This window comes from Catharus ustulatus, chromosome 2 (genome assembly GCF_009819885.2).
Source record: "Catharus ustulatus isolate bCatUst1 chromosome 2, bCatUst1.pri.v2, whole genome shotgun sequence".
NCBI lineage: Eukaryota > Metazoa > Chordata > Aves > Passeriformes > Turdidae > Catharus > Catharus ustulatus.
In genome coordinates this window covers 34,971,945-35,044,033 of record NC_046222.1, presented here as the reverse complement: position 1 = coordinate 35,044,033, position 72,089 = coordinate 34,971,945, and the positions used below count along the sequence as shown (strand labels likewise).

The following is a 72,089-nucleotide window of genomic DNA, read 5'->3' as shown; positions in this document are numbered from 1 at the left end:
ATCTGGCATACCAAGGATTAAGAATTAGAGAGAGAAAAAACTAGAGAGATGACTAAAATGGCTTATAAAATATTAAAGTATTGCATAAGGGGATTAAAAAAAGTAGGGATTTAAATGCAACTGCATTAGCAGAGCATAAGGATGCCAATTGTGCATGGCTATTGGTGGCCGTATGGGAAAGAGGAAAAAATATGTAAGAAACAAAGAAGGTGTGTTCACTGTGATGTTGATTATCTATAATTTTCATGTAACACTTTTAAAAATTCTCAAATGCAAAAATACCCCAAAACATCAAACATAAAATGCTGAAGACAGCATACAAACCAGACAGATGTGCTTGAGCCTGCAGGTGGCTATATCAGGAAGAAGTCCAAAAAATAGAGAAAATTGAGGAAACGTACTCTTTTAGAGTTTAGTATGCTTCAAAATTTATGGAGAAGACAAACAAAAAAAAAAGAAAAAAACCTGTTTTAAGTTTACCATGACAACAACAATTTTTACCTTCAAAAAGTACTTTTTATGTTAAAACAACCAAGAGAAAATGAAGGTGGAGGGCTGTATTGAAACAATATGTATTTGTCTCTAGGACTCCAAGAGATGGTCATTCTGAGAAACAAGATACTCTATAAGGCTTTTAATTTACATTAGCAACAAGAAGAAAAAAATGCCATATCCTACATGATGAGGTATAATAGTAATATAATAATAGGCAAATTTATTTTCCAGAAGATTTCCAGCTCTTTGAAAAGAGGTAGTATTTAGGTTTGTGGATTTTTTTTTTTGTTTGTTTTGCTACAGCAGAAAGTAATTTTCATTTGTACAAGAAAGGCAAAGGTAGAACAGCAAATAGTTTCATGACCACCTTCTGCAACGTATTTCACTGCTGTGACTCTAGAGGTACTGTCCTCATGGACTGATGGATCGTCAATCTCACATCAGATTCTTGATTGACATCACCTTTAGATTACAAGTATCCAACCACACAGCCCTCCACAGTTAATACATAGTTAATACACAGGGTTTGTTTGAGACTAAAAAGAAATTCAGCATAGAAGGCAGTCTTCCCTGATGATATAATTTAGAAGTTTGTAAGTAAAAGTGTGCTGCAGCTGGGCCAGAATCAATATGCAGCTGATAACTAGAAAGATCCCACAGAGTTTATAATAAAACATACAAAAGTTATATTAGTGTACGGCCAAAGAGCTCAGGCAGCCTTGGGAGCCTTGTTGCACTGCATCCAGGTGACTGTGGGGAGGACAAGCATTACAGGGAAGAAAAGGGTAGTTTCTCTTCCTTCCCTCTTTTGCTCTTGGAGAAAAAATGAATGTAAAGTGTATTAAATAATTGAATTGCTGCTGAAATCCTTTCCCAATTAAATGAAGAAATTCAAGCAACTTTCATCTCCCAAATGACCAAACATCCCTTTTAAAAATCTTTGTGAATATATTGTGCATATGCCTATGCTTCCATTTTTGGTTTGTTTCTCTCTGTCTGCATGCATCTATTTTTATAAGAAAGAATGTAAGTGGTTGAATAAGAACAAATTTCTGTTTGTTCCTTTTTAGTGTTTTCCACCTACAGCCTATCCTTCACGTCCTTCAGAAAAGAAGGTTGCATATTTATGTGTAGTGCTTAATGAGAAAATACATCCTTGCATATGATATGCTCTGCTTCCTGTCGTGTACTCATTATTCTCTTTGAGTTTACCAGTGTTTTTTGGTTTATAGATTCATGATTAATTTATTCTCAATCTACAAGAAAGCCCTTTTAATTCCAAGAAGTGGGTTAGATGAATTACCAGACACTACTTTATTTGGCCCGCTTATCTACTGGAATGATTTGCAATTATCATCCCTTGCATTTCCTGAGTGAAAAAGAAATCAACTGTTGACGAATTTAGTGAGAGACAATGTTTTGCAAATTTTAGGATTTCTAGCGGGATGGAGTCCCAATAAGCAAAGAATGATGTCAGGAGGAAAACTGTCCTGGACTGGCACTGCTTTTACTCATCTGCATCTTAAGCTGAAAGAAGCCTTTACATTGAATGAATTCTGTCTGCCTTGGTGCTTATTGTCAATGTACTCATCAACCTTTATGTCTGTTGGATGGAACTTCAGGTGCTGTGAGAATGCTGATCAGGTGAGGAGGCAAAGTCAAAACCTCAGCAAAATAGATCTGTGTGTGTTGTACCTTTCATAACCTGAATCTGCTGGGCAAACATTTCCAAACATGTTTTGGTAGCTTCAGATATAAATGTTACAACAACTGTGAATCAATCACTTATGAGCAAAAAGGGCACTGAGTGAGAATTTGGGACATCTGTGATCTGTTTACAACTGTGTCCTTTTCTCCAAGGTTTTATCTGTGTAGTTTGTAATTCTTTCCTGCATCCTTGTACAACACCTGGAAAAGGCACTTCAGTTTTGGTGCTTCAGGAAATAATCTTGCTGAATTATATAAGCATGCAGTGCAGAGGAATGTGGGCCTAGGAAGGGTAGGACAGGAAGCAAATGTGGAGACTATACATATCCAGTATACAGTTGCCTATGGGTGAGAAGAAAACACAGCCTTGTGTGACTTTGTGCTTCCAGAACACAATGCTGTCAGTTGAAAGGAAAAATGTCATTGCAGTTAGTGTAATTTGCCTCAAAACATTTGTGTGAGTCTTACATACAAGGAAAGAATCATATGACATGTGCTTAGTTTCCTTTGGGAAATTTCAGTCCTATTAAAAATTTTGAGGTCATATAATGTTACAGCTGCATTAAGAATTCATAGTGGGATGAAAGTAAATAGGTGTCTTGCCTGGATTTGTAGTATCTTAAAAATCAAGAGATAGTTTATCCATTTATCTCTATAAAAAATAAGCTTGTCTCTTTTTTACTGCAAAGATAAATTAATAGCATCTTTAAACTATTACCAGCACGACCAAGGGAGTACTAGGACCAGGTCTAAAACTTTAAATACTGAGAAAAGCATTTAACAATCACACCCATCTCCTTGACACAGGTGTAGCTAATAAGGAGGAAAGGAAGAAGCAGCTGTATCTTGGATAAAGCTCCTTGGCCACAGGAAGATAAATAGCTAACAGCTGGTTTCTCACAAGGGGTAACTTTGTTGTAATGCCCCTGTTTCTGATCCCTTGCTTAGCTGAAGTCTCTCTTAGGCCAAAGGGGAAGACGTGTTTATACATCATGGAGACAGATGTTTTCATCCTTGAAGATGATAATTTATCCTGGCTGTGGAAAATTAGTTCTCATTGGTCACACTGGGAGTGGACACAGATGTTGTGTATTATGGTGTTCAAAGTCACACTTATTATTAGGGTAGCAATACAACACAGCTTTTCTAGACATGAAAAATGTTGAGTAGGGAATATGCTTCTTCATGCAGCTAAATTCTGGGTTTTAGTATAATTTATGAAGGTTGCAAGATTTTTTTGTAAGAGAGTATGAGAAGGAGAGAGAGTTCCACTGGATGCTTTACCATTCTTTCCAATTTTGCAGTGGATATCCTGCCATGAAGGCAATATTAATCACAATAGGTCTGAAATTACAAGTGTGAGGTATTTAGGTAAATGGAAAAGACAGTCCCATTCCAAAGGCATTGATGAGGACCTCATAGGGATTATAAGCTCTGTACAGGACTCATCTTCCTGTCTTTTTATGTACCTCTAGGAGACTGAGACTATGTGATAGTTCATGCCCAAGAGCAACTGAGTCCACTTTGTTGACTTGTGTTGTAAGAGCTGAGTTCTGTCATCAAACCTGCAAGTAACATATACTTTCATTTCAAGAAAACAATCTAAATATGAACATTTAGTAGAGTTTGCAAGGCATAATATTGGAGTTTCTATGCCTCCTCCCCTCTATGGAAAATGTCAAATCCAAATTTTATCTTGTGGTGTTCTTTCTTTTCTGCCTGATATTTATTGGTTTTGGTACATGAATGAGGTTTTTTTTCCTGTCCCTGGATATGACCTGGAAAAATTTGTTCTTCTGGGTGCATTATTAACACACTTTGCAGATCTCAGAACTGCTTTAAGGATTGGTGCTTTTCTTAAAGGCTATTTGAAATTATACACTAGTTTTTCTTCCCCAGCATGCGCTGTGAAACAGCTCACATCCTTGTGAGACTTCTTCACATATACTAAGTCTCAAGACCTTTTCAGAGTCACAATTTTTAATTTATTTTGATAATTATTACAACAAACTTATTAAAATAAATATATAAATGATAAAATATACAGTCACTTGATATATTTGGATTGTAGCACCTATCCAAACACCCTGTGACCACAATATTTATTTCCAATTTTTAGCTGAAAATCTAATTAAGTAATTATGAAATGATAGACACAGGCAAATCTGACAACATGTAAGTTTCACCAACAGAACTTTCCATCACGAAGGAACATGAAAGAACTTAAAAGATTTTCAAGTAAATCTTTCCAATGTAATTATTTTTCAGGAGCTCTGTTGCAGAGAAAATATATGCCTTCTCCTAGAGTATCATCTGATGTTTGCCAAGAAGAATTGGTAATTTTTATATCAAAATTGTGAGATAGAATTTTCATTGCATCTATCAATCTGAAATCTTTCATGCACTTGCATTTTTATGGCAAATTGATACACTTTTTGGCTGCATTTCAGATTTCATAAAAGTTTATTTGAGCAAAAATTTACACTGAATTATAAATGTAAATGTCAAGCCCTTATTTTGTAAGGTAATTTGTCTTAGTTTTTTCTTGTATCTGCTAGGTTATATCTACACGTTACAAACTGAATTTACCAGAAATGTAGCCTTAAGTCCCAAATAGTTGGATCCTGTTATCTACTCTGCTTTATCTTCCATCCTGGTCTTTTGTATTCTTGAATATACAGAAGTCAATGGGAACAGAGACTGTGAGTGATGCCAACTTGACCTGACAGATTCAGGGCAATCTGACAGTTGCTGAGTCAAAGCATAATGTACATAACAAAGCTAATATAAAGAAAAATCAATTTGAAAAAGAACATTTTATATGAAAAATGAATTTCCATCTTTTTCTTGGTGCAAACGCTTGGTTTTTTTTGGTAAATATTGTGATGTTTTTCTCATTACTTCTCTTGTTTGCATGGTTCAACCTCAGCCGAAAACTCAGCCCCACACAATGACTTGCTCATTCTCTCCCTGTAGGACGGGGGGAAAGAATTGGAAGGGCAAAAGTGGGAAAAACTCATAGGTTGATATAAAGACAACTCATAGGCTGATAGGGAAAACTAAAGCTACTGAAGCAATCAGAACAAGGCAAGGAACTCACCACTTCCCATGGACGAGCAGATGTCCAGCCATCTCCAGGACATTAAGGCTCCACAGTGCATAGCAGTGACCTAGGAAGGCAAATCCCACTGCTTTGAACAATCCCCTCTTCCTTCAACCCTGCAGTTTTTATTCTGAGCATGTCACATCATGGTCTGGAACAGCCCTTGGGTCAGCTGGGGTCAATTGTTTTGGCTGTGTCCCCCTCCTAGCTCTTTGTGCACCCACAGCCCCCTCACTTGGTGGGGTGCAGTGAGGAGCAGAAAAGACCTTGGCTCTGTGTGAGCACTGCTCAGCAATAGTGAAACCACCCATGTGTTATCAGTGCTGGTTTTGGACACAATTCCAAAACATAAACCCATAGTAGCTACTATGAAGAATCTTAACTCTATCAGGTCCAAAACAGGCACTGTTATTGAAAGGGCATTTTCTGACTGAAAACTCTTTCAATTAAGGTTTTCCAGAAAAGTTTAAAGTACAGACTTCATAGATCTTTAAGCACAGTGAGATTCTTTTTACCTTTTTTTTGGTCTGATTTGAAGGAATTTATTAAAAAGAGTCAAATTGTGCAAAGCAGCAGGGACATTAAATAGGACTTTCGCAAACTTAGAACTTTTTTTCCCATGGAGAAAAATCAAAATAAAAAAGAGAGCAACTACATCTTTTTATTAAAGGTTTGAATTGTATTTGTTTGAGTTAATTAAATCTTATCACATTCATATGCACTTTCTAATTAACAATTAGCCATGTTTTCTTTGTAATAAATGAGAAATCTTTCAGGAACATGAGAATGGATAAAAGCATGCAGCAGCTTAATGAATCTCTATTTTATCTCTGGAGAGCTAACTTATATTTAGCAACAGTGACAAACAAAACTCTACACTGGTTTATGGTTTTAAGTGTGACAATTTCTTTATGAAATCAACTATCTGCAATAAAAAAAAGATTCCAAAAATAATATTCTTCAGTACATAGTCTGAATACTCCAAACAAAAGTGGAGAAAGTAAACTTGTTTTAAATAATTCACTAAAACTATTAAGAAGAAATACTTCATTTAACATGACAGTTTAATGTTCAAGAAATGTAGGTAGTTTTCAAGTACCACATTTGCCCTAAGTTTTTAAAAGACTTGATCCTTTGTGTGGAATAAAAAATGTTACTTCCTCTGTTCTCCTAGACCTAATGGAAAATGTTGTGGTTTGACAAGTTAAGAAGCAAACACAAACTGCAGATTACCACAAAGTTGTCATCCTGACCAGGTAGTTCATATAAAACCAGAGCCTGCTCTGTCTACAGAAGATTTAGCTATATGTGAGTTGGTGTGTTTGTTTTATCTAGCCTCCTTTAGAAACATCCTTTTTCTTCTCATAAAGTCAAAGGACCGTGATGATTTAAGCCGTACTTCCATGAAATGGATTTAAAGTAGCATTGACTGTATCTACAGCTAGGTCTACTGGCAAGTAAGAGACACAAACCCTGCACATCATCCTAGCCACTCTTCCAGGTTTGCCTACTGGGGGTGTTTCACTTTGTGCAAATCACACAATCATTGGGCCAAAGACAGACTAATTCTATAGCTCTGCAGTTATTACCTCTAAAAAATTAACCCTGTCCTGGACAAAACTAGGACACCAATGTACTGAATTCCTAAGTTATTTTGGGATTGAAGAATCCATCTCAGCTTTTAAATGACATTTTAAAAGGACTGTATTTGGAGAATGAAGATGGATTCTCCTCATCATACAAATATTTTGCAGATGAGAGAAAAACTCTTCCTTCATTACTGATCTTAAACAGCCATCATATAATTTTTGTTTGTGCCTTCTCCCTCGGTGTCTCCTTAGTGAGAAATTTTTGAACCAATGCCAGTTTCTCTGAGAAGAGTCTAGCTTATGACAGAAGTTTTGAACAGTAGATGGTGTGTGATGAATGTGCATTTCTAACCACTTTATGAAAAGACCATCAGCTCTGTGGCTTAATTGTAAACGTGGCCAATTTTGTGTATGATGCCCCTTGAATAATTAGTTGGGCAATCTGACTTCCAAAACCATTTTCTGCAAAAGGACTTCATCATGTAGCAAGATGGTGATTGATCCAGCCAAAATGAACATTTGGAGGTGCACAGGCCAATTGCTGGCTCTGTGTGTCAGCAGTAATGATCTCTCTGGAGGCAGTGCCTTTCAATATGTAGTGTCAGAGGTGCTCTTGACAGTTTGTCATGGACTGCTTGGTTGCAAAAATTGAGTTTCTCTGAGTACCATTGATATCAATGGAAATTAGGAATACTTAACCTCTGGGAGGATTTAAAACAGAATAAAGCTGGTTTGTAGCTGGTTGTGGAATGTATCTTCTTGGGTTTTTTTTGTTTTGTTCTGGTTTTTTTTTGTTTTTGTTTATTTTGTTTGTTGTTGTTTTTGTTTATTTTGTTTGTTGCTTTGGTTTTTTTGTTTGGTTTTTGTTTTCTTTGTTTGTTTGAATTAGTTACATATCGAAGGAGAACACTGTGTTTTCATTTCAAGCATTTGGAACCAGGAAGTAGGAAACTATGGGGCAAAAGCCTATATTTTTATGGGCCTATAGTGATATATCACTGGTGTGAACACCAAACGAGAAGTCATTTTTCACTAAAAAAGTTTTACATCTGTTGTGTGTTATGCCAGTTTTTCCTAACCAATACTGCATGTTTTATACTGCAGATACCTGCTTACTTGTAAATGGAAACTGTATTGCCTTGATTTTGTGCATTCAACGAGATGGAAAAAAATCTTCTAATTCCAAAACCAGAGGCTTCTTCATAAGACTTGAACACAGTACAATGTCAATCTTATGATAAAAAAGCATCTTGTTGATTGATATTTATGTCATGCCCCAAGGCCTCAGCTCTACTACATTAGGTAAGTTGCAGACTTTTAATGGTGATTAATTATGTGCTTTGATGGCAAAAGTCAGAAGACGCAGAAAAATGTGGCTGTACCAGAGGTGAGGAGTAAAGGCACTTAGTGCGAAACATTTTAAAGTATTTTTAGAATTTACTTGCATAGAAAAGCCATTTTACCCAGAAAATCTTTCCTCAGTGCTCACATCTTCTCATATTTAATGGAAATGTCACTAAGTGACAGGGAATACAGGTGAATGATTGTGATCAGAGGTTTTAACTGACTAAAGCATGTGAAAGCACCAACATTCTGGTCATCTGACTTTTGTCTGTCTTTATCTTCTTTTTTATACATCTATTATGATCTAAAAAAAACAAGGTTAAATTTTTTTTACAAACTAACTGATTTGGATAATCACTAAAATATTAATAGTGATAGCAACAACAATAATAATACCACCATCTGCTTCTAGACAGTTTCTCTTAACAGTTTCTCTTATCCTATCCTGGAATTGCTTTAAAATATGAAATACGAGCTTCTCAAGACTTCTAAGTGTGCTACATAACATTATGCCCATTCATGTTCTACATCACAATGAAGGGGCCAGTCAAAGATTTTGTTGAGAAAACTGTAGAAACCTAGAAGAGAATTTTATGTCAGCTTTTATTTTCAAACATCAAAGTTGTCTAAGGTTTTATAGTCACTTAAGGTATTTATCTTCTTGAATAAGGCTCTCCTTTCCCCAATTTTCTCTGAAAGTATGAAAGAGCAGCTGAGCTGGGGTTCTGTTATTTCCCTTCTGGCAAACAAAATGGTGAAATGTTGCATTATTTTCTCTGATGTCCCCAGAACCAAGATCCCACTCAACTTCTTCAGGGTCTTAAGAAAAGGTCTGTATCTACTTTCTTGTTATAAAGCATGTGAAGAAAGTCACACAATAGGCATGAGAAAAATGAGAACAAAGTTGTAGGTAAGATTACAGGTTTGCAACCTTTCCAGTGTTTGTTTTTACCATTATACTCTTTATATTTTGACAGATAAAAAACCCAAACAGTCATAACCTATCTTTGCTGACACTTTGCCAGTCGGTACTTTTGCCTTTCTCTTAGGAAAATAAGCAAGCCTGTTACCACATGTACTACTCTGCTGAGAATCTTCATTTGTAACACTCTATAGAGCCACCATCAACAGGGGAGAAGCTGTCAAGTGCGACCAGTGCTTACTTCTGTTGAACAAGCTGATCATGGTGATCTTGGAACATATAACCAATCCTTATGCAAAAATGATCATGTTTTCAACATCAGCTGACAAAATCTCTCCCTTAAAGGTGTTTTTAGTTTTATCTGTGGGAAACATTTTCTTTTGCTTACAATGGATAATCTTTTACAATGTCAAAAGTTGAAGACTTTAAAGACTAATGGCTTTAAAAATTTTGCTAAGAAAAAGGGAAAAATTGCTTTAGTTGTTTGAAAGTCATGTTATAGTGCAACAGTTTTCCATGAGCAAAAATTTTATGTCAAGGTCAGATTGTAGAAGATGTTTCTCAAAATACTGAACTTAATTTTGGTCTAAAATCTGCTTCTGCATTATTGATAATTCCACTGACTGGACATGGAAATAGGCCCTGCAATTAGATTTTGAATTTTTTTATATCTCCTTGCCTAAAACCTTGGACAAACTACTCAAACTGAAATGAGAAGAAAAAAAATAATGGGAAGAGTACTTTTCTCCTAGATGATTTTTAGGAATTTCTTAGTAACTTAGCATTGTTATAGGGTTATCAAGTCCAGAAGGCATGCCAGAAGAACTATGGTTCATTTCAATAAAACTATCCTGTAATACTTTTTTGTTGGAAATAGAAATTTGTCCTCATACCAGAATCCAGCCAGGATTATATCTACATGTATGCTACATTGCAGATTCTCTATGTCAAATTCACACAGAACATGAATCTTTTCAGACTCAGCTTGGAGTTATTGTCTCCCTCTGCAAGAAGCTTATTTGCTGTGCTTTTATCACAGAAGGTTTCTATGTTTACAGACAAGGAAGGACTGGTTGGGATGTGAATAAGCAGAGAGAATTTTTCAAAGTGTGCAGGGATGGACTTAGGAAAGTCAGTGTAGTCTGGCAAAGGACATGAAGGGCAACCAAAGAGGATTTCTGCAGGCATAGCAGCAGCACAAGGAAGATCCAAAAAAACATGTGGCACAGCTGCTGAATTGGTCAGAGGCCCTTGTGATATCAGACATGCAATACCTTCTTTTCCTCAGTCTTTGCTAGTGTGATTTACTTTCCCCCACAGTCTGGGGGATCTGTGTCTGGCCTCAGTCAGAAGCCTGTAGCAATTGCATTGAATTTGATTTCCCATTCCTCCCTTGGGAAAGTCTGATGCAAGCACTAGTCAGGAATCTGTCCAGTGAGAGGACAAGAGATGATGTACACAAACTGAAATATAGGAAATATAATTTAAACTTAGGGGAAAAAGTATTTAGAATGAATGTGGTCAGACACTGGAACAGACTGTCCAGGGAGATTGTGGGGTCTCCATCAGTGGAAGTATTAAAAACTTGACTGGACACAGCCCTCATCAACCTGCTTTAGCTGATCCTGATGATCTCCAGAGGTCCTTTCAATCTCATTGCATCTTACAAGCTGTGACTTTCTGCAACATATGCTCCTCTATGTTCATGGATAATGATCACATGAGCTTACTTTTCGTGTGGAACAGTTCTTCAAGGCGACTTGTCACATGTAATTGCCCTGAGAATCTGGTGTCACTTTGTGAAAGGTTCTGTACAAAGTTTGTAACTTCACCTTTTCCTTCTATGAAGAAGGTACAACCTAAATATGGAGTTAAAACAGGTACGCACAAAACATTGTAATGCTGAGAACATTAATAACAACATAAGAGTCACAAACACCTTCTTATTTAGTAGCACAGGTATCAGAGCAGAGAAGGTTAGGGCTTATTGAATAGGAAGACTTTGCAAATATTTAATTGCCCCCTCCTTCCATGTATGAAAAAGTGATACTGTCAGAAGCTGCCTAAATTGCTCTTTGTTTTATATCAAAGGTTCTATCTAAAAACTAGTATGCTTACAGTTGCTTTCTTTAAACAGGATGCATACTGCTTTAGTTTTAAGAGGTGTAACAAAATACAGTTTTTGAACATCTGTTTATAGCAGTTGGGGAAGCTGTGTAAATCTTTAATACTCTATGCTTGTTCTCTTGGCTTCTGTCATCATCCATAATTTAAAATAACTAAACCCTGGATTTAGAAAGGTTCACCATTTATCTAGATCCAAAAGTAACACACAGCATGCCTGTTTTCTTCCTTAGAGTGTTAAGAAAGGAGCTTGGTGCTTTGATGAGGTGATAAGATACAAGGATAATTACAGAAATGTGGAAGGGCCACTAGATATATCAGGGGTAGCACCACAGCCTTAGGCTCTCCTCTGTGGCCAGCAGCTATGAACTTCAGCAGAATGTTCAATGGAGAGTAAAATTTAATTAGAAGTGAATTGTGCCAGGATCTTCAGCCTTCATTCTAAAGATGACAAGACTTGACAGCATCTCTGTTCATTCAGGGTAAAATTTATTGACTTCACTATCATATATCAACTTTGTGGAATTAAAAGCAGCCAAGTAAAATGCTAGTAAAGAAAATATATAATGATTCAAGTTTAAAGATATTAGCCTTAAACTCTTGAACCTTTGCTAGAAGTACAATTTTGTAGAGTGGTCAAGAGTTATGTCAGCAATTGCAGGTTTGTACTGTGATAAAAAGGGGTTCGTACCTTAAATCACCTGCCCTTACTTAATAAAAACTTTTTTTCCCTTATTTTTAATTACAGTAGCAAATGACCATGTTAAGAGATAAATTTCTTTACTTAGGTTTCTATAACTTGTATATTCTTTCCACTGAAGGTTTAAATCAAAGGTAGAAGAACAGTACACAGGACAACAATGTGTTTCTTAAATCTGCTTGAAAGTAAAATTTACTGTCTCAGTAAGAATTAGGAGATTCTTCCAGGATTAAAGTGCTCTATTACATTTCTTGAGATAAAAGATCTGATTAATATTTAGCATTTTAAGTATACTGAGGAAATGGTTTATTTAGGAGATCCTCAAATGTATCATAAAATGAGAAATTTAAGTGACCCAGGTCTCTCCAGCAGCAAGACTACAAAAAAAAAAAAAAAAAAATTGAAAGCCAAAAAAAACCAAATAAAAAACTGGTTTAGATTGCAGGTTCAATTAGGTTAAAATTAAAACTAAGCATAACATTCTGACCAGAAGGGAGCATAATCAGTTTATATTAATTACACAAGAACTGTATCTCAGAAAGACTTCCTTAGAAATCCTGGTTATCAGTAGGTCATTTCTTCCTAGTGTGATACTAATATATATATTTTTTTAAAATACAGGGAATTGATGATGGTTCTACATACATTATGAACATAGCCTGTACCAGTGTAGTTCTGGGGTATGTATGCAGATCTTCTGACTCTCCTTCATTCTTTACCAGATTACTCAATTTCTCTGCTCCAAGCTGATCAACTCTCTCTTTTTGTACTGTTGATACTCACTGCATCCTTTCTCCACAACTGTGGTTCAGAGGTCAAGATGTATCTCAGGGGCTTATAGGTTTCACAGAACTTCAGTCTGCTGTTCAGCTGCTCCTGATGTGTGGTCTTGAAATGGGAGAGAAACTACTCAGCCATGCCGAGTACTTAGCAGGGCCATGTACGCAGAGGGGTGCCAATGCCCACACATACAGAGGGTGTCCAATGCACCTTTGGGAAAGGGAGTTGCCTTGTACATGCTGTGTCATGCTCCAAAGCAGATGTGATGCAAGTCTTCTGCATAATTTTGGCCCCAATTTTATTGCAGCAAACTGAAAAATGTCCACCCTGCTTCATTATAAAACTTGGTGTTTTCTTTGACAATCACTGTATAGTTATTAATTCTAATAAAACGTAGATAAATATTTTGGGTATGATATATTTCTGGTATGATGTAAGTTATGTGTGAATAAATTATCTTGCCCACATTATAAATGGTCGTGTACTGGCTTGGTTTCAAACTACACCATTATAAATATCTCAATGTTTTCTTGTTTGCAGTGCTTACAGAAAGCTATGGATGTAACAATCTTCACTAACCAGTGTATTTAAGTTGTTTTCAAAATCTAGAGGTAACAAGATGAAATATATAAATTCTGAGAATTCTTCCTTGATTATTCATGGAACTTGAATATTGACAATCAGCTGGTGGTATGCAGTGTCAGTACAGTGAGAATCAACCACTGGCATGAAGAAAGGGATGTCATTAAGAAGTGGTGTGCCCTTCTGCCAGGTATAGTTATCACTTACGGGAACCTTGTAATGAGGTAAACATGATCTGACTCTCTTTAAGTATTTAATTACCTGAGGGGGGGAGATTAAACTACACACACTAAAGTGTGTGTGTGCATATATATGTATGTGTGTGTGTATTTTTGTCTGAAGGGATGGATAGCCAGTGATTAGAGCTCCCCAAATGTCAATTAATGCAGTAGCATTGAGAGTTGGCACAAGGTTTGCATGACATCCATGTGTTCTGGCATGGCTTTGCTGAGAGTCATCTCTCTCAAACAGCTCTCAGGCACAGTTTGAGGGTCAGAACAGGCTGTGGTCTCTTTCCACAGTCAGTCTGGATTTTGGATTTCTGTGTGGGAAAGAGAGAGAGGAGTTTTACTTGGGGGTTTTTGGTGTTTTTTTTTTTTTGTGTAAGGTGTCCTGAAACAGTTGGCCTATGCATCAGAGCACAGAATCTGATCATTTGAGCATATACAGCCAGCAATAGCAACATGGATTTGTTCATGTGGGAAGCAGCACTGTGGGATGTGAACTGGAAGACTTCCTGTTTTGCAGTAATTAATCATCCCATACCATAAATCCTGGTGAGTGCAAACTGTACTGCAGAATGAACTTACTCCTGTCCAAAAAGTGCAAATATTGTAATGTCAAGGCTGTGAATGACAGTTTCATGGATTGAGCTGATGTGCACATTTCAAATATGCTAAGCACACCAGGCCCTGCAGGAAAATATGCTGATTATTTTAGTTCCAGGTGGCCAACTTACAGCTGTTCAGCCTTAGAGGTGCTTCTTAGGCAGGCCTGCTGCTTCTTGAAAGTCCCAAGTGTGTTATTCCCCTCCAGCTGCGTGCAGGGAAGACGGCTCCCAAATCTTAACTGTACAACGGTCTCAGCTGAGCTGAAACACTAATCTTAGAAAAATTAGGATTTTAGTTAAAAGTTAAAAGTTAGAAGGAAAACCAGGCTTGAGATAGTTATCTGAAACTTAAATAATTGATTGTCTGTCATCTTATGTTTGCTCAGCTGTGCTCACAATGGGAAAATACAAAACTGGTAAGCAGGCCCGAAGAAACATGAACAATTACAACCAGAAACCCATTCTTTGAAAAATTGGACTATCCCCAGAAATAATTTGAATTGTCATTAATAGAAAAGGTCAAAAGTTCAGGGTGAGGAAGTCTCACCTTACTTCCTCCTTTTAAGACCCTTCCCTACAAAAACGACCCCAGATTTAATTCAAATTCAAGAAGCCAACCACACATGCTTAATAGCTATTCAAGCTAATCACCATAGGAAGTAGGGATGGGAGGGGCTGGTATTATGAATATGTATTCATTTGAACCTTTTGTCAATAAATAGACTCTGTGACTACCTGTAATTTTGCAGTGCGGGGCTACCCCACACTGCTGCCCAGCGCTGAATAAACATACCCTTTCTGACTTTAAATTGTTAGAGAGTCTTTGTCCGTCATAGTTGAGTATCGGCACTAGAGCAATATTCATATTTTGGTAAATCTTCTAGTTACACTGATGCTGGTAGTGCTAGATGTGATAGCACAGGACACAGCTCTTTGTAGAAGGAGGAAACCATGGTGGATGAACTACGGTCATTTTAGTTGAAGAAATGCATCTGAATGGTCTGTCAGTTCATTCATCATCCTCTTTCATGCACTCTTACTAACTATGCTTTATATGAATAAATTATATTTGCCCAGGACTTGTCTCTGAAACTGAGCCCAACTGACAAACTAGTGTGGTTTATTTATACTATTAAACATATAAGAAAGATATTAAAATATTGCAGACTATACAAAGGATGTACAGAAACATGGCAAAGGACCTTGGGGGGAAGCCACAGGAGAAGTTACTGAGGTCAGTTTTTCTGTTCAGTCTGGGGAAGAGGACACTGAGAATAGATCTCACTTCTGTGAACAGCTTCTACTCTTTCAGTTTGAACAACACATTACTCCTTGTTCTATCACTACAGATTCTGACAAAGAGTCTCTCTCTGACTCCCCTATAGGCCCTCTTAAGGAAAGGAAGGTTGCCAGGAGGTTGCTCAATGCTCTGGTTTGAGATCTAAAGGCATAATCCAGCTCTCCTTTGGAAAACTCTGTTTCATAGATAAGAGTTACTTCAGAAAACTTGGTCATGTAGGATTTGTCTGCAGAGAAAATATTTACTTAAATTTAATCTTCTTCATCTCCCCTCCTAAAACTGAGAGCACTAGCAGAATTCAAATTCATTTCATGAAAAAAAAAATCATAAAAGGAAATACTTAAAAATCAGAGAACAAAATGAAAAAAAACAATGGAAAGAAAATGGAATGAAATCAAATGCAAGAGAAAAAAAAGGAAAATTTGAAAATGAATAAAATGAAATGCACTGTGAAGAAATGAGGTGGAATTAAAAGGACCAAAACCTACAAAAATGATATTCATTGAAATGCCAAGTAAGAGAAAAAAAGGGAAAAGAAGAGACAGGAATATAAACGAAGGAAATAGATGCTTTTTAAAAAAATTACGACTAAGAAATGTAGAGAAAACTATATAATGGGGCGCCATGAAGTAAAGAAAAAAAGACCAAACCTTGATGAATTGATCCTCATTGAATTTGCAAGATTTCATTTCCTTCCGTGAAATAAAGACTTTCCTTTCATGAAAGGAAATGAAATCTTGAAATCAGAAAAGAAAAAAAATGTGTAAAAAACATTCTTGAATGGAGATAAGACCAAAAAAAAAAAAGCAACTGGAAAAAATTTGCAAATTGAGTGACTCCAAGCAAAAGGATAGGGATGAAATGAAGTGCAGTGCAAAGTACCAAAACTTCACAAAATTATATTCACTAAAATATTGAAATCAGGAAAGAAAGTGAAATTAAAAGAGAGGAGAAGTAATTGGTGAATTCAAATGTTAAAAACCAAAAACGCCTCACCAAAGTGAAAACAATCAAAAGGTAATGGGATGATGTGAAGTGCAGGGAAATGGACCAGACCATGCCCAGTTGATCCTCATTGAACTCACAAGATTTCACTTCCTTTCATGAAATGAGGGCTTTCCTTTCATGAAAGGAATTGAAATCAGAGAACAAAGTGAAAAAAACACAATGGAATAGACATATAATTCAATCACATGCAAGTTAAAAACAAAAAGAAAATTTGGAAATGGAGTGAATAGAATGACATGGATTGGGATGAAATGAGGTGCAGTGGAAAGGACCAAACAACACTATGATCCTAAAATGTATCTATGACTGTCACAATAATAATTCATACTCATAGTAATGCTGATACTCATCATAATACTCATTTGTTTATTATTATCACAGCTGAAAAAAGGAGATTAATAAAATATCCCTCCACACTGATGGGGCTTCTCAGTGTGTGCCAAACTTCACATTAATGAAACTTCTGTACGGATTTTAGATTTAAACAACTATATCAAGACAGAGATAAATGAAGAAAATGAGGAGTAAAATGATGTCAAAGACAAATACATAGGGCAAATATTAAATACACATCTCAATTTTACATCTCATGACAGAATTATGAAGTGTTTTCAAAATTTCCCGATTAATTTACTTTCATGAACTTTGAAAATCCATTAGGTGAAACAAAGTAAGTCAAAATTCAGACAATCACTTTCCTGAAAGGGCTAATTTGACCAGGTTTGAGCCACAGGTAATGTCCATAGCACTCTCCAGAGTGTCAAGGACATTTTTAGGCCACCAGAAGTTGTGCATTGATGGGGTAAGAAAGAGGGACTCAGAGCTTTGTTATGTAGCCCTGAGACATAGACTCTTTTGGAGAATTGGTCAGTACTAGATTTGGATTCCAGACTCTATCTTCAGTAATGTGTAGGAGTTTTGTTCAGTGTAACTTGAATGCAAAGATTACCAAACCCCAGAAACAGGAAGGGCAGTAGTGTCTAAGTGTATCTTTGAGGTCAGGATTGCAAAGGTGATGAATATATAGATTCTCTTACATAATCAAGATGTGTTTAATGTTCAGGTTCTCTCTGTTCAGCCAAAGGATGGATAGAGACTTTGTAGAAGGATGCTTATACAAGAGGCTAAAGTGCTTGTTTCCAGAAGTATGCAAGATGACAAAGAGAAATAAATGCTTAAACTTCTCTAGATTGCAATCTGAGGAGTTAGCAAATTCTTTTCCTATGGTGAAAAGTTGAGTGACCCCACATCTAACATAGAAACCTTTAATACTTAATTACTCTGATTTATATTCTAATATAGAAGACAAAGGCATCTACAATTTAATTAAAAAAGGTAGAAGCTCAAGGACAGGAATTTCAGAAAGTGTACCTGGTGACTTCAGAAGACGCAGACAGCTCTTAGCTGTATAATCATACTGTCTTCTTTATTTTAATACAGACCTCAGTAACATTGTGCTTTGGTATGTAATTCTGTATCTCCATATACAAGAAAAAGCTCCTGAAAACACAGTAACTTAATCTTCATTCACAGAAGAGTATTGTATTCCAGATGACACAGCAAGCAAAAGGTTGTCCTAACTATTCTTAAATCTTTCACAGAATCACAGAGTACCCTCAGCTGCAGGGGACCCACTGGGATCACTGAAGTCCAACTCCTGGCCCTGCACTGGACACCCAAAGAGTCACACCATGTGCCCAAGAGTATTGTGCAAATGCTTCTAGAACTCTGTCAGGCTTTGTGTTGTGGCCACTGCCCTGGACTCCAGAGTCCAACCACCCTCTGGGTGAAGAATCTTTTTATAACATCCAACTTAAACCTCCCTTCTCTCATCTTCTTGAGGCTGAACAGGCAAACGACCTCAACTACTTCTCATGTGGTTTCCACTCGAGACCCATCACATCTTTGTAGCCCTCCTTTGGACATCTCTAATAACTTTATGTCTTTCTTATATTTTGATGCCCAAAACTGCACACAGGCTCAAGAGTAATTGTTATACCTGCATGCAAGCTATCTGAAAGTCCCTTTTCTCTGTTTTGTTAGGAGTCTCTTTTTTGTTTACAGATGTAAAAGCAAGCAGCACATTTTTAATGACCTACTGCTTGAACGTGATCCTTCAATATGCAGTGCAACTCTTTTGGAAGAGGTTGTTAAAGTGTTGCTAGTTCTTCCCTAGTGGAAATTTATTCAAAGAAAATAAACATTTATCATTAGTGGGCCTCTGCTCCCATTTCATCCTGCTAATGAATCCCTTCTACAAGGATTAGATGTTGATTAGATATAATGGCTGTTAATGATCTTATCTACTAAATTACGGCAGATGTTAAGGGATTTATACTTAAAAATACCTCATGTGGTAAATCTCAGGAGTGTGCCAGTAGAAAGGCAATGCTGTCTGCATTCATAGCGATAACAAATTAAGCGTGACCTGAAGAGGTCAGGAAGTATTCATATTATTTGATTAGAAAAGGTACAGTCAAAATTCCTACTTCTATAGGAGCATTTTCCAAGACAATGGAATGAAAAAGAATTTTCTAAATAGACTCTGAACCGAAAGTAATTTTTAAAATGTCATTTATCTGTAAGCTGTGAAAATGACTGCTGCGAGAGGAACTCAGTCTTGCCTGGTGAGACGACCAATCTGATTTTTACTTTTGCCTCAACATATGTTACACATGAGGTGAAAAACTACTCTAGGGGCTGAACACATGCTGGGAGCCCTGTCCTCAGGGAGGCTTCATCCAGCATCTGATCAGGGGCAGAGAAAGCTCTCTTCCCTCTCTGCTCCCTTTTCTATCCCCCTTCAGTAGGAACACTTATCTTTCTTTATCAACAAACAGTTCCTCAATATTATATTGCCATGCTCATACTTTAATTTCATCCGAAAAATCTATCAAAAAGGATCCTCCCCAACTCCCCTTTTACGGTGGGATGGGACACCTGGGTTACGCTGTGTTGAAATCTCAGCTTTTTTTCCCTTACTATTAGAAGTTGGTAAGAAGTACAGTAATTTCACGAATACAAGCCGCACCAATTTGACTAAGATTTTGCTCCCAAACCAGAAATGCGGCTAATACTCAGGAGCGGCTAATATGTGAATAATTTTCTGACATTTACAACCTCAGAAGTGCCAACCAGAGTGCCGAGCCGAGCAGCTGCAAAGTGGCATTTTGCGATTGTTACAAATTGTTACTCTGTTGCACCACGGGTGGAACCTGGCTCCCTGCAGGCAGCATGGGGGGCGGGGAGAGAGGCGGGAGAGCTCTTTCCTTCCCTCCTCTACGGTAGCCCAGGGGAGAGACGGGGGGGGCCCTGCGCCGCCATTGCCGCGGCTCGGGGGGAAGGCGGGGTGCTCCGTCCCCGCCTGCCACTGCGGGAGCGGGGAGGGCTCCGTCCCTGCCTGCCACCATGGGGCAGCGCCGGGCCGTGGTGACCGAGCCCAGTGGCAGCGGCGGCTGGCCCCCAGTGGCCCCGCCGAGCGGCAGCGCCAGCCTGGGCCACCTGGCCCTGTCGGCAGCCCCGAGCGGGCTGAGCCTGCACAGCCCGAGCTGAGCCAGTAAACCCCGCCCTGCCGTGGTTCTGTTACTATTTGGCAACTTTGTTGCACGCGGGTCCTCGCTGCGAACAACAGAGCGGCTTATACTCAGGTGCGGCTTATTTATGGACAAAGAACGAAATATTTGCCAACACCCAGAGATGCGGCTTATACTCAGTGCGGCTTGTATTTGTGAAATTACTGTAATTTTTACTGTGGCAGATCTTACTGGACTGGGTAGTAGTAAATTCCAGGAAAATAAGCAAATAGCTCCTTTGTGAATGAGAGCAGGGCTGTAAAATGAAAATACAAGAATGAAGCTCAATGGCTGAGCAGGTGAGCGAAAAAGATGTGTGTAAAGGCATACTTGAGGAATAATCAGTGAAACAGTTCCCTAGGAAGAGGATGGAGGTATGCACCACTGCCAGATTTACTAAAGATATTTTATGTTTGTGTGGATCTCTGTTTTTCATTTTTCTTTTAGTAATGCCTATGTTTATAGTATTAGAGTATCCACAGGGAGGAATAAAGCATTCTAAGGTCTTTGACTTGATGGAATGCTCAAGGTTGGCTATTTAGTGAGAGATTTCCTGGATTATGGCCCTCTTAGCTGAATTTAATATTATTTCAGTAGTTTTACAATAATTTGAGTATCAAAATATGCTCTTTGGGAGACCCTTCCATTATTGCCTTTTAATGACCAAGACCCTCTGAGTCCTCCAGTTAGACAGCAAAATATTCTATCATGCTCAGTATTACAGGCAAGCTGGCATTCACGTTCTTATTTTTTGGCTGGTATGTTTAATTTTGTAAAGTCCTGATGTGATTATTAAGAATAAGAGACATTGATAAAATTACATTGATGGGTGAAATTTATCTTGTACAGAATGGCAACATGAGGCCAAAATAAGATGTATGTGGGATATTAGCCTCTGATGGTTCTCTGCTAAGGAAGAATTTAATTAACAATAGATTTAATTATTTTATTTTCATATGTGTAGTCTTGCAGGCTTTCCTGAGTTTGTCAGAATAGCTAACAATCTAGGGGATGAAATGGGGGTCAGATTTCTAATAATTTTGGCTAGCTGTTTTTTGTTTTTTTTTTCCTTAGGATTTTTGAAAGGAAAGACAGATTCTTATATAACATTTGAGACTCCTTCAAAGAAATGCTTTTTCAGAAAGTCTTGAGAATTTAATTCTTGAAACCCAGATTGTTAGAGCTCAGAGCTTCCCTAAACTGGGCTTTAGACATTGCTGTGAGGAAACAATTTAATTTTGATTTCTGCCTCAACACTGTTTGTCAGAGGGAATTGGGGAGGGGCTACACCTGTTCCACCTGCAGGAGGCAACTGGGAGAAGACAGGAGGACCCTGTTTTTGGGGCTTTGTCTGGCAACATTTTCATGTCTCACATGGGATAGGCAGTCAGCAGGAGACTGCCAAGGTTCTCCAGTCAGGTGCCAAAACAACTCCACAATGGACTGCAGTGGGACTGATTTACCAAAATATGAGTATTGGTCTAACACCAATACTCAACTGTGACGGACAAAGACTCTCTAACAATTTACAGTTAGAAAGGGTATATTTATTCAGCACTGGCAGCAACGTGGAGTAACCTGCTAATACGCACTGCAAAATTACAGGTGGTCACAGAGTCTATTTATTGACAAAAGGTTTAGACAAATACATATTCATAATACCAGCTCATCCCATCCCCTGCTTCCCATGGTAATTAGCTTGAATAGCTATTAAGCATGTGTGGTTGGCTTCTTGAATTAAGTCTGGGGCCGTTTTTGTAGGGACGGGTCTTAAAAGGAGGAAGTAAGGCGAGTCTTCCTTGCCCTGAACTTTCGACCTTTTCTATTAATGAGAATACAAATTATTTCTGGGGATAGTCCAATTTTTCAAAGAATAAGTTTCTGGTTTCAATTGTTTGTGTTCTTTGAACCTACCTACTAGTTTCATCCTTTCCATTGTGAGCACAGTTGAGCAAACATAAATTAACAGACAATCAGTTATTTAAGTTAACTATCTCAAGCCCAGTTTCTTCTAACTTTTAACTAAAATCCTAATTTCTTTAGTGTTTCAGGACATTGGGTTGGGCTAGAGGTCTCCATCAGCAAACAGACCTTGGAAGGAGCCAGTTACTTATAAAAGTAACTGTGTCACAATCTCTGGGATTTTGTCTGTTTTCGTTTTGCTTCTTGCCCTGGCTCTAGGCTGGTTTTGTCCTTTTTGCCCTGACTCTAGCCTACTTTATGTCTCTTCTGCCCTGGTTTACTTCTTACTTTCTCACCCACGCTCTCTCTGGGTGCTTGGCAGGACAGCTGACCTCCAAGCCTTATGTGTAGCCTGTGTCCTGCCCCATCGTCTGTCCTGCCTCCTGTGTTCTGTCTGACACTGCCTGCTCTGTCCCTGCATTCCTGTCTGAGATGCCTTCTTCCAGCCCTACTTCACCGCTCCAGCCCATCACTGTGATGCTCCCACAATCCCATCCAGAATTCTGCACCTCCTGCCCGAGCACTCACTCAACTTCTGTGCAGCCACTCATCCAGTGCAGCTAGAAAACCACTCCTACAGACACTTAAATGTCTCCTCGTGTACCCAGCACTGATTTCAGAGCTACCTCTGCTGCTGTTAAGAGAAACAGGTTGGACCAGAGATGTAGCTGCACATAGGCTCATGTCTGCTTCAGCACTGAGCCAGAAACTGCTGTCTATAAAATGGCTTGGGGACTGGAACATCTGCCACACAAATGGGGTCTGAGTGAACTGGCATTATTTAGTATGGAGACGTCTCAGGGGAGTTCTAATCAGTGTACACACCTGACAAGAGACAGTACAGAAAGTGAACCTAGACTTTTCTCACTCATAGTCAGTGTAATGAAAGACACATTAAATACAAATGGAAATACAGAAAATTCCATTTCCTTGGTCTCTCCAAAATTCAGCTGAAATTCACATTTTCATTTTCTCTGAAACAATTTTCTGACTAACATTTGACTCCTGCTCTACAGGAAGCTTCTTTCCATGGGCCACAGATGCATCTGGCAGGCTGCCTTGTTGTGGGCTCTCCACAGTCTGCAGCTTCCTTCAGGGCACGTCACCTTTGTTGGCATGGGGTCCCTCCCTCATGGGCTGCAGTGTGGGTATCTGCTCCTGCCTGTACTTTTGTGGGGTGCAGGGAAACAAGTCTTCTTCCTGTGGTTTTTGCTACAGGGAAATCTCTCTGGTGCGTGGAGAGCTTCCTTCTCCCCTGACTGGTGTCCATAGAGCTGCTTTCTGTCTGCTGGTTTTTCAGCCCATATCTCTTCCAGATGTTGCCAGCATTTTTCACCCTTTTTTCAATACATTATAACAGAGAAAGAATCAGCTTGACTGATGAGTCTTGGTTTTTTTGGGCCAGAAGCAGGTCCATTTTGGAGCCAGCTAGAACAGGCTCGATTCAACATGGGGGCAGTCCCTGAGGTCTTCTTAGGCTCCACTCCTGCAGGTGGGGACTACCAAAACCTTGCCATACTAACAAAACAAGTATCAGGAAAAAAAAAAAATCAAGAGTAGAGCAAAAAAGACAATTTATACTTGTGTAACACAACCTGTAAGGGTTACTGGTATCTGGCAAAATTATGGAGATTTTTCTGGGAATTACTAAAAAACTTGCTAATTTTTCCCTTTTCTAATGAATTAATTGTAAACTGCTTTCAAATAATTTAGCTCTACTGCAACCTTTTAGTATAAATATTGTAAAAATTATGAAAGTTGTTGAAACTTTAAGTCATATAAAGAACCACTTCCAAAGAAGACTAGAAAAATTATGCTGAAATGGTGATCTTGGTACAGGGAGGTTATAAGAAAAGCTCTCTCTCACTTTTTATTTCCTAGTGATATAACTTGGCTATGCCAGAATTACATTAATTCTGTCATCAGAATTTGTTGATGAGAAACTGAGATTATTGCTTTCTACAGCTTTCTCTTGAGAGGGAATAGATGGGAAGGTGCTGATCTTCTCTCTCCGGTGAACACAGATAGGACACATGGATATGGTATCAAACTGCATTGGGGGTGTTCAGATTGGGTACTAGGAAAAAATTCTTCACTGAGAGGGTAATCATGTACTGTAAGGAGTTCCTCAAGGAACTGGGCATGGCACCAGGCCTGTCAGTGTTCAAGAAACATTTGGATAATGCTGTCAGATAAACAGTTTAACTCCTAGATTGCACTGGGTAGAGTCAGAGTTTGGACTCAGTGATTCTCTTGGATCACTTCCAACTCTATGATTCCATTGCTATTGATGCACTTAGAAATAACTTGAGTAGCTTCTCAATTCCAATGACCTGAAACTAGAGCTGAAAACAATCACACTGGAAAAAACCAATAGTGACAGTAAATAAAAATGGGAAGGTGTAATTGCAAGAGATTGTCCATTCATCATCATTTAAACATTTAAATAGAGATTAGCCTTCTTTTTACATAAATGAAAGAAAAAAATCATTGAATAGTCATATAATATCAGGCAGAAATTTGGCTATTGTTGGACTTAATACGAGGATTGGTAAGGGCAGGAAACTCCATCAGTGATGTCATATGTTCAATTTTTAATAAAAGTTCTTTCAGAAGAGTAGTATCAGTGTTTTATCACTCATCATTTCATGACTGAAAATACAGAGTTTTAATAGCAAACTTTCAAACAATAAATTAGTGTTTGATGTGTAGTCAAAGGAAGAAGTATTCAAACTTCAAAGAAACACCATTTCAACTACAGCAATACATTGTCAGGTGCTTCTAATCTACAGTTGTTTGGACCAGTTTTCTATCTTTGTCCAAGAGAGGTGTTAAAGACCTATCAGATGATTAAATTCACTAATCTGGCAGACATTTAAGAGATATATTGATTGCTAAAGCAGTTACAAGGTGATACTTAAAAGTACCAGAAATAGTGAGCTACAGAGCATTCTTCACTTCAGTGGAAGTGTGGGATCATAAAATTTATTCCCAGTTTGATGCAAACTACATTTTTATATAAAAATGTCATACTATTTAAAGAGTAATTGTGAAGAGCAAATAGCATTTAGGTCCAAATGAAGTCACAATCATTTTCCTGGCATCTGCCTGTTTACAGTCCTGATTTCCATCAAGCAGAAATTCGTAGAAAAAGAATGACCAGATGTTTTTCATGCAAATTCTCTGCTGGTTAACAAGATGAGAATTTTACTTGTAGGTCCCCATAGAACTGTTTGATACTAAATGTCACAGTTTCAATTCCTATTCTACTAGATTATGAAACTTTGAAAAGCAGAAAGTAACTGTCAAGTAAGGCAAAAGATGGACACTGAAAATGTGGCTGTCAGTTGACTGCTGACTTGCCTGATTAGATCTGTATATTTTTCCTTTTCTATTTATTGCTCAATCCCCAACTCCTCAGAAAAACCCAAACCAAACCGAAGTTTGTTTTGTATGATGAAAAGCTGTACAAAAGCTGGATTTTCCTGTATATTTAGATCAGGTTTCAGCAAACAGACACTGATTCCGGCACAGGTTATTTTTCTGTAGCGTGGGACCATGTAAGAAAAATGCACCATTGAAATAAAGCCGAATGAACTGATAACTGGTTCCAAACACATTAAAGACAAGAAGGTGGTTTGAAGAAATCAGTATGAGTTTATGAAGGGAAACAATTTGATCAAGCTGATAGCCTGCTATGGTGAGATTACAAACTCAGCAGATATAATAAAACAATCTGCCTACCTTTCTGCCTCATGATCTTGCTTATGCCTTATAGCCCATGTACAACACACACAAAAATAGTGAAACCTCTCCAAGGCATTAACCACTAAGGTACTGCTTCCTTGCATCGAGGAGAGCATTTTTTGTTATTAGAGGAGCATTAGTCAAGAAAAGTGAGTTCTTGACTTCTCTTTCATAACTGTACTATGAGCATGGCTGCTCCCTAGTTTTGAAGGCTTAGTAATTTTTCCATGCATGTCACAGAGAATTGCAGTCTTTTGAAAAATAATTCTGAACAACTATGAGGTGGAGTCTTTTACTTTTTTTTTTCCCTAGTGATCCCTAAAGCCTGCTAGGTCCTTAAATGGAAGCTCTTTTCTGTAAGTCTAAATAATTTTCTAGATGTTGTTCAGGTCAATATCAAACTATACAGAATTTTAATCAGCAGGGAAACTCAAATAAGAAACACCAACATTCCATCATACACCAATAAAAACATCTCAGTATGTAACAGACTGCCTTTAGCAGTGATTACAGTATTTCAAAGTAAACACTGTGTAATAATGTGTAAAGATGTTTCCTTAGACCTCAGAAATGTGATCTAATATTAGTTATCAAAATCATTAGCAACTGTGCTGGTGTTGGTCAATAAAAATCATGTCAAATATCCCAAGGTATTACTGACAGCATTATCCAATATAATCTTCTGCTCTTAGTGTGGAAGAGATTTCTAAGCATTTGTTTTCCCAGCTGACAAGATACATAAATATGAAACTGAAACTGGAAGGTAGGAAGCAGCTGTTGATAGGAGGTAATATATGGCATGTGAATTGTGGTGCACACTTGAGTACAATTGTTTAAAATAAAACTGGCAGAATGAGAAGAAAATAAGATTTATGATATGTGAGAGATGAGAAATATTGTCTACACTGAAAGGAGCAATTTATTGTCTGTGGAACAATGCAGTGAAGATGTTATGAAGAGAGCTTAACCATAAGTGATTAGTTTACATAAAAGAGCCTGATTTTGTTTATTAAGCTTCATTGAATTCCAAAGCATGTACAACAACTTACTGTATTTAAATATATTCTGCTATTAATTAGCTACTGAACCTGAATATGAACACTTTTTTGCTGTGAGCCTAACTGGAAAGAAGATTTTATTCTTTCTCTGGTACACATTAACAGCTCCATTAAATTTCAGTCATGTATTGCCCAAGTAAATAGTGGGCATATGCAGATTCATTGGCTAAGGGATATCTGTAAACTTGACATAGGGACAGGCTGCTCACACAAAGGAGGGGACTTCATCCTCTCCCATGTGCTGCAGTTTGTTTTAGTTAGAGAAAAAAAGGATGGATCCAGACCTGAAGAATGACACATTTACTAGACCAAAATTTTATCAAAAATGGAAGCACGAATGTCAGTGCCCCACTACAGATAAACAGAGGACATTTTTGGGAGGTCCTGAGTGTGTGTGGAGTTAGCGGTCGAAGGTGTGCTAAAGTCTCTGCAAGGGACTGGAATGGTCTAGTGAAAGGGAGGGGAACAGGAACTTGATGATATTTAAGATCCCTTCTGAGTCATTCTATGATTCTATGACTCTCTGAATTTGACCAGGAGTAGTTTATATTCTTTGGGGAAGTCATGAGTATGCAATATGTTGGTGTGCAGTTTACCCCCCCTACTGGGCTCATAATTTCACAGACACATCTGAATTTAAAGTACTGATTTCTACCTTTCCTGTGGATCTTCATGTAACTAATGAAGTTAGATTTCCTCCTATTACAAGAAGAAATAAAAAGCAGCTCATATCAACCTTCATACTGATAGAGCACATGTACTCTGCATAGCAGCTGGGGACAAGCAGAGTGCCAATTCTAGTTCCAGTACAGAATAAAAAGTAAAACTACAAATATGAATTTGCACAAAATACTTAGGCTTGTTTCCCGCTTTTTCTTTGGGATATGAAAAATACAAATCAGCTCCCAGCTTTTCTGCTGATGTATAGATTAGCTTCTGGTGAATTGGTCTGGGGTGAGTTTCCTGTTTATATTATTAAATTGAGAAAGAAATTTAGGGATGGGTGATGTTACCTCACCTGTTGGCAAGCAGGTGTAACTTAACCCTGTCTGAAACCAAACCTCTGAAGTGGAAGCTTAAAAACAATAGTAAATAGGATAGCAATTCTAAGCAGGGCTTTAGATCCAACTTAGCACTCCGCTGGTGTGGCTCTCTGGCTTCTGGCACCTCAAAACACTGGTTAAGGAAGTCTAACTTAAAACAAATATCAAAGATGTGCTTAGATATCACTGATCATAGGGATTTATTGATTAGTTTCTGGAGTCTCACTGGTAGAAAAGAAGGTATGAATGGAGGCATAAACTGTCCATACATGGATTTTGGCACCTTGCAAAACTGTGTTGTGCTGACCTTGTAGATATAATCACTCCTGGACTAGATACAGTGACGCCCCCTTTGGAAACAAGCAGCTGTATCAATTGACTGTAAAGAGCTTAGACCTCTCACTTACCCAGACACGTTCTGTTTGATACAAGGTCAGACAAGGAAATTTCACAGTAATTGAAAATGAGCACACACAGCTTCCAGTTTTATATAGTGCAAGGCTCTGTTCCAAGTGTTTTAGCTGACTTTTCCAAATGATAATCAGGAAATGGAGCTATAGGCTAACAGTGAGACTCCAAAGGGAAAGGAGGTGGTAGTGAGGAAAGAAAACACTTTCTCCAAAGTTTTTCACAGTATTTTTCTAGGGTTGCTTTATCCAATTTTAGAATACAGTAATTTCACAAATACAAGCCGCACGGACTATAAGCCACATCTCTGGGTGTTGGCAAACATTTCGTTCTTTGTCCATAAATAAGCCACACCTGAGTATAAGCCGCTCTGTCGTTCGCAGCGAGGACCCGCGTGCAACAAAGTTGCCAATTAGTAACAGAACCATGGCATGGCGGGGTTTACTGGCTCGGCTCGGGCTGTGCAGGCTCGGCCCGCTCGGGGCTGCTGACAGGGCCAGGTGGCCCAGCTCGGCACTGCCGCTCGGCGGGGCCGCTCGGGGTCAGCCGCCACCTCTGGGCTCGTTCGCCCTGGCCCGGCGCTGCCCCGTGGTGGCAGGCAGGGACGGAGAACCCCCGCTCCCGCCGCAGCGGAGGCAGGCAGGGACGGAGCACCCCGCCTTCCCCCTGGGCCACGGCAATGGAGGCATGGGGCCCCCCTGTCTCTCCCCCGGGCTGCAGCAGAGGAGGGAAGAAGAGAGCTCTCCTGCCTCTCTCCCCGCCCCCCGTGCTGCCTGCAGGGAGCCAGGCTCCACCTGCGGCGCAACAGAGTAACAATTTGTAACAATCGCGAAATGCCGGCTTTTACTGGCAGGTGCTCGGCTCGGCACTCTGGCTGGCACTTCTGAGGTTGTAAATGTCAGAAAATTATTCACTTATTAGCCGCTCCTGAGTATAAGCCGCATTTCCGGTGTGGGAGCAAAATTTTAGTCAAAATGGTGCGGCTTGTATTCGTGAAATTACTGTACATTGAAAGTTGATTTATTGCTAGTATACTAAAATTGGATCATGTAACACAATTTCTACCTTCATGACTAAAAATGACATTCTGAAAGGGTACCATTTCTCTCTGAACAATTCAGAGAGGCCCCCTACTCACTGCCTCCAACAAAGGTGTGTCTTTTGAGGTAGACATGGGTAACCACACTCAAATATATTTCCCATGACAATAGCCAGTATCTAGCCAGTTCTGTGGAATCTACCTGGACTTAGAAGAATGTATAAGATTTTGAGTGAGGATGTTGGGAGGTATGGAATGACTTATGTATAAGTAACAGTGAAATTATCCAAGACTCATCTGGGAACAGGAATAACTGAAGAGGAGGATGTGATAGAGAAGCACATGAATGATGAAAAGCTCCTAGCAAAAATTGTAGAGGTATAAACTGATTGTTCATTCTTTCTTCTAACAAAAGGGGTAATTCAATGAATTTAGTGAACCAGGTTCAACACATGTAGAAAGAGGTGGGTCTTTGTGCAAACAGTACAAACGCTCTTATCTTTCTCTATGGATGAGGACTTCTAGACCACAAATCTTCCCATGCTCTCTTTTCCAGAGTCTTTCATCAATCCTTGCCGGGAATATAATGACTGATGTAAATTTAAGTTGATGCAAGGAAAAATTGCACAAGTCCATGAAAGAGAAATGCTTTGAGTGTTACTTAATATGTTGAAATTAAATTTGGTTGAAGAAGCTCACAGGCAGGTGAGGGGAATTTTAAAAAGTACAATGTACATTCACTGTATTCTTACTCATCTGTAAGTGTCTGCTATTGGCCAGATTCAAGGACCTGACCCTGGAAGCTGATATATGTAATAGCTGATATATATAATATTATTATATTATATTAATTATATTAATTATATTATATTTATTATATTAATTATATTATATAATAGTATATTAATTTATATTAATTTATTATATTATTACTAGTGGGATAATTTTGGGCAGTTGACATTTTAAGGGCTCCTCGTGTGCCAGAAGTATTCCCATTTCAAATTTATTCTGTGATATAACAGTGAGACCCTTTGGGAGTTTTTCACATCTGTAAATGTTCTTCAGAACTAACTTTCTCACGTTCTCCAAAACATGCACCATGTATCTTATTAGTTATACAAAAACTAATACGAAAAGTTATACAAAAAGTTTGGTACTCGGGTGGGAGATCAGTAATACTGGTATACTGATACTGAATACCCTTGAAGTACTCAGATAAGTACATGTATTGCCAGTACTACTTTTTTTTTGCATGTTTCCATGCTCCCCTTGATAGCCATAAAGAGCCAAAGAAGGCTGTAGTCTGAGAGGTTAGTTATCTCTGAAACTTAGCAATATTCTATTTCTCATGAAAATATTTTCACCAGAGAGGAAGAAGGGTTAAAGAGCCCAAGAAAATCAATAGGATGCTTGACAGGAAAGTTATGTTCTTTAGGAGATGTATAATTTACAGACCTTAATCCTCTGTAAATATTTATTTCATTGATTTTTCTCCCACACCCTTTATAGTTTATCTTTGCCTATCAGAAACCACACTTATAGACAGTATTACTGCAAAAATAGAGCAATAACTGAAAAGTTTGATGACAGAATACCACTAATTAGAGTAATACGACTATATTCCATTTCATGATTAACACCAAGCATAAATAAATTGAACTTTTTCACAGCCACATGAAATGTAAAAATATTTCTCAAATTATATTATTTTGCTTTTGGTGTTACAAAGAAAAATACGACATGAAAACATAAATGTATCTAGTATTCATCCTCTATTATTGGAAAATAGTGTGGCTTAATTGATCTAAAATATATGAAGTTGATTGACCTCCATCTTCTTTTAGTTTGTGGCTCAGGCACCATTGAATCAGACTTATATAAAATAGGGTGCATATAATGCCTGCAAAAATAGTACTGAGATCGACATATCAAGCTCTCAGAAGTTAGGATATTGAATAAGGTTGCTTGGTCAATTAATTTTGTCTTCTTTTCTCTATTCATTCTTGTACAACAATGATATTTTTCTCCCAAAGATTCCTCCTTTATTCAGTGTATAGGAATGGATAGGGCTCCCTTGAAATATTACAGTTCATTAAGAGAGTGTCATGTACCAAGACTGCGCACGTAAAGGAAGAGGAGAGGAATAATGGGAAGACATTACAAGAGAAGTGCTCCTGAGCTTAGCCATTGTGTGGGGAAACAAGTGATACAGAATCCAGTCATTGGTTGGTAGTGCCAGATGCCTGAGCAAGTCCCAAAGGATTCTGCACCTCCACAAAATACACCTGCATGCAGAAGAAATAAAGCCATAATAAATACAAAAAGTTTGACAAATCTAAGATAGTTATAACCTATGAGAAACGGATTCTTCTAAAGAGTAGTGCTAGGCTGTCTTAATAACACAGTACTGTCAGTCTTGTTCCACATGCCATTATATTTTTCTCTTTTATTTCTTCAGGTGCAGATAAAAGCTATAGCATCGGTTAGTGGGGTTCCACCATTGTGCCAACTGCAAAAATATACTTGTGAGGAAAAGCGAGTGACCTTTTGTTCACTATTAGGGAAAAGTGTGTAGACGGGGGATCGCCCTAGCCATGTCCTTGCAGTTTTGCCGTGCTTGTGAAACTGCAAAGAACAGAAACTGCTATGCCCGCGTATCTTGCGTTCCCCCCCCAACTATGCCCTTGCAGTTTTGCCGTGCTTGTGAAACTGCAAAGAACAGAAACTGCTATGCCCGCGTATCTTGCGTTCCCCCCCAACTATGCCCTTGCAGTTTTGCCGTGCTTGTGAAACTGCAAAGAACAGAAACTGCTATGCCCGCGTGATAATAAATGCTTGTAGATATTGCAGCGCCAAGGTTACGGAGAGAACACTGAAGAAGAATATCGTGAACCCTCGTCAACGACCACCAAGAAGCAAAAAAAAGGGGGAGCGGCCCCCGAGCAACAGGCTGAGCAAGCGCAAAAAGCACCGGAAGGAGAGTTCGCGGAAGGGGGGGCTCGACAGGGAGACGAGAACTTAAAAAGGAAATTCGAGCCGCGAACGGTGTGACAGTTAAGGAGCACTGACTCCCCTGTCACCCAGCGCTGCATCTTTGCTTTCTCTTTTCTGTACTAATAAATTGGATATATAATTGACCCAATAGCCCATTGTGCTCATTTATAACAACTTGGTGCCGTGACTCGGATCGGGAATTTGAGGGGAATTCCTCGCCTAAGGGGGGGGGCGCCCCACCGACTCGGTGGCCCCCGGGCTTGGACTTCACCCCAATCCCGACTGACGATCCTAAAATTAAAGAAAGGAGAAAGCAAAGGGGGATTCGAGGGCCGGCGTACCCCTTTAAAAGCTTGTGCACAAGGTCCGGACGAAGACGCAGGACGCGTAAGTATTACGGGAGCCGTCCGGGCGGGGGTGGGATCCCGGAGTGCGACTGTGTGGTGTGTGGACGAGAGGGGGGCTGGCAGCCAGATACCCCCAAGCGAGAGCGGACCCTTCAGTAGTGCGGTTCCCACAGACCCGCGAGGGCTTGGGCCACGAACTAGGGGAAGCGGGAGTTGTCTGTGTGATTGGAGGCACTCCGGAAGAATGGGACAGGGGAAGAGTAAGTCCCCTATGAGCATCAGGCTTCCGCCCATACCCAGAGAAAGTCCCTTAGGATTTCTACTGGATAACTGGGAGCATTTTTTAGGCACACAGGGAAAAGATAAGGTTAAAATGATACACTACTGCGTGGAAGTATGGGGTGGGAAGGAAATTTCAAAAAATGTGTTTTGGCCCGTATATGGGTCCTCAGAGGATTGGGTGAAGCAAAAACTGAATATTTGGGTGAACACCAAGACCCCTTCTTGTGCAGAAGAAAGTGATTATGCAAAGGTCTGGGTAGAACGACCAGAGGTGTTCATTTTTAAATTAACAGAGAAATCAAAGGAGAATAGGGGTAAGAAAAAGGGAAATCGACAGGAGGAAGCTTTAATAGCCCCCCCTCCATATGTACTCCCACCCCAAGTACCTGAGCCTGCTGACCCAAGTGCACCCCCGGAGGAGGATTCGAATTCCGACCAATCAGAACATGCGGGACCAGTTACCCGCAGCAGGGCTCGGAAGGGACTATACCCACTGAGGGAAATGCCGATGGGAGGCCCCCAGCCGGGTATAGGGTTCATATCAGTACCTCTCAGCTCAGCGGATGTCAGGGATTTTAAGAAGGAAATGGGACGTCTAATAGAAGACCCGCTGGGGGTGGCAGAGAGGGTAGATCAGTTTTTAGGGCCAAATATGTATACTTGGGAAGAATTGCAGTCCATATTAAACATCTTGTTTACGGCTGAGGAAAGGAATATGATAAGGAGAGAAGGCATGCGTATTTGGGACGAACAACATAGACAAGGGCCAGCAGCAGATATCAAGTGGCCTTTACAAAACCCCAATTGGGACCATCAAGATCCAGCACATAGAGCCCATATGCAAGACCTTAGGACAATAATTGTGCAAGGGATTAGGGAATCAGTCCCGCGGGCCCAGAACTTTAATAGGGCCTTTAATGAAAGACAAAAGAAAGATGAAGCCCCTGCAGAGTGGTTAGAAAGATTGCGAAAAAACTTTCAACTTTATTCGGGACTGAATCCGAACGATCAGGTGGGGCAAGCAGTACTGAAAGTACATTTTGTTTCAAAATCCTGGGATGACATCAGAAGGAAGCTGCAAAAATTAGAGGATTGGCAAGATAGGGGGCTGGATGAACTATTAAGGGAAGCACATCAGGTTTATGTGCGAAGGGAAAACGAAAAGGATAAACGCCAAGTTAGAATGATGGTAGCTGCTGTGCGAGAGAGCAGGAAGCAAGAGGAGAGACCGAAGCAATTTGAGCGAAAATCGGTTGAAGTTCAGGGTCCGGAGAAGAGAGAGAGACAGGATTCAAAGGTGTGCTTTTACTGTAAAAAAAAAGGGCATTTTAGGAGGGAATGTCGCGTTCGGATTAGAGATGAGAAGGAGTTTAAAGAGGACTAGGGGGGTCAGGGGCTCTATCTATTGGGGACCCGAAAACATCAGAAAGAGCCCTTGATAAAGTTAAAAGTGGGTCCCCAAGGTCAGGAGATTACCTTCCTGGTCGACACTGGTGCAGAAAGATCAACGCTCCAGTCTTTACCTAAAGGTTGTACCCTGTCTAGGGACACCGCAACAGTGATTGGGGCGAAAGGAGAACCCTTTGATGTGAAAATAATAAAAGGGGTAATGGTAGAATCAGAATCTAAATTAGGGTTAGGAGACTTTTTGCTAGTTCCAGAATCAGATTATAATTTACTGGGTAGGGACATGATTATAGAATTGGGTATACAAATAGAAGTAGTGGAAAAAGAAATACAGATTAGACTCTGTCCCCTGAGACAAGAGGATGAAAAAGAAATAAATCCAGAAGTATGGTATAACCCCGGAAGCGTGGGGCAGTTAAAGATTTCTCCCTTTAAGGTCAAAATCAAAAACCCTGAAATTCCTGTAAGAATAAAGCAATATCCTATGTCCCTGGAGGGAAGGAAAGGGTTGAAACCTGAAGTAGACAGACTGTTAAGCCGGGGATTGTTAGAACCTTGCATGTCACCATATAATACACCAATCCTCCCAGTCAAAAAAGCGGATGGGTCATATCGCTTAGTACATGACTTAAGAGAAATAAACAAGAGAACTATAGCCAGATTCCCTGTGGTAGCAAATCCATACACGTTGTTGAGTAAATTAAGCCCAAACGATTTGTGGTACAGCGTGATAGACTTGAAAGACGCCTTTTGGGCTTGTCCTCTTGATGAGTCTAGCAGGGACTACTTTGCCTTTGAGTGGGAAGATCCGGACACTGGAAGGAAACAACAGCTTAGATGGACAGTGCTACCCCAAGGATTTACCGAATCCCCAAACTTGTTTGGGCAAGCGTTAGAGCAAATTTTAACAGATTATCAGATAAGCCCTGGGGTAACCCTGGTGCAATATGTTGATGACTTGCTGTTAGCAGGGAAAGAAGAGGAAGAAGTAAGAAGGGAGAGTATAAAGCTCCTAAATTTTCTAGGACTTAAGGGCCTAAAGGTTTCAAGAGCTAAATTGCAGTTTGTGGAGGAAGAAGTAAAATACCTAGGGCATTATTTAAAAAAGGGTGAAAAGAAGATAGACCCAGAAAGAATTCAAGCTATTCTATCGCTACCAATACCAAAGAATAAAAAACAGATTCGGCAGATCTTGGGCCTCACAGGGTATTGTAGACAATGGATTGAGAACTATAGTAGTAAAGCTAGATTTTTGTATCAAAAGCTAACACAAGAAGGGTTAATGAAGTGGACCCAGGAAGACACAAATAAATTGGAGGAACTAAAAAAGAGTCTAGTTCATGCTCCGGTTCTGAGCCTTCCAGATTTAAAGAGGCCATTCTTTTTGTTTGTAAATATAGAAGAAGGAATTGCATTTGGGGTACTTACCCAGGACTGGGCAGGGAAAAAGAAACCCGTGGCATTTTTATCAAAAATTTTAGACCCTGTAAGTAGAGGCTGGCCCACATGTCTGCAGATGTTAGCCGGATGTGCATTGTTGGTAGAGGAAGCTAGGAAAATCACTTTTAATAGTAGTCTGAAGGTATTGTCCCCTCATAATATTCGGGGGGTAATGCAACAAAAGGCAGATAAATGGATATCAGATGCCAGGCTCCTAAAATATGAAGGAATTCTGTTAGAAGCACCAGACTTTACCCTAGAAACCACCACTCTGCAAAACCCAGCTGCCTTCCTGTATGGAGAAATGGAACAGGGACCTTTAACCCATGACTGTCTAGCTACTATAGAAGAACAAACTAAGATTAGGCCTGACTTGGAAGAAGAAGAGTTAGATGAAGGAGAAAGACTGTTTGTGGATGGATCCTCTAGAATAGTAGAAGGGGAAAGAAAATCTGGGTATGCTATTATAGGAGGAACTGATTTACGAGTAATAGAATCAGGAGCTTTAGACAAGTCATGGTCAGCCCAAGCGTGTGAATTGTATGCTATACTTCGGGCCTTGACACTCCTAAAGGGAAAGGAAGGGACGATATATACTGATTCCAAGTATGGGTTCGGGGTGGTACATACCTTTGGAAAATTATGGGAAGAAAGAGGACTGATAAATTCACAGGGAAAAGGATTGATTCATCAAAAGCTTATAGTGAAAGTATTACAAGCCTTAAGGGGACCAAAGAAAATAGCAGTGGTTCACTTAAAAGGACATCAGCCAGGAATAGACTTTAAAACCAGGGGAAATAATGCTGCTGATCAAGAAGCCAAACGGGCAGCAGTAAGGGAGATGGTCTTAAAAGAAAAGCCACAGGTTAGAGAAGCACCAGAAAAGGAAGATGTAGAACTTATATTTACTAGTGAAGAGAAAGAAAAATTAAAGAGAATGGGGGTAAAAGAAGATAGGGGGAAGTGGATGACAGAGGATGGGCGAGAAGTATTGCCCAAGGCAGTAGCCCAACGAATGTTGTATAAGTTACATCAAGGAACACATACTCGACCAGGAACACACTGGGGGGCCCAGGGGTTAGTCGACCATTTCGCAACTAAATTCATGAGCATTGGGCTACTGGATATAGCTAAATATGTTACAAAAAACTGTCCTACCTGCCTACGAGTCAATCGTAGCAACCTAAGAAAACTACCTCCAGGGGGACGGCCGTTGGCAAAAAGACCATTTGCAAGTCTGCAGATAGATTTTACAGAGCTACCCAAAGTAGGACGAATTAAATATCTTTTAGTAATAGTAGATCATCTCACCCATTATGTAGAAGCATTTCCGACGGTTAGGGAAACAGCTCAAACGGTAGTAAAGACTTTGCTTGAGGAAATAGTACCTAGATATGGGGTGCCTGAGACTATTGACTCGGACAAGGGTCCGCACTTTACATCAAAAGTGACACAAGAATTGGCAGAGGCATTAGGAATTAAATGGGAAAAACATACCCCCTATCATCCACAAAGCTCAGGAAGAGTAGAAAGAATGAACGGGGAAATAAAAAAACAGTTGACCAAATTAGTACTAGAGACTAAATTATCATGGGTAAAATGCATTCCGTTGGCCTTACTAAATATTAGGACTCAGCCGCGAGCAGATGTGGGATTGTCCCCATTTGAAATGCTGTATGGAATGCCGTACAACCTGGAGAAAGTCCAGACCCACCCTAACATTAATGATCAGCATCTTAATAAATACTTAGTAACGTTAATGAAATTTAAAAAACAACTATGGGAAAAAGGAATGTGGGCTCAGAGACCACCTCTAGATCTTGTGTTACACCAGGTACAACCGGGAGATTGGGTTCTAGTCCGGAGCTGGAAAGAAAACCCGTTGACACCAAAGTGGGAAGGACCATACCTAGTGCTACTTACAACAGACACCGCGATACGAACAGCAGAGAAAGGGTGGACGCATGCCAGCCGAATAAAAGGACCAGTAGACCCGTCCAGGTTCTCCAACTAAAATAACCCCCGCTGGGAAGTCAAAGGAACAACTGGTGATCCTGGTGATCTAAAGCTCCCTAAAAAGGAACTTCACCCTGACCCCAGGGAAGTAAATGGACAAAGAGGACATTTGGGTGGGGGATAATTGGGTATTACAAAAAGAATTGATTGGGACTTCTGAAGCGCCGGGATATTGTAAAAGTTTAGAGAAACTTGCCCAGCAACCATACTATAGACCTGTGAGGTTAGAGCACTGTGGTCAGTTGTATAATGGAGAAGGGCATGCAGAGCATGACGATATCAGAGTAGTGTGTAGCTGGCTAGACTGTAATTGCTACCCGTTTGCATGTTTCTGTTGTAAAATTTGTAAAGAATTGTGGTGGGTCCACTGCAAGAAAGGGAGGGCTCCTAAAAGTGTGTGTCAGCCCTGTTGGGAGGGACAGCGCGAGCTGACTGCTTCGGTTTTAAACCAAAAAGTGGCAGCTCGAGAGCTGAAAGTGGGATCTCCACTCTGGTGGCAGATATTTTCAAAGGGGGTAAACCCTAACTTATATTGCTATCACCCCAACGAGCCTCCTGGACCATTCAAAACAGACATTGTGTCAGTCGAGTGTCGCAAACAAGTAAGAGAACTCAGGTGTGACATTCCACCATTGAAAGATAAAAATTGGCATTCCAAAAGAAGAAAGTGGAAAAGAGGAGTGAGTTCCGCCCCTGAAGAATATCCTTGCTGCCGTGAAGATGGTAAACCTCGCAGTTAGCAGCAACCTAACTGGCGAGCGAGGCAGAAGGGTAAAAGGTGGGGATAAGGAATCTCACATAGAAACAACCAAAAAGATGTCTACAACCTATGATGACCGGAGGCTTGGAAATAATAGGGTAAAAGGGACTAGAAAAAGAGTTTGCTTTGTCCACATCACTTGCACTAGACATCACCTGATTCTAATAATGCATTTAATAATTGTGATGAAATTGATAAAGGGAGTAGAAAGTAGTCATGAACCTTTTAAATGGTCTTTGATAAAATGGGAAGATTCAAGGGTGGTTAGAACAGTCATAACAGCAGGGTCTCCATCGTTCCAAGTCAGCCTTACAGAATTAGTAACCTTCAGGTACAGGATGACAGCAAACAAGTACAAGGCCGTCTATATGTGCCCAGCCTTTAACCCAGGGAAACCTTATTGCAATTACCCTGGTTACAACTTCTGTGCATATTGGGGTTGTGAAACATTAGCCCTTGGTTTTCATCCAGGCGGCCCGCCCGATCAGTACTTAAAGATAGGGAGAGGTCCTCACGGATGCAAACCTCCTCGGTACAATTATTCATGGGGCATAAAGGGAGGTGACCATACATGGTGTCAATTTATATACCTGAATGTCACAAGGCCAGACGATCCAGTATGGATAATAGGAAAGACCTGGGGATTAATGGCATTGCAGCCAGGCACAGATCAAGGAGTAATGATTCTAATAAAGAAAGAACCAATACCACATGACCCGGAACCGGTAGGACCTAATCCGGTAATAGGAGAGGGAGGTCAAAGAAACATTGTAAACACCTCGACTCCAAACACCTCAGCCTTGAGAGAAAATGCTACAGAAACCAAGAATGAAACCAAAAACTGGCCAGAGAAAAATCAGCCTGTCCAAGAATATAATACACTTTGGAAAGTAATGCAAGCCACCTTTAAGGTGCTAAATGATACATACCCCAATATAACGAAAGAATGTTGGCTATGTTACATGGTAAAACCACCCTTTTATGAAGCCATAGGATCTACTGCCGAACACAGGTGGGTAAATGGAACAAACCCCAGAGAGTGTCTATGGAGAAAGGAACAAGACAATACCCCTGGGATATCTCTAGCTCAAGTGAGGGGTAAAGGGAGGTGTGTAGGGAACATCCCTAAAGACAAGAATCATCTATGCAAAAGCCAGATGGTAATACCTATACCAGATCCAAAGAAGCCAGCTCAATGGCTCCTCCCTGCCGTAAATACTAAGTGGGTGTGTAACACCTTGGGAGTCACACCGTGTCTAGCAGTTAATAGTTTCGATATTACCTCAGAATATTGTATTCAAGTTCTAATCCTCCCTCGAATAGCATATCATTCTAAAGATTACGTCCATGAACAACATATCACCTCTAAGAATCATTTAACAAAAAGGGAACCATTTACAGCCCTCACCGTGGCAGTTTTACTTAGTGTAGGAGGTGCCGGAGTAGGAACAGGTGTTGCGTCCTTAGTTAATCAACAGCAAGGGATGAAAGATTTGAGAATTTCTGTAGATGAAGATTTGCAGAAAATAAATACAGCTATAAACGGATTAGTAAAATCAGTAAGATCCTTATCAGAAGTAGTACTACAAAACCGTAGGGGGTTAGATCTTTTGTTCCTACAACAAGGGGGGCTATGCGTAGCCTTAAGAGAAGAGTGCTGTACTTACGTAGATCATACTGGCGTAGCAGTAGATGCCATGGCAGAGCTAAAGAAACAAATTGAACAAAGAAAGAGAGAACGAGAGGCACAACAAAGTTGGTATGAATCCTGGTTCAATCACTCTCCTTGGTTTACAACCCTTCTGTCTAGCTTAGCAGGACCACTAATACTGTTTGTTTTAACATTGACCTTTGGACCTTGTATCTTTAACAAACTTATCAATATAGTCAAGAGAAGATTAGAGGCTGCTCATTTAATGCTTATTAGGGCAAAGTATGAGCCGTTAAATAAGGTAGAAATGGAAGATTATTTAGAACTCAGCAGAAAAGAACTAGTAAGATACAGTGAACAAAAAGAGTAAAAACAAAAAGGGGGGATTGTGAGGAAAAGCGAGTGACCTTTTGTTCACTGTTAGGGAAAAGTGTGTAGACGGGGGATCGCCCTAGCCATGTCCTTGCAGTTTTGCCGTGCTTGTGAAACTGCAAAGAACAGAAATTGCTATGCCCGCGTATCTTGCGTTCCCCCCCAACTATGCCCTTGCAGTTTTGCCGTGCTTGTGAAACTGCAAAGAACAGAAACTGCTATGCCCGCGTATCTTGCGTTCCCCCCCCAACTATGCCCTTGCAGTTTTGCCGTGCTTGTGAAACTGCAAAGAACAGAAACTGCTATGCCCGCGTGATAACAAATGCTTGTAGATATTGCAGCGCCAAGGTTACGGAGAGAACACTGAAGAAGAATATCGTGAACCCTCGTCAACGACCACCAAGAAGCAAAAAAAAGGAGGCGGCCCCCGAGCAACAGGCTGAGCAAGCGCAAAAAGCACCGGAAGGAGAGTTCGCGGAAGAGGGGCTCGACAGGGAGACGAGAACTTAAAAGGGAAATTCGAGCCGCGAACGGTGTGACAGTTAAGGAGCACTGACTCCCCTGTCACCCAGCGCTGCATCTTTGCTTTCTCTTTTCTGTACTAATAAATTGGATATATAATTGACCCAATAGCCCATTGTGCTCATTTATAACAACTTAGTATCTACCCTGAATAAACTTGTCTGAGTACACATAACGAAATATATATATATATAGTATGGCTTTGTCTAATGAAGGAAGATATTGATGGCCACCAGCAGATGAACTCTGCTCCAAAATGCTTAATCCTAGTTATTTCCCTTTTTGACTAAAAGAGGAAATAAGAGCAGAGTTTGTGTGGGAGCTACAGATAATGAGGTGTTATGTAAGGCATCTACTGTTCTTTGTCCTATCAAGTCTCCAGAGCACAAACACAATACCTAAAGTCTTTGAACTGTGGCATGTGTGGAGTGATCACAGAAGCCTGAAGAAGCAGTTTTTGAGAGTCATCAGAGGTACAGAGATTCTTGGCATGTAATAAACAGGAATGGCATAGTTAACTATCTCCAAGTAAAAGAAAATATTTTTATCTGCTTTTTTTTTTTTTTAATAAAACAAAACAAAAAACCCCCTTGCTTATTGAAAGTTAATTTAAAGCAAAGAAGTAGCAACAGAATTTGTCTCCTTCTACACGAATGTACAAATAACTATACCTATAGGTACAGAATGAGTAGATAGATTTTAAAAAGTGAGCTGAGGTGCCTTGATTTGCAGTGCCACTTTTGTAGCACCCTGAAAAGAAAACTTTCAGAAAATGCTGACCATTTTTCTTCCTCTAGTGGTTCCCTTCAAGGCATCTCTTGATAGGTCCATAGGGAAAAATATACTTTAAATCATTACTCACTCAAGAAAGTGTTGGTCATCATTCTTTTCTTGATTAAAGCCTCAAAACTGCATGTTAGACCTTAAAGATTTCTCTTTGTCCTCTTGGTTACTGAATTTATGTCAAAATTATATTATCAAACATTTCCCTGACAAAACAGGGTTTTGATCAATACAATGAATGTCAGATCTGCAATGCTAAGCTTAGGCAGAATTTTTTTTCATGTAGTCTTTTTTTTTTCCTATAATAGAAATGTATTTTTAATGAGTTTGTGTGGTGTTTTTTCTGTAAACTTTTCTGTGTTATTTACGTTCAGATTTCCCCTGAGTCAGGTTTTTTTTAACACTGCCTATAAAGATTACTTCATTTTTGATTTATTCATGGCCACAGCAAAACCATCTCACTTATGGGAAATACACTTCTGAGGAAATAATTTACATTATAGAAATTAATTAATTCTACTGTAGGGTTTAACTTCATAAATTGCTAAATCAGCAAATGTTCAAAAGTGTCAAGCAGTTCTGTGCTACCTGACTGGAGATGCATTTTGAACTGCTCTTTATATATTCCCATATAACTTCACGTTTAGTTCCCCAAGACAATCTGCATCTGAGTTGTGCATCTGATTTTTGTGGCTTTGGGGAAGAAAACACAGCTAGATATAGTTGTTATAATTCCTATTATCTTTAGCAGAAAAAAATTGGAGCTGTCTCCTGGATGGTTTGACCTTTATGTACAGAATGCAGAGAGAATTAATTACGTCAGGGAGTTATTAACAATATCCAGTATATTGTTTAGACACCTGAACTTAGCAGTTTAAAAGGGTATTTATTTTGAAACCTCCCTTCTTTACATGCAAGGTAGCTTTCTGCATTCTTATTCAAATGTGTTTTGCATAAAAGAGTCACTAGGCAAAAATATACTCTTAGAAACAGGTATTCCTCTACTCTGGGAAATATCTCAGTGCACATTGGAAAATTAAGTCTACCTATCTAACAATTAGCTCTGAGTCAATACTAGTATTTTTATTAAAATTTTGAATTATGTGATAGCAGTAAGAACTCCATACAGGCATCAGCTCTGACTATATAATTAATAACTATGTCATTAATTTTGTATCTTGTATTTTTGATCCCACCAACCAAAATGAAAAAATAGATCAAATAAAAGCATAGTCAAGAAAATATCGGTGAAAACCAGCTTCTGTTGAAAAAGGAAAATACTCTAGAAATCTGTAGTGCTGAGGTTTATGAAATTAAGGCTAATGTAGACATAGTGAATTTCATCATACACAGTACTAGAAGACATGATACAAATATCAGGAAATAGGAATTGTGTTTGTTTGTTCGAGGTTTCGTTTATTTTATTTTTAATTTTGTTTTTCACATAGATGAAAAATAAATTAATTATGTGAATATTTTGAAGAAGTTCTGAACATCCCCAGAACTGGGAAATTGTTGGGTAAGGAATAATAGATAGTACTAGTGGCAAGCAGGAAGACAGTGTCTAGAATCACCTTGGATATGATTAATTTCTAATATTTAATAGAAAAAACTCTGCAGACACCAAGGTCAATGAAGAAGGAGGAGAGGAGATGCTCCAGGCCAAGATTCCCCTGAAGTTTGTGGAGAAGACCATGCCATGGAGCAGATATCTGTGCTACACTGTGGATGAGCCCATTCCAGAGCAGGTGGATGTGCCCTGCAAGAAGCAACACTGTGTGGACATCCCTGTAGTACACTCCTGTGAGGAGCAGTGAGGGACCCACATGAAAGAGTCTTTTACAGAAGAAATGCATTCCATGCATGGAACCACACTGGAGCACTGTCTGAAGAACTGTAGCCCCTGGGAAGGATGCATGTAGGAGAATTTTGTGGAGGACTATATCCTGGAGCAGAGGAAGAGTTTGAGGGAGGAGAGGCAGACATGAAGGATTATGAAATACTATGAATCCCATTCCCTGTCACCTTGGACTGTTCGGGGGAGGAAGTAGAGAATTTGGGAGTGATGTTGAACCTGAGAAGAAAGACGGGGTAGAGTGAAGGTGTTTTTATATTTTTCCTTGTTTCTTATTCCCCTCTGTCTTATTAATTGCCAATTCATTAAATTAATTCACCAACTTGAACCTGTTTTGATCATGACAGGAACTGATGAGTGATCATCCTGTCCTTACCTCAAGTCAGGAACTTTTTGCCATATTTTCTCCCTCTGTCCTCTTCAGGAGGGCAAGTGATAGAGGGACTTGGTGGACAGCTGGCAGCCAGTTCAGGTCAATCCACCACAGTAGTAAAGGACAATATTTCAGGGAAACCCTGGTTGATTACCGCAAAAGATCTCTCTGCCATTGGTTTTAAGTTCAAACCAACTTTGTTGACCAAACTAATTCCAGAATGTGGAAATTCTTTGTCTTGTATTTGCAGTGATATGTGAATGAATGTATAGGCTAAACAATTCCTGTAAAAATAGAAAAGCTATTTAGAAGTAGGTGGCTGACATCCGTGGTATGGCCACAGAAAAATGTTGCAAGATCATTTAACTGAATTCTAAAAAGCCTAAGTATGTTGCTGTTGCATATTCTATTAATTTTATAATTTTGTCCATTTTTCTTGATCAAAGTGGTGCAATGTTGCCGATTTGGCATATGCTGACAATAGTTACATGTGTTATAAATGTATTGTACTGGAATAGCTTAGAAAATCAATGCTAATATTATATTAACATACTACTAGCTGCTGACTCGTCATGACAGCACAATGCTGCATATTTTTGTGTATATTAGGGTATTCTGTCTGGAACTGACTGCCACTAAGACGTCAAGCCTGAATGATGTGGAGCCATGTTTATTGATATAAAAAATTAAATGCAGTAACATCAAATGCTATTTTAGCATTTCAATACTGTTTTGAATATAAGAGTTGTTCTGGCTGGTATATGTAAGAGTGGTTCTGTTTCCATTTCCATTTCCATCCTGGTCAACATTTTATATTTGTATTAATACAGAGCCTTCTTGTGTAAAGGATCTTAAATCTCTCTTTGTGAATTATCTTAAAAAATATTTTCATTTTGCATTTCCAAGTAGATAGCATAATGAAGATTTAAAGGCATTCCTAAAAAATTAAACCAGTCACATCTTTTTTTGCAAGATAATTTTGTGGGGAAATTTTGTATTACTGAAAAATTAAAACCAAAGAACCCCTAAAATGGATTCATGTCTGTAGCATTTAGAAGCTAAAGGAATTCTTGCATGAAACTTCTGATGCATGACCTGTTTTTTGAAAGTTTTCAAATTATACAGAATCCTTTATGGCTTATGACAAAGCTTTTTTTTTCTTCTTCTTCTTTTTGCTTTTTTTAAAAAATTAGTTAATTCCACTGATTACTTAAAAATTGCAACTTCTTTGTAGTCTGAGATTTTTTGCCTTTCAGCCTCTGGGTGCATTTAGACCTTTTATCTTCTAGATTAAAGAGGTATTTGCAATCAAAGAGAGCTCTCCTGTATGACAAATACAGGTCTTAAAAAGACCATCTCTTACACATTTCTTGTTGAAAGAGCTTCTTTTATCTTTCACTCTAGGTCCTGACTTCTAGGCCACAAAACTTTCCATTCTCTGTTTTCCAGAGTCTTTCCAATTAGCAATACTCAGTCCACTCGGGATTCTGATCCTCTGGTGTAATTGAAAACTCAACTGTTCTTTCAGTCTTGCTTTTCTCTATCTGTACTCTCCTTCAGTGGAGTTATCTTTCTTCTTAGCTAGCTATAGTCAATTTTTCTTAGATAAGTGATATTTATTACCCATAGTAACTTTCAAAAAGAGTTTCCCTGCACAGTTTTATTGTTCCATAGATAAGCCTTGAAATAAATGAAAATTTATTAGTAATAAAATGCAGTTTGAGTTTATAATACAAATAAAATTCCAAAGACAGTTACTCTTTTGATTCTAAAAGTTAATTTATCAGTTTAAGTATTTCATTTATTACTTGCTGCTTTTATATTTTAATATAGCAATGTATTATACTTTCCAGTGATACTCCATTTTAGAATTAATTGCTTAGATATTCTTATGGTGAGCAAACTAAATGAAGTGACTGATTTTTAAATAACTGGGTAGTGCATTTATCAAACTAACATTTCAGTGATTTTAAAACTAGAGTAAAGATGTCACTGAATATTTTTGTATAGAACTACTACTCAAAAAGCAAATTATGAAGAATTTTGAATAATAAGAATTTATTTGGATTCTTGGTCAGGTTACAGAAACTCAGATTCAATCTTGTTTTTATTAAAAGATCTTTATACATCTCACTTCTCAGAACATTTGTATTATAATATTCTGATTTTATGTTTCCTGTCTTTGAGACATGATGTTATGTTCCACTCAGAGCAACCAAAGTCTTTCCTGTGTCTTTAAATTTCTTATTACTGTCAGAAAATGAATGCATGAAGTTATTACACCACTGAAGATAGTAATATCTATTTATAGATAGAACAAAACCTGATACTCTCAAAAGGGAAACCTTAACAAACATGGAATTGTGTGAAGTTCAATTCATTGATTCATTCAACCTAATTTCACTTTTCTGGGGTTATTTGGGGCGAAAAGTGAAAGCAAAATATTTACAAAGAAGGTCATTCTGAAGAACAAACAAGTTGCTATGTGTGAGAAGAATTCAGAACATGGAAGTACAGTAATTTCACGATTATAAGCCACACTGAGTATAAGCCGCATCTCCGGGTGCCAGCAACTTTTCGTTCTTTGTCCATATATAAGCCGCACCTGATTATAAGCCGCACGTTACAATACAGGGTGTGATAAAAGGTATCTATTCTATCACCATCTGTTGAGGGTGGGGACAGTGAGCCTTATCTCAACAGCAGATATTCTGCTAATGGGCCATCCATTGAAACCAGGCAAGGCATGGTTCTTTATCTTTTCACAACCCATCCTTCCTCCAGAAAGTCATTTTCTGCTAATGGCCCATTGAGTCCCACTGTGGGACTGATAAAATTACTGCATCCCATTGGAAGTTGCTCCAGCCAGGGGGAAGAGCCCAACATTTCTTACCAAGATAAAAACAGAGGTTTTGGGACACTAAGGGAGCCCCTTTCTCCACTGGACTCCAGAGGTAAATCGGATTTCTGCCCATCACCACTGGACCTCTGGAGGGAAAGTGCACCTTCTACAGGAGCACTGCTTCAACTGAATCACATCTGTCACTGCAGGAGGATGCAGCCACCATTTAGTGGGACTGCTACCAACACCCTGCCTGACGGGGTGTCAGGCTGTACTCTGACTTTGTCAGGATTTGGAGTTTGTGTCTTTGTAGTACTGTATTTCTATTTTAATTTCCCTAGAAAAGAACTTTATTATTAATTCCCATATCTTTGCCTGAGAGCCACTTCATTTCAAAATTATAATAATTTGGAGAGAGGGAGTTTACATTTTCCATTTCAAAGAGAAGTTCCTGCCTTTCTCAGCAGACACCTGTCCTCCAAACTAAAACAGCAACTTTTTGTTCTTTGTCCATATATAAGCTGCACCTGATTATAAGCCGCACTTTGGGTTAGGACCAAAATTTTAGTCAAAATGGTGCGGCTTATAATAATGAAATTACTGTAGTTTGCTTTTTCTGTTTGCCAGAACTTCGTGTCCTGCAGAAAACATTGAGGCTTTGGAATGTAACACATTTTAGTCAATAAAGCAATGCATCACAGAGTAAAGAACAAGATTTCTGTTAAAAAGGGATTTGTACTATGTTTCTCAGCCAGAGTATTTAATTTGTCAACAAAGCAAATTAATGGGCAAAGCTAATGATGGAAATCACGGCAGTGCATTAATTTAACACAGTTTTATCTTTGATATATAATGTATACCCTTGAGACAAAAGTAGGCAGAATTCAGTGATACACTCCAAGTTGGAATGCTGAGCTTTTTAAGCTCAAGGAAATGCATCAGATCTCCTTGGTTCTGTTCGTAAGCACAGATCTGAAAAAGTCAACATACACAAGAAAGGTGAATAGCAAGAGAATTGGGTGTCCCCCCTAGAGGGAACAGGTATGAGCATGCAGCTATGGATGGTTTGTCTGTTGAATAAGCATCCAGATAAGAATGGACTCTTAGTCAGATATATCTCTGTCATCTAAAAAACATGAAAAGCTTGTTGCATTATTTTGGATGTGGTGGTATAGAGGGAAGAAAGGGGATTTAAAATTAAACCCAAATCTAGTCCTGAATGAACTCAGGCTGTGCAGAAGACTGCAAAAACAAACAAACAGAAATATTACTTTTATTCTCTAAGGACAGTCAGAAAATAAAAACTTAGGGATTGTGACATTAGATGGTAGTTCTGTGAAATATGTCCCTTATTTATGTCAAATCTTGAAATGGAATCTTGAAAGATTCCATTCGGTGTTGTAAGCTTCTATGTCTACTCTTTCTGCTCTGCTCCTAGTCATGTTATCTACAGAAAAATTGGTTTTGGCCATTAAAGTGTTTTTAGTTTTGTACTTTATCTTAAAGCCATTTCTTGAATTGCTTTTCTTTCTTGCTTATTGTTTTCAGATAGAATTAAAATAAATTTTTTAAAATAATTTTTTTCACTAGAAATATAAAAAATGCACTTCATCTTCTAATGTTCAAGTGTTTAAAATGTTTTTACAGAGTGTATGGAGACTCCAACTAGTTATCTTTAATATAATTTGTGGATATATCACTATACATATGTGGAACTTTGCCTTTATAAAGGCACTAGTGGAATAGGTGCTTTGTTGAGTTTTGCCAACTTATATTTTTGTCCACTAGTGACTGTTTTCAGTGATTTATTTGCTCTTTGTTCTTTTGCATACCCATTAAATAAAACCTTGAATATATTAACTGGTGAGCATGGATAATAAATATTTTGCTCCAGGTGATTCACCCTGAAGAAATCTAACTTTACCAGTTGTGTTCCCCTCCACTCTATTAGTATATTCATTACATGTTGAAAAAAAGTTGATTTTCAGGCTTTTAAAAGTGAGTACAATTATTTGGTCAAACTGTTTCAAATACATATTATACTGGGATTATTTTTACCTTTTCTGTGGTGCAATTTCAGCCTGTATCCAGTCAGTTTTCTTTCATTTTGGTTTACAGAACTATATCATAATTTTAGTCAGATCAGCTCAATCTGCTAAAGTGTGAACAATTCCTTGCTGAACTGAATGTGATGTTCATGTACTTTTTTTCTTGTTACTAATTTAATACCTATATTAACAGTAAGTAAAGGAAGTTGAGACTTTAAGGAATAAAAATTTTGTTTAAGCTGAGCTTGAGGAAGAAAAAAAGTTTTAAGTATTTCTTGAAATACGTGTGTTTTCTTTTTCTCAATACCATAATCACTAATTAAATATTTTGCTAAAAATAATTCAATTAAGAGAAAACATCTTGAATTGAGACTGTTTTGCCCATTAGAGTCACATAAATAAAATAAGATCTACACATAGAAATGGCTCTATGTGGCTATATTCAGACCTAAAGAAATGTTTCCTTATGCTCTATTGATGTGTTGATGATCAGAAAATAAACTAATTCCAGTTCTCAGAATGACACCTAAGAATGGATGTCATTTCAGCATTTTGGGATGCCTGGGAAGAATGTCTCTGTAGTGAGGAAAGGAAGGTTGCATGGTGAGTGCCCTGCTAGAAGTTACACGTTACATATACATATACATATACATATACATATACATATACATACACATGTACATATACATATACATACACATATACATGTACATGTACATGTACATATACATATACATATACATATACAGTTATATTTCACATGGATTTATGTTACCAGAGGTCCTATGAACCATTGATTACCATCCTTCATGATAAATCTGCCCTGAAACCTAAATCTTAGTACTTTGATACCTGTATACTGAGGACAGTGACAAACTTCAGCTGATTTTGGTTTTGGTCCATGTGCTCTCTTGTTTTTTTCCTCAGCCCTTCTACAAGGCAGAAAAAATCCTGTTATTAAATACTCTGATGTGCAGAACTGCAACACGCCTGTCTGCTTTAGTTCTAGAGTGCAAATGAGCTACTAATGTAATCCCAGCCTCTCCTCTTCTGCGTTTATTCAAACATCTGCCACTGGTATGTCTGGGCAAAGAGATATGTATGATTCTGTCTTTGAGCATGCTCAGTCAGTCACAGAATTTTCTAGATGAGCTCAGTTCTGCTCTAGGCTTATGTGTATTTTGTTCAAGCTTTAACTCACATGTACAGTAATTTCACGATTATAAGCTGCACCATTTTGACTAAAATTTTGTTCTGAACCCGAAGTGTGGCTTATAATTAGGTGCAGCTTATATATGGACAAAGAACAAAAAGTTGCCGACACCTGGAAGTGCAGCTTATAATCAGGTGCAGCTTATAATAATGAAGTTACTGTACATTCTTTATCAGCTTTGATTTCTCTGTTTGTATCTCCTTTAAATGCCATTTTATATAAGTAGCAATAAAAGAAAAAAAACATTCACAATCCTAGAGATCCCTTAGAACTACAACCAGATTTTAATCTGGAAATCTCCTCTGAGCTGTTTCCACATGAGATATCCAATGATCTCTGCTTTCAACTGCGCTTAAAACCTTTTGATAATGATTTGTCCTGCCTCAGCTCAGTGCTGAGTTGCCTGCATGTATTGGTTTTCTGTAGATCATTTGCAGCAAAGTTGATCTGTGTGATATGGGACAAGCCAACCAGATTGGAATGACTGTGCCAAAGCCTATGCCACTCTTATGACTGCCTTATTTATGTGTATATGAATATAGTACATTCCTTCCCAGATGATCTGTATTGTATGCAGTATCATATGTCTTTCTCTTCATCACATGTAGTATCATATGTTCAGACAATCATAGACAGACTATTCAGAGTTGGAAGGCACTCACAAGAATCATCAATGTCCAACTCCTGGCCCTGCACAGAACTACTCCAAAAGTCACATCATGTGCCTGACACAATTGTCCAAATGTTTCTAGAGCTCTGCCAGGCTTTATGCTGTGACCACTTCCCTGGGGAGACTGTTCCAGTGCCCAACCACCCTCTGGGTGGAGAACCTTCTCCTGGTTTCCAACCTAAACCTCCCCTGACACAATTTCAGGCCATTCCCTTGGGTCCTGTCACCGGTCACCAGAGACAAGAGATTGGTGCCTGTCCCTCTGTCTCGCCTTGTGAAGAAGCTGCACACAATGATGAGTTCTCAGTCTACTCCCTTCAGCAGTTCCTCATATACCTTCCCCTCTAGATCCTTCACCATCCTGTTAGCATGAAGTTTGTCTGATTCTTTAACTTCATTAAGGTTACCACTCATGAAGGCACTGCAGTGTTTTTGTGAAAAGTTCTACTATTTTGACATTTTTACCACAAGTTGGAAAATGTCAATCCTCACCTTCCAGACACGGCTATGTTTTTATTTTAGCTGAAAATTTAAAAACAACAATTTCTAATCAGAGATACTTTTACTTCAACATATTTTGCTGAAATTCCTAATTCTATTAGAATGTTAGGCACTTTAGTGAATCAAACAAAAACTGTATTAACAAGTCTTATTATTGGTTTGGCTAAGCAGATTTTATTTAGCAGTTCTACTGGATACCAGATAATACAACCAGGTGTGGGGGAGACAAAAGTCTCCAAAGCATGTGAATCTGTTGTTCCCTCCTTGTAACAAATCCATCACAGAAACGTATCAGATGCAGATCAGCGTAATTTTGCTGCAATTCACTGCTGGCTCCTGAGATCTTCAAAACCAGTATATGATGACCAGCTATCAGCACAGGAATGATTTCCTCTGTGTTCAGATTAATTGTCTGTTAATTGCTGCTAATTGTCTGAGACTGTGTACAGTGTGCTTCTTGCACTCGGTATTAATTCAACAAATCTTGGCCATATTTTCTGTGACCATAACTTCTTATCTTGGACCTGATTTCATGCTTTTACCTCTTTTTTTTCTGTACTATCAAGATCACCAAATACATCTTCCTCAAGGCCAGTGATTTTTCAAATTTTGTATGTTGTATTAAAAGTCCTGGCTTGCCCTAAAACAAGTGGTTCTGTGAGATATCTGTCAGTAAGTCAGGGAAGAAGGCATCTATTCCACTCTATCTGCATTTCAGATAGGGCCAGTGCTGATGATATACAACACATATGTTTCCTGGCTAGTTCCTTCTCCTCTAGAATTTTGTGCCCTTTCTAAGACAATCCAGTGGAGTTAAACAATTCAGAGATGAAATTTGTTTGTTGATTGGTTATGAGCTAATTAAGACTGATTCATAATTCCAATTCTTTCTCAGCTTCCTGAATTTTTCAGTTTCACAAAGTAGCTATGAGGACATTAAAAATATTCTTCTGGTGTGTCTACACTAATAAGCTAATATAAGAAAATATACTGCGACTCTTTAATGGTAAACACATGGTTTAGCATAATCTGGACCAAAATATCTGTGGCTGACACAGTGACTGAGACAAGCTTAGAAATAAAAAAATAGTCTCCAAACCATTCTGTTCTGGTGCTTTAATTGAAAAGTTAAATATTTTTAGCTACAAAGGTGCAGCCCAAGTTGTTGCTGTGCTATTCATCTATATGGATATAGCTGTAGACATGCAGGAAGTTGCCCACCTGGTGGCTGGATACGGTGGAGGAGTCTTTCACAGTTCACAGGATAGATTATATTGCAGTATACAAAATATAAATGTGCAATTGTATATATTTCTAATACACATAATACTTAGTTCCTATTTTGATTTATACTAGACTCGCTGCGTTAACAGGTATTAGAATGAGAAAAGAGATTTAGAAATGTTCAAGAACAAATAGTAATTACAGTAGGGGTTTTGTATTATAAAGTTAATGCTCCATGAAGATCTTGGCTAAATCCTTGAACAGCTGGGCTATCATTATTACTTAATTTTGAAGAAACAAACATTTCTTACAAATCTTTGTAACAATATAGGCACAAATAAAAGATTTCTCATCCACAAAGCTCAAAAAATTTTTTATGTGCAACTCATTAAACTGGAAAAACAGGGTCTAGCATTTCTAATGATATTTATGAAATAGAGGCAAGAATTTTTAAATTTTAAAAAATTAATCAATTGATAAGAAAATAAATATTTTTTCAGGTCATTCCATAGACTAGAAGATCCTAAAAAGTACCTGCTGGCAGAACAGTGCTAGAAATCATTATTATTAGTGAATTCTAAAAAAATTGTTATGATTTTATTGTGAATGCATAGAAGAAATAATTCCCATTTTCTGCTTCTTCCTGTTCAGCTGTACAATGGTTATAAGACAACATTCATCAAATTCCATAGCTCTAATTGAATGATCCACATATTAATTCCTGTATTTCTCATGGTATATCGTGGGTATTACTAAAACAGAGGAGGAATCAGTAAAACGGGTTATAAAGATAGTTTGCTTGGTCTGAGAGGATGTGCTGGGGAAGCCTTTAGAAATTTATTATCATTTCTTAAGGGAAGCTTAGGTGCCAAGGTACAAAGTGTAAGGAACACACAGTGGAAGATGTTTAAGTATTAAAATAGCATTAATATTTATTAATGAAGTTCAGGAGAATGTAAGGAGAAAAATAGCAGAGGTACTGTTGTAGACTTCATATTTTTATGGAACTCATTGTCATACTGTCCAAAGACTTCACAGTCATTATGCATTTATTCCAATGTATATTTAAGATTAGACTTAACATATCTTTAGGGATGGTAATTGAACTCTTAAGAAATGACTATCAAGAGATTTAAATACTCCAAGGTTCCAGTGTCTGAAGGTGAGCAATGAGCTCTGTAAACTCTATAGCAAGATGATAGATGGAGTTCTCTCTCCCATAGTCCATTGGTGACCCAATTCTTTGGATTAACACTTTCTCTTTTGAGCACTATCTAATCTTAGTTTCAATCAAAGGACAAAAGAGAAGTACCTGTATATAATTTTTCTGTTTCATTAAAAGTTGGTAGTTATTTAGAGGTAAGCTGGAACTACCTTGAATTAAAAGCAAGTGAGTGCACCTCTGTCTCTTCCTCTAGTGCATCCTGCATGACTCCCTATTTGCTATTAATTCCCTGCATTTAAAAAAAGTGTTTACCTTATAGTGCAATTTATATATTTGTAGAATGTAGAGATGCCTGGAGCAGTGAGAGTTTTGAAGCTCACAACTTTTGTTAACCATTCCATTAAATGAAATGTTAATGGTAACATTAGCCACCATTTTGAGTATTCAGATGGACATTTCATTTACTGTGGAAAACTGAAGCAGTTTGATTTTCTTTAGACTGAGACAAATCCAGCTGAAATTTCCCCAAAGCTTTTGAGCCAAACACTTTCAGAAACACATAATGTTTTCTTGAAAAAATATAAGAAATTATCAAAATGCACACTGTTTTTTCCCTCAGTTCTTCTGATTTTGACTAAATTCCGGAAGGATGGAAATATGGAGAGGAAGTAAATGAATACAAAACCAGTGAATGTATCAAGCCGTTTCAAATAAGTCTTCTGATTTTCCTTATAAATATAACCAATTATGGTTGCAGAGTGAAAAAAAATGTATAGCCAGTTAGGGTCTGATTCAACCTAGCACAGATGTACAAAATATTTCTATATCAATTATTTAAAGTAGATTAAGTAGGGCTGATGAAATTTCCTACTGCAACAGGTGCCATAGTACAGGCTGATGCAAAAAAGACTAAACGTTTTATCGGAGCATTAATTTCACAAAAAAATCTCAGGAAACATTACTAAAGATCATTTGAAGAAATAGGAAAGTTTAAATTCAACCTTGAGATGACTGACGCAAGTAAATCGTGAGATTAAGTGAGCTGGGTCCTTGTCTTTGCTCAAGACAGAAAAACCTTCACCTTTCCCTGGAGTGACCCTATATAACAATTACAGTGATCTGGGAATAAAGAATGAAGAGCACATAAGAAAAAGAGAGGATGCATGAGAACTTGACCATACAATTTGATCCAAACACCCACCTGTATTAGAACCAGTGTAACCAGAAAAGTATAGTAATTTCTCAATTATAAGCCGCACCATTTTGACTAAAATTTTGGTCCGAACCCAAAGTGTGGCTTATAATCAGGTGCAGCTTATGTACGGACAAAGAACAAAAAGTTGCTGTTTTAGTTTGTCAGACAGGTGTCTTCTGAGAAATGCAGGAGCTTCTCTTTGAAATGGAAAATGTAAACTCCCTCTCTCCAAATTATTATAATTTTGAAATGAAGGGGCTTTCAGGCAAAGATATGGGAATTAGGAATAACAGTTCTTTTCTAGGGAAATTAAAATAGAAATACAGTACTACAAAGAAACAAACTCCAAACCCTGACAAAGTCAGAGCACAACCTGGCACCGTTGGTAGCAGTCCCATTAAATGGTGGCTGCATCCTCCTGCAGTGACAGATGTGATTCAGTTGGAGCAGTGCTCCTGTACAAGGTGCAGTTTCCCTCCAGAGGTCCAGTGGTGATGTGCAGAAATCCGGTTTTCCTCTGGAGTCCAGTGGAGAAAGGGGCTCCCTTAGTGTCCCAAAACCTCTGTTTTTATCTTGGTAAGAAATGTTGGGCCCTTCCCCTTGGCTGGAGCAACTTCCAATGGGATGAAGTAATTTTATCGGTCCCACAGTGGGACTCAATGGGCCATTAGCAGAAAATGACTTTCTGGAGGAAGGATGGGTTGTGAAAAGATAAAGAGCAATGCCCCACCTGGTTTCAATGGATGGCCCATTAGCAGAATATCTGCTGTTGAGATAAGGATCACGGCCCCACCCTCAACAGATGGTGATAGAATAGATACCTTTTATCACACTCTGTATTGTAACGTGCGGCTTATAATCAGGTGCGGCTTATATATGGACAAAGAACGAGAAGTTGCCAACACCTGGAAGTGTGGCTTATAATCAGGTGTGGCTTATAATTGTGAAATTACTGTATGTAAATTATTAGTGGTAGTTGGAGACTCCTTAAAGGGAAGCAATGAAACACCCATTTTTATACAGATAATTTGTCTAGAGATATTTGCAGCCTACAGGAGCTTGCATTCAGGGCTACACCAAGAGGCCGCCAAGCCTGGTGAAGCCTACAGATTATATATCACCTGTTTCGACTGTACTACGTAAGGTGTAGTAGTAGTGTGATGAGGTAACTTAGAACAATCTCAAGAGATTATATGATAAATCTGTCAGAGAAGTCTTAAAGCAATCTGAAGAACCTGAAGCACAGGCACTTCTACTTTATTCTCCCAGTCAGAGGGGAGGATTTATGAAGAAGATGGTGAACAGGTGAATACATGGCTGTATTGCTGGTTACATGCACAAGGTTTTGACTTCTACAGCAATCAAGGATCTACCTTTGAGAAGTCAGGTCTGTTGAGATCTGATGGGATTCACCCATAAAGTGGAGTGAGAGGGTTTTTCACAAAAGCTGATCTCACTTTTAAAGAGAAATTTAAACCAGTTTAAACCAAGAGTTACAAGGAGAAGGTGACAGAATTTTGAGCAACTGAGTAGAACTCTTGATGTTTTAGAAACCAACAGGTAAGTGCCTGTGGAAACCCTCAAAATAATTAGGGTATGTTCCTCTAAAAAGGTGTTAATTGCCTGGCTGAAGTGCCTCTGGGCCAATGCACACAGCGTGAGGAACAAACAGGAGAAGTTGAAAGCCACTGTCCAGCTAGAAATCTGTGATCTAATCACTATTACTGGTATGTGGGAAGGGACAAGCAAGAAAGGTAGAGGCGGGGCCAAAAGGGTTGCCTTTTATGGAAAAAAAAATAAAAATTGACTGACTGCACAGAATTGGCTTTGAAAACAAGTGATGGACATAGAGGCAAAAATTAGCTGTCAAACCAGCAAAAGAGAGCTCATGGTTGGTGTTTACTGCAGGCCAATGAAGATTAGGTTTAGGATCACCTGAGAAACCTGAGCAATAAACAAGTCCATGGGACATAATGAGATACACCACAGGTTCCTGTGGGAAATGATGAATGCTGCTGCCAAGACCCTCTTCATCATATCTCAAAAGTCATTGCAGCCAGGCAAAGTCCCCATAGAGTGTAAAAAGGGAAACATGATGCCTGTTTTCTAAAAGGATAAAAAGAAGGACCTTTTGAGCTGCTGACCAGTCAACTTCACCTTTGTGCCCAGTAAGGTCATGGAACAGATTCTCCTGGAAAATATATCAAGCTAGATGGAGGACAAGGAAGCGACTGGAGACAGCCATTGTGGCTCCACCAAAGGCAGCTGATTTCTGACAAATTTAGTGCCCTTCTAATGTGTAGTAACTGTGTCAGTGGACAAGGCAAGAGCTACAGACGTCATCCAGCTGGATTACTGTAAGGCTTTTGGAATGGTCTCCCACAACATTTTGTCCACTGAATTGGAAACCTGTGTTTGATGGATGTTAGAAGGTTGGGGAATTTGCTAGAAGTCTGCATCCTAATAGTTACGGTCAATGGCTCAATTTCTAAGTGGATACCAGTGAGGAGTGAATTTCCTTAAAGTGTGTGCAGAGCCAAATACTGTTTAGTAGCTACCTCAACAGCACAGACAGTGGGACTGAGTTCATCCACAGCACCAATCCACTCTTCAAGACTGTCAAGATCCTTCTGATGACATCTCTTCACTCTAGTGTTATTAACAGTACTACTCAGCTTACTGTCATCTTCAAACTGGCTGTGGGTGCCCCAAAGATGGAATCTTAAAGTGTGGAACTTGCTGTGCTGTAGGAACAGGGAAACCAGGGTGCAGCTGAGTGCAGAGCCTGATGTTTTTCCCTGTCATCTATCTGTTGGTAGTTGCTTGAATCCTTTTCTTAGCACCTGCTTCTGACTAGAATCAAAATTAGAATTCTCGGTTATGTTGATCTTGGGTGTGTTTTACTTTGCAATCTTATATTATTAGAATTTTTTTGGCACTATCTAGCCTAAACCAATTGAGAACACTGTCAAATATCTAATCAAGCTCTCCTTATTTGATTAAAAGGTGTTTTTTTCTTTCAACCTTGTGAATTGGAAGGATAATTATTCTTAAATTATCTATTAATCCCTCAAGGACAAGATTCTGTCACCTTCTTGTTTCATTGGAATGTGTTTAATATCAACAGTACAATCTGGAATCCCTAACTGTTGCTCTGCAAAGTAAGGCTAAACCCATTTAATCTCTTTCATCAGTTCTGACATCCTCAAGTTTCCTTTGAGGAAGAAATATGGGGAGAATTTGAAGAGAAAATTATCTTCAGGTTTAGTTCCATATATATATACACATTGGTTTCTGAAATGAAATGGAGTGGGGATTTTTAGTCCTCTGAAAGTGTCATTAACATGTGTGAAAATATAAGCCTGACAAACTCCTCATGCAAGCACATGTGCAAGATATCCTTAGAAAGTATTAGTAGAAGTGTAGAAAGACATTTTCTATGCTTTTTCTACTGCTACGAATGTTTTCAAACTTAAGTTCCAGACTACTGTAACAAAATATTCAAACAGGTGGACATCTAATTCTCTGATTCTGCTAGTGGAAATATTAGTGAGTTCACATTTATGCCAAGACTTTTCTGAGGTCCTTAACTCATTGGGTGCTGAATTTTCCCTTTAATCTTCTCTCCTCTTTCTACTATAGACAAGAAAATCACCATTTTTTATTAAACACACTGTTTTTCTGTCTCAGGTATTTACAATCTAAGAGGGCAGAAAGTCTCAAAAATGAAAGTTGTAAAGCTATTTTAAAACTCATGGAAAAATTTCAAAAATGAATAAAAGTTTTGCTCTTATTACTACCATGAATTTTTGACTTATCAATGCCCCTCAGGCCATAATGGAGTTATATCTTGAAACTCCATTTTTAAACATGAATAAATCAGATGTAAATGGAAGTTCGTAAAGATTGTGGTGTGTTTATTATGTTCATTTGATGGCTTGTTTAGATGGAAATGATGCTGACTGTTTGACATAAATTTTACTGGAGATTTTAATATTTTTTTATTTATTGATTTAGTAGTTTTAATCCAAAGTCAAGTAATTTGATGAAGCCGCTTTTGTATTTGTAACTCTGCTAATATAAAGTATGTACCACAGATTACAGGATTTCTTCCTAGGACTTTTAAAATAATTTTGAAATCTCTATCTTTGAAAGAAGTCACTGAAATACTGAAAATATTTTTGCGTTGCTATGTAGTTGAATCACAACTTTATTGATACATTCAGGTTAACGGAATGCAGAAGAAATCAATTTACTTATGAGCAGAACTAAATCTTCACAGGTCCTCTATTCACCCTTAATTACAACATCTGAAAACTGTATTTAAAAATTACCCTTAATTATGTAGAGCCAGCTCAAGTGTAGAAGTTAGATTAGTCTCACCACAGGTGCATGAATACATGTATGAGAGAAGCAGTGTCAGCCTCCATGATTTATAGTAGCTTAGTTCACTAAGCTTGAGAGAATTAACATAATTCTGCAACCCTATATGGTTGTTTATACCTCAGTGTATTTCTTTAATGAAAGTTTTTATCTTTACTACTAAAAAGTCACTGGCTAAGGAAATATTGATGAAATGTTAATCTCCTACATGGTATGAAAGAAGACAGCTGCTTGAGAAACAGGATCAAATTCCTCAGTGAAAGAAAATAATTTGGTCTTGCACTTGAAAAGGACTTGTCCTAAATAATGAAATAGAGCAAATAAATATTTCAAATAAATGAATGAAGTCTTTCACTGCTTTTCCAAGGAAAAGAGCTTAGATGCCCTGTTTAGGGAAAGGATTCAGGGTGGTGGAGTCCCAAATAATGAATCTCTTAAATTGACTTTGGATTTGAGGTATACCCTTTGTAACAAAAGTTTAAGTGGTTCTTTAGTGTATGTCTGGTTCAAGCATGTCCTGTTCTATGATGAACTAATCTCTCCAGGCTTTTTAGGGAAAACCTCCGTTACAAAATTCATGGGTTTACATTCTACTACAGCAGCCAGCATTGAAAATTTGGCATCTGAGGTTATTAGTCTCTTTTTCATTCTATCCATTCAGCTCTGAAAAAAAAAAATCATGTCTTAGAGTGCCCCAGACTGCTAGAAATTAGAGGTTACTCTAAACACTTTAGCATCAGATTTGCAAGCAATTTGTGATATGCTTAGACATGCAAAGTAACCGTTATGTTTCATAGTGACTTATTTATGCTTTATTTATATTTTTTTAATTAATTCCATTAAAAGCTCCATTGTATCTTTTGTCATACTCCTAACTGGTTGCCATGACTGAGAAGTTACCTTAGAAAGTAGAAACTGGCACTCTTCTGCTTCTGGAAGAGTAAAACTCTAAAATATCACATACATCTCTACATATTCTCCCAGTTCTTCCCCAACCTGTTTCTGTCAGTGGAAAAGCAGGTAAGATGCTCTTGTTTTACCTGAGGTATTACACCATTGAATTAGACAGAACATTTCCTTGGGAGAGTGTAAAATTCTTATGTTCCAGGCTTACTGGCTATATCTATAGTATTAAATACTTTTGTACATGACGAAGTGTTGTAGAGCTATTGTGTCTGCTCTGCTCAAAGCTGTTTAAATTTAGCAGTAGTGTTGCCATGTATGCCCTGTACAACTCAACTTTGAACCTTCTCAGAAGAGTTCCCTATGGCTCTAGACTATAAATACTATTTTTGGAAAATTTTTTAATTGCAGTGTCTGAAACAATAAGACAACTGAGTTGCAGATCACCAGAACATTGTGATGACTCTCAGTTACAAGGTATTGAATATATGTTTGAAAGACTGGGATGGAACTTCAAAATAGTTCAAAATGTTTGCAGTCAAAGCCTGCTTTTTTAGTGGAGTAGTAGGATGCAGGAAATCAGACCCGATGCTGCTTTGTTCTTACCGGCTGCTGCAAATTGTCCTTGAAGCAAACTATCCCAATCTTACACTAAGTTTCTTCTCAGGGTAGAGTAAGTTTACCAAAGATTTCAGGAGAAAAAGAATGTTTTTGCAATGTTGGTGATGGGGAACTGGGAGTAAACCATGGAGTTAACTTAGCTGGCAATGTGGATGTGCAGCATGTCTGTCATTCATGAAGCTCCCACGCAGCAAAACTGAAAGCTCTTCCAATATAATTTCAAATGATGAATGAGTTTGAGAATTATACCATCTGCTTGCTGACATAGGGAAAAAAAGTGTAATTCACTGAATTCATTATTCCTTCAGGTCTGATAACAGCAACAGATTGTTTGGAGGATGTAAGCATCAAAGAGGGAGAAATGTTATTCACAAGGAAATGGTGGCTTCATATTGTGAGATATGAACAGAGTAGGAATGCAAGATTGGGGGAAGAGGGGGTAAGTTGGCTATGCTGACAAATAAGATTCAAAATCCATTGAGATAAGTAAGAAATTTGAATATGAAAGAAGATGGTTTAATATGGAGGAGTTTTGGTAGGTTTCTGAATTTCCTATACATGAAGGGCAACCTGCTGTAGAAAGAAGGGTCACATAGACTGGTACCAAAATCTGTTGGAATTTCCAAATGTGAGGGGAAAAAATCCCTTGATTTGATAGTGAAGAAGGAGTATCCACAGAAGTTAGATCTTTTGTAGACCTTTTGTAGATGATGTGGATAATACAGCTTTTCATATATTACCAGGGGTAAAATCTTGAAGTGCTTTACCTATGCAGATAAGGCAAAGGTCTTGTTCTGATTCTGTGTTGGTCAATAGTCAAATAGGAAACCAAAGATGCATTCATTTTAAGTGCTAATGACATAATTCCTGCCAAAGGCAGGATTTTTATTTTATTTATTTATTTATTTATTTTAAAGTATTAAGAGCAATTGTTTGGAACCTCTCTCAGCTAACATTTAAAAAAATACCAACAGATGGCTTTTCCTGCATCCATGCAGCTGCCAATTCCAAAATAAGTAGTGCTGAGAGACTTCTGGGTGAAGCTAAGGGACAGGAAAGGCAGCTGTCACTGAATATCTTAATTACAGCATTTACAAAGTTTTAATTAATGTAATGTTGTTTCTATAGCTATATTAATGTAGCATCCATTAGTATGTCATTGGTTATACTTTATGAATTAAATTAGGAATTTGGCACACGTACGAAGTTTATGGAAGCAAGTGTTTGTTCTAACTCTTCAGCATTACAGTGGAAGAACGCATTTGAAATGTAACTTGAAAATGTTAAGTTTTCAGAGCCACAGATGATGTCTCTTTATACTGTAAAGTGGTGGTAGATCACTTGTTGGAACTTTGATTCCAAGATCATTCACCATTTTTTCTCTCTCCAGAAATTTTTTATTCTGTTACCTGACAGAGGCTTAAAACAATGCTTGCCTTTCCCATGACTTTTCTGAAGTCGCATGACAATATCAGAATATTGTTAATATTGCTAATAACACAGTCCTCCATTTTAAGAACATTCTCTTTCAGTGATCTGATCTGATAAAGCACTCGTTTTTCCTTTACTCCTTTATTTCCCAAGTGCCTCCTGTGTTTGCTCTGACCAGACAGTTAAATATCACTATGCTTTGCTTCTGAAGGCTGTCAGCAAAGACCATGGATGGATACTTATTCTTGGGAAAGCTATGTTTGATTACACAGAAGTACACTCACACAACTTTCTTTGGATGACTATATGAATTTTCTTCAGTGCTGGCCATATTGAGTTGAAGAGTGAGGAGTCAATGTGAATGTCACATCTTGTGCAACCTAATAAGGAGAAAGCAGTTGCTGTAAATAAAATACAAAGTGGTGATAACAAGCCCTTGCTTCAGACTGTCCTGCACTCAGTTTTATATGGCACATGTTTTGGCTACACAAAGGAGTAATTGCGAAGCTGGTTCTGTTATTTTGTTAAGAAAGCTTCCTGGTCTGACCATTTCCAGGCTGTGGCAGTCACACTGCTGGTACCAGGGACTGTCCCCGCTGGGACTGAAGGCCCCCCATAGTGGCAGCTCCAGTGACCTGACAGGTCTCTGCTTGACTACCCCACACCCCCCCCACTCACACCCACACTCACTGACTGGTTTCCTGACTGGCTCGACCCTGATTTCCCATGGCAGGGTCTCTGATGTCTCGTTCCATAAAGCCACTTATTCATGGTGCAGTAACCCAGAAACAGCTCGAGCTGGTGCCTCTAATGAGGGAACGCCAACAAAGGTCTCCCTCACAATCTACCCAGTGTCACTCTTCCTCCTCAGTTCTCTTCTCCTGCTCTCCCTTTCCATTGCTTGTCCATCTCGCTGGAGTCACTCATCTCCATCTCTTTGTTATCCAAAGGGTCAGCAGTTCCCTACTCCTGCTGTGTCTCCCAGTGTCCCTTTGTCCCTTCCCCTGGCTGGCACCATATTCATGGCTTTTATTATCCCAAAGGCAGGCAGTTCACAGCCTGGCCTCTTGTCTCAGGCTCTCACCCAGAGCTCACTTTGCATTTCTGTATCTCTATCTACAGCTTGCAGATTTCATTTTCATTTCCACATGAAGTACTCAGTGAAGAATACATTGCAAAAATATCTGCAGATCGTGGTGACTGAGGTAAGGCTTGGAAGTATGAGAAAATCAGTATAATACAGAAGATTACTTGCCCTTTTGGGAAGGGAGTTTCATGCAGAGCAGATTGTTTGAATTGATTACTTTCTTGTGTTGCTAGTAGTTTACCTAGGAAAAAACATTAAAAACTTTTATTCTCTAGTGTGGAAGGTAATAATAAAAAAACCACCAGCCAATGAAACCCTGTAGGTTTCCCACTGCAAGACAATTGAAACATAATGGAAATTCAATTGATTTTCAGTGGGGAAAGCTGCAGGGCACCAATTATCTGTGCTCCAGAATTGTTGCTGGAAGTGCAGCTACACATTGAGGAGCCAATCAAATGTATTTCAATCCCTGCATGCAATATACTCCTGACAACAGCATAAGGATTACATTTTTCAGCTTCTAATTAAATGGACATATCAAGACAACCTTTGGTTGGCTTTTAAAAGGACATTTGAAGTGCTCCTGAAAGAATGAATGCCACATATTCAGGAGCAGTTGTGAAAAACTTTTATAAATCTCACTTCTAGTGATTATGAGTTGTATTACTTCTGCCTGTATAAATTCCAGTTTATGACCAGTATATCAGATTTATGTGAAGGGCAAGTGTTAATTACAGTAGTTAAAAATATGGAACTGACTTTATATTTTTTTCCTTGATCCAAATAAATCTAATAGCTGTTAAGAATATTTATTGCCTGCACATGGAAGAATTACTTTTTGGATTTTATTGAAGAGTTTTGTCATCCTGTGTGTCAGCTGCTGATGGACTGCAAGTAGATAATGACTGTATCAGATCAAGCCTCAATGGCAAATCAAGACATACATAGAATGAATCTGAGCTATTCAGAGCAGTGAGGTAGAGCAATAGGGCAGAAATTTAACTGCTAAGGTAAATGGGTAAAAGTGGTTGAAAATAGTTACTAGCCTTGAATGTCATCTGGTTTCTGAGAGACTTTTTTCACTTCAGCTTTTTTGTTTCAATGTGAATAACATAAAAGAGAATAAATGTATTTGCTTTATAAGAATTTACAAGAAGAATTGCAAAATTTCAGGTAGAAATTTTTAATGGAACAGAATAAAGAAGACCACTACTAAGACAGCAGTTTTAGAGAAAGGTGTCTTCTCCTACAGTATATCTCAATTTGAAATAATTGACATGCAGTACATTAAGTAAGAGCGCATCTATGTTTAGATGCCCATAATTATTTCTTCTACTCTACTTGATAATACTAAGCCCTTGAACTTGGCGTTTGAGGCACTTCAGCCTCAAAAAAACCCATGTGCCATCTCACAGGAGTACAGAACATGATCTGATATCTTGGAAAATGAGGAAATATGGAAAGATATGGAATTTAATTCAGGAAAAGTGCAACTGCAGGCAGACATACCAATCATTTTTAGATAAAATGCAAAATAGAAATTAGTAAATTGTTCTCTGGGTTCCAAAACATTTACAGTTCCTTTAAGCTTTGTATTGACATTTCCTTGTTTAATAACTGTATTCCCTATTCTGTCACCCGAGACAAGAACAGGCTTAATATTCAGCAAGAGCCATTTCAATTGGGCATTAGGAAAACATTTCTGGTAGACCAGCTAAAGAGTGTCAATAAAAGTAGCAAAATCTGCATCATTTAAAGAATGATTTAGGCAAACATCTGCTTAGAATAACATTATAGTTTTTCTTTTCATAAGATTGGGTGGAAGAGAACTAGATTACCCATTTTCCTCAAGGCAACTTTACATTAAATGAACAGACAAATGGGCTGAAGTTTTAATAGTTGTTGTTCACGCCTCTCATCCTTCAGATAGAAAAGAATATTTGCATGCTCTGCAAGACTAACAGAGAAAGTGAGTGCCATGAAATAGTAACCGAAGTGACTTTCACATCTTTTTCTGCTGCTCCATACTGGGGTGAGTTTCACCTCTCTAGAGAAAAATGTGTTCAGGGTCCTGTGCTAAAAGGAATTGCACACTAATGCTGTACACATTTATTATAGACAAAGTTATGTTGTGTATACCATTAACATTGCCATTTATTCCTCTTGGCTTCACTAGACTACTTACAAAGGAATGTTCCCTTCAAGGTGACAAAAGAAGTCAAAGGAACTCAGAGACACAAAAGAAAATCAGTTGGGAGGCACAGGCAAATCATTGCGCCAGTGAAGAAATTAACAAAAAAGATAATCTGGAATCTAATTGTTTTGATTGACTAAGATACTTAGAAGTTATCAGTTTTATGTATTGTTCTGTCAATTTCTAAATTGCATGAATTGAATGTTCCACATATATTCTTTCTGAAATTATCTTTTTTTTTTTGTCATTCCTAAACTGGATTTTTTTTCTATTGCATATGGGATGAATTTTGTCCAATATAAAGAAATAGAGCTATGCCAGTTCCACTTTTCAGCTGGAAGGATAACAGTATCATTTACATAAATCTGACTTTTGTCCTTTGCTTTCTATTAGAACCTTTATCAATAGATGGTGACATATCAATTTCCCTCCTTTAAGCTGACTTTACACTTTCACAAATGGCTGCACAGTGTGTAATTGTGATGAAATAATTCTCCTGAACTGATTCTACTGCTTTGCTTGTAACTCTGGAAACTTGAATTTGTTAAATATACACCCTTGTCCTGCTGAAGGTGGAAAGGAACATAAGAAGAAAATCGAGGGAGATTTTCTCATTACCTGCTCTTTGACTTTGAGAGCTTCTGATTCCACTCCAGCAAACACCTCAGATGTGTCATTCAACTCAGTAATCAGACTCCTAGCTGTTAATGCAACCAGAAGAGATTTAAGAGCAATCCAGCTCCCAAAAGGGAAAATCCAGAGCAGGATTCAGTTGTCTAAGCACAGGTGTCTAGTTACACTACAGATACTCTGTGACTTCCTATCTGCTATCCAGCTGCTACATCAGAAAAAATATGGGTCTTCCAGAAGTCAACACCATATTTTCTAGGCTGTTGGAGCATCCTAGGGACTCTAAAGTATTTTGGCTGACTAAATCTTCTAACTTATCTGAAGTTCCTATAGATAAGAAGTAGTCATATATTTGTTGCTGTTCAGCTGTCTAGATTCCAAGACTGCTCTGATATCTCTATTAATGATAGAAGAAATTTAGTGGTATCTTACACATCCCAGCAGCTATGTTTGGATTTCTTAAAAAGTAAGCGGAGTATTGGTCTGCATCTCTCTATTTTTCAACATAGCTATATTGATGAATACAAGTTCTTCATCTTGTTAGATGAATAGTAAGAAGTTTTTTAGTCAGTGTACTAAGTATGTGAAGTTCTGGATACATATTTAACTTTAGGGAACCAATTGCAAAATAATATATGAAAACTCTAGGAAAAAATATATTATAAACCCAGAATTGTTCCACTAAGTTAAATTTAAAAGAATTTCCCACTAGAATTTAATTCTTCATTCCCAGCTTTTGTAAGTGCATTTTTTGAACCTACCCCATTTTTTATTTTTAGCAGACAATTTTTGTGCTGTAGGGCCTTTGGGAATGTGTCATCCAATTGGAATGTGTCATCCAATTGGAATGTTATGAAAAGAATAAGGATTTTTCACATCATCAGACAAGATAGTGTTAAATGAAAAAGAAATCGATAACTTAAATACCTAAAGAAATCACTGTCATGCCCAGCTCATGCCAAGGGCACTACAGAAATTAGTAAAGGGAATGAATTAGCTGATGCAGCTGCAGAGACTGAAGCCTGACGTCTGAGAGAATGCACGGATGTGACTCCAGCAACAGACCAAGCAAACGACCAAATTTATCAGACTACAAACTCTGAACCTCCGTTCAGAAGAAGAAAAGCTACACTGCAGAAAATAGAAAGCAAACAAAGAAAATGATGAAATAATGACAGTTTGAGAGAGAACAGGATTTCCAAATAAATTTCTGTGTCTAGATGGTTTAATGATAAGATCATGGGGGACCAAAGGTGATAGCTTACTAGGTACAGAAAGTGCAGCAAGCACCAAAAATTTACCTGCTCCAAAAAAAGCCACCTGTAGCTGCCTGACCTGCTGAAATTTCACAAGTATCAGACTGAGCTCAGAGTTAGTGAAGGCCACCATGGGTCTTCTTCCCTTCCAATGTAACCTTCCTGACAAGAAAACTCACACAGGTGCAGTTGTAATGAATTTATTGAAAGAAATTACATCTGGATGTGAGGTTCTGTATTGAGTTGAACAATTTACAGCAATTATAACCTGTTATATACTATATTGTTACAGCCTGTTATAACCTGTTATAACTAGTCAGGTCACCAAGAATATACATTTACATATAGATTTTCTTGCAAAAGGTTTGGGTGCTTTCAACTACAGTCTATAATCTAATGGTGGACAGCAGAGCTGTCCTTGCAGAGATCCCTTCACAGACTTATGCCTGTTAATCTAATTTGCTTTTTAAATTTGAATTGATGTTTAATTTTTTCCATAATGCTATTTCTCACTTTTAATTTATTGGTTCTTTAAAAATAAAAAGAAAACAGTATTTATGGTTTCTATCATTCTTCAAGGAGTGGCATTACAAAGCTAATTATTTGCTTATATTGAATTTTCTGTAAAGGAATTTATTTGGTTGCATATCAACAAAATCACTGACTACTTTGTAGTCATACTAGTGGCATTTGAAGGACACGATTTACTCTCTTGGTGACTGAATAATTTTCGTCAAAAATGTCCTTCTGCCTGCATCCACCATGGATTTTTTTAGTGTGTATCTCTAAAACATTCAGGAACAGGACATACATTTGAACAATACCTTTCACAAGAAAGATGTAATACCTAAAGCTGGTCCTGGGCTTCTACATTATGGTAATAAAAATAACTATTGAACCAAATATGAGCTTTCATTTATCTGTACTTTTGTTATCTTGTCAGGTGTTTCCTCCAGCCTGGTTTCTTGGGAAATGTTAGCTGCAGCTCAGATAATTAAAAAAAAGACCTTGAGGACTGCTGTGAACTTGCCAAGAACTGCGCTAAATGGAAGGAGTGTTTATCATTACACTCTTTCAAGCATGAGACAGAAGTTTCTGCTACAATAAAGTTGGTCAGAGCTGTGATTCCATTTGATCCAGAAAAGCACACCCTAGCATTTTTAGTCTAAGGGTATATCTAAGGATATAAGATTTTGAGTTAGCCATCAACACTCAGCACACAGATAATGAATTGTTCATGGGTTCATCTCATAACAAAAGCTATGCTGATCATCCCGTCCTTTCTCTTCAAGAAGGTACATTTCTTCAACCATATGGCAGGGCTGAATTTCTCCCCACACCTCCTGCCTTAATTTCTCTCCTGCTTGCAGAGAGAGGCATACTTTAAACAGGAATTTCAACTATTGCAGTAAAGTTCATCCTACTGTATAAGTAAAATTTTAGTGACCTGTCATGGTCAATGTATAATTTTGACACTGTAAGAATGACTCCTCAGTGTATAGCTTGTGAAAGTATTTCTGAAATGGAAAAGAAGAAAAAAATTCATTAAAGCTTTTAGAGAGGCAATTAATTTCCTTCAGAAATTGCTTTCCACATTTTAGAGACTAACTAAACAATTTTAATGGTGAAAAGTGCTATAGCAGCTTTTCATTAAGGGTGAAATAAACACCACAGCAGTTTCCAAGTGTACCATGATTACTGTTGCTTCTTCAATCTCTTTACCAAAGGATTACACCAAAGTTGCTGTAAAGGCAAAGAATTCACAATAATGCTAATGATTTTTACACTCTAGCTATACTTGGGTAAAAATTAAAAACCTAAGATTTTTCAATGTTATTTTATGATGAGAAAAAAATTAATTATGATTTTTACCTTTATCACCAAATTTGTATTTTAATTTTTTCCGCCTTTTCTTTCCATTGGCTTCCTCAATTCTTACCAGCTAGGTGATCCAGTTGAAAATCCAGTAGGTTTTAAACAGCAGAAAGGGGTAAAACAGAAGAATATGGCTGTCAAACACATTTTCATGTTAGCTGGATATGTAACTGTCATGCTTGCAGAATAGCTAAAGTGTTCCTGAACACATGGTTGAGCATTAATATATTGTTGTGATATGGTTACACATGAAAACAAGGGATTAAAAGCCTAAAGAAGTAGTCATGACTTGCAGGGAGGCTTTATTTTGCAGAAATATGCATCTGAGAAGAAGGTCACCTTCCTGTATAATCTTAAGGCTTCCTGACGTGCTCATTCTCTTCTTATTACATCCCCTCTGATACTTTTATCAGTGTTAAGGAATTTTTCATTAAAGGTTAACACTCAGGATGTTTCTAGAGGTTTTTGTTGGGAATTACTTTCATACCTGAAGCTGAGGCTGCAAGGCACCTGGTATTTGCTGTGCTCTTGCAGCTCTTCATGATCTGTGTGTGTACTTTGTAGCTGCAACCTAAGGAGTCCTACAGTGTGGAAGAGATAACAGAAAAGGGATCAGGTAAGAAAGATCTATCCACTGACCACTCAGATGTTGCCATAACCATTTGCATGCCTTGACTATTAAACTGTCCCCAGTCAGTCTCTCTTTTCTTATTTTTTTCCTCAAAGTAAGATAACTGCATCATGAAATAGTGAGACTCAAAGAAAATAAACCATCAAACTTTGCCTTGTTAAATATGTTTCCAGAATACCTGTGGGTATTTTTAAAATATATTGAATCAAATGTTTCGCATCTCTTTTAAAAATGAGTCAGTACTTACATGGAATCATTCTGTTACATGGCTGAACATGGGACGTGAGCAGGTCTGTGAATGTGACCTGCAGTGCTGATAGAGCCTATCAAATAAGCTTAAAATTTATTTTATTTAGTCTAACATAACTAGGTTTAATCTATTTACAATCTACTTACTTACTATGTTGTGAAAACAACAAATGTCTAGAGGAAAGGAAGCTGGACATAGGTTTCATTGGTAATGTTTTATCTGGTTAATGAATAGAATAGTAGATGACTGGGTTGCTTTTACGTTTGAAAGATTTATAAGATTTATTTACATTTTTGTCTTTGTTTGAATACTACTGAAGCTGAAAGATTCTTCCTTTCCTCTCTTCCCAACCCACTTTAACAACTGACTAATATGCTATGTTTTAGGAAGGATATGTAACTGATTAGCCCCCTCAAATCATGGCCTACCTGTTCCATGTTATATATTTATATTGTACTTTAATATCATATATATTATTTTCAGACTACTATATGTCTACATAGACTGTGAGATCAGAAGTGCAGTTAGGAAAGCAGTTTGCAAGAGTTTACCTTACCCTACTCTGAAGTTAATTTGGCAGTCTATAACAGGAAAATAAGATTATTTCTTTTCTCACAGAAAGATGAAAATAAGGGTGGTAGATCTTCTTCCTCTTTCTGGTTGTTGTGTTATGGCAAAGATATGGAATAGACAACCAAAGGGGAAAAATCAGTCTGGTCTTTGTTTCCAGTCCTTGACTTCTCCAGTGAAATGGAACCGAGACCTCACTGAAAGCCTGATTGTATTGTCAGGATAGAGTCAGGGAGGGCAAATGAAGTCAAAACAAAAATATAAGATTCTTTCTTCCCATCTGACCTGGTCTGAACTTGAGCTGAAGTGGTTTTGAAGGTGAAATTACGAAGATCCTTCATGTGTGTGACAGCATTGTAGATTGAAACTTTACTCAGTTTCTTAAATGAATTGGGTCCCTGAGGGATTGTGACTTGTGGGATATCTTTGTGAAGTGCAAAAATCACCCCAACTAGAAACTACTTGAGCTGAAAGACTACAGGACTGTTCCAAGACTCTTTTTCCTGACTGGACTGCCATTGCTGGAACACAACCCACTAAGTGTCCCGGTATACCAACTTCAGGAATTCACAGAGAGAGCTTATACGGGTACCAATACACTAGCGCTTATACAAACCTTGAAAACAAAACTAAATAATAATTTGGCAAGAAACAGATGACTCTTCAGCCCATAAGTTCTGTGTTCTTGCAGCAAGCACTATTTACCAACTGTGAATGTCTGTATTCTGTTAACTAATTTCATTATAAACTTATCTCCTTTCTGTGTTTTTCTTTCTGTTAAAAGTTACACCTTCATAGTGTAAAAGATCTCCAGTAAATGGTTACAGAGCCCAAGTGTTCTGGAAGGAAAGCTTGACACATCCAAAACAAGGATTCTGATCTCTGAATCCTGCAGAAGCATCTCTTCCTGAATAAGCTGTATTTTCAGTGAAGCAAATAAAACTCTTAGAAATATAATAGAACTTAGAAGAATGAAAAGTAGACTGCTTCCTTTTCTTTGTAAATGATGATTTTAGCAGGAGGAACACACCAAATCTAACCTAATGTAAGTAAAATCTAATGTTCCAGTCAAGGGCATTTTCGTTTGAAATAAGATGTAATGGTGTTCAACAGGAAGACTTTTTAAATTTCATATAAATTAAATAAGAATGAGACATAAATTCTCATTAAGATTTTTCATTAAAAATTGAAATAAAATTTGCAGTTTTAGATTCAGTAGGTTCAGGTTTTTAAATACCTATGGCATAATCAGATATATAATCCAAAAGACAAAGGTTTGACCTCTT

General features: G+C 38.2%; 1 long non-coding RNA gene across 1 annotated transcript; it reads left to right on the top strand.

The window, feature by feature from the left end:
- Nucleotides 1-31,841: 31,841 nt before the first annotated feature.
- Nucleotides 31,842-41,206, top strand: LOC116992863. Its single transcript, XR_004417123.1, has 2 exons — nt 31,842-32,693; nt 40,914-41,206. It is a non-coding gene; the product is annotated as an uncharacterized LOC116992863 (long non-coding RNA).
- Nucleotides 41,207-72,089: the final 30,883 nt, after the last annotated feature.